This window comes from Argentina silus (genome assembly GCF_951799395.1).
Source record: "Argentina silus genome assembly, chromosome: 7".
NCBI lineage: Eukaryota > Metazoa > Chordata > Actinopteri > Argentiniformes > Argentinidae > Argentina > Argentina silus.
The window spans coordinates 8,450,861-8,507,369 of NC_139661.1; the positions used below are offsets into that span (position 1 = coordinate 8,450,861).

The window sequence follows — 56,509 nt, forward strand, 5'->3', positions numbered from 1 at the left end:
TTGCCCAATGCCATCTCCCCGTGCCTTAACACACAGAGCCTGAGAGCAGAGAGAAAGTCACCCGCATCACATGAATCAAGCACTGTGACAGGGGTCCGTTAGGTCCAGGGATCACACAGAGGATCACAAGTCTCTCTTTTACTGCTCCTTCTCCCATCTCTATTCGCTGAGCAGTGAGCACAAGAAAGGAGGGATGCATTTCTAAAGGCATATATTTCCGTTGATGAAGAGATAAATCAGATCATTTCTGGAGAGAGGAGAGCAGCACAGAAAGAGCCTTCTTGATACCCCCCTTTGAGATGTAAATGGCACGGTGGCACTGAAAGAGGACCAGGTGTCCATTGCAGAGAGGGAGAGCTTGACGGTACATGCTTTCCCTAGATCATTAACTGTTGACATACCTCTCCAGCATGCACATCAACAGACCACAAATTGGCCTAGTTGAAAGGTAACATGAGCCAAAAAATATGTTTTCCAAATGATGTCTGTTTTCATTTATAAAATGATCTGTACATTATCGTATTTTGTCAATCCCGGTATTGAAATGTATTATCTGTATGTCAAAGAAAATAACAGCTCATCAATATCATAAACTGAAACTTTGACAATAATTTGCTGTCACATCATTTCAAAAGCCTGAATTTGTGCATATTACAGACCAAGAGAACGAGTGCTAATCTGCTTGACCACTGAACTAAGGGGAATTACCAGTCCAATCTAATTGTCTGGCTAAATGTGTTAGGTTTATTGGGGGCGCAAAGGTAGCAATTTGCACTGAACTCTTGTCAGCCCAAGGGAGGGAGTTTGGTATTCACTCCCATTATCCCACACCTCGAGGTGGGAAAAAGAGATATTTGACTGTCAAAACACTCAATTAAGAAAAGCAGCCTGTAATTAGAAGGTGACAAAGGTACCACGGATGACCTCAGGTAGACTACACTGATCCCAGAGAAAGGGAGGTCAAAAGGGCATAGGTCAAACTGTTTCCTTAATTGGTTGAAGCGTTTATGACCCTTTCCCAATAGTTATCACAAACATGCTGGACGAGGCCACAGGTCCAGTGCTCCCTCTGCAGGCACAAAAATGAACTACAAGATGTCTAAATTTGCATTGGCAAAATGTCATCATTGAGGTATTAAATACAAAATGCTGATGGAAGGTGTTGATCAAAGTGATTTTATTTGTAAAAACATGACAAGAGGACCAATTGCACCTAATCTTGTCCTAACCACTTTTGACATCTCTACACAGAATCACATAAGATGATTAACATTAAAAAAAAAAAAAAAAGTGTCTTCGGAGGAAAAACATTAAAACAGACAAAGCTTTGTATTTGTGTTTACACTTTGAACTATAGTGTCAATATCGTCCAGCTAAAAAGACACCATGATTTATAATGTTTCTTCTACATTTAATATATTTAGACCTTTCTTGTTAAATATGATGGAGGCGTACAATTGAAAAAATACAATATTTCATTACAAAAGAACACATTTATTGTTATTATACAAATTAGTTATCTACACTTTTTAAGCATTAAATTAAAGTAGAATGGCTGCAAAATGGGAAGTCCACGGGCCACAACACTAGGCCACGACACCAACAACAGCCACGGTGGAGAATGGCTTATTCTTTTTTTTTGCCATTCCAATCACTATTTATTGCTTCAGTGAAGTGACCTGTATGTGAACTCTGCAGCATAGACTTTCAGTGGAATGATAAACATAAATGTGCCTTTATGCACGTAACAATCCTTCCTGAATCATTTTCCCATAGTTACATACTGACACTTCTGATTACCAAACCTCCAGCTCCCTCTCAATTTGATTCACTGTAGACACGGTAACAAAGGCTGTGGTCAACAAAGATTGTCCATTATGTTCCCAAAGAAAAAACTTTATCATGATCCCAAAAGGCCTCACCAAATTCCCAGAAGAATGAAATCAAATGTTGTTGCTTTTTTTTTTTTTTTTTTTTAAAGAAGAGAATGCTTCAATATTTTCCCAAACATAGAAGACTTCAGATATCCCATCAGTAAGGCCTCACCATGGACACACACACACTACTTTCCTGTCTGTAACAACTGAAATAAAAGTCAGCATCTGCGTAGTAACAGGTAGGCCTAGTAGTCACTCATCATCTTAGTGTTGCTTTGGGTAAACTAGCAAACAGACAACACCAACTGGATCTTGGGTCAACACTCAGCACCATGTTATGCTATGGCACTCACCCACTCTCCACAAGGTTTACACAGATATGAGCATGCACAAATACGTACATGACACCCATATGCATTTGGCCCAAAGACAAATTGGCTTTTAAGAAACCCAAAAGGCAGGAATGTGTCATATTTGTGAGGAATGTCTAGATCTCTCTCCCCTCCAGCTTACCGAACATTAATTATGGCTGCTACAAAGTGACTGGAATTGCCTGGAACAGTGAGCATGTGTGCCCTGTAAATCAAAACATAAGCCCAATTTATAACTGGCTGCCTTAGTAATGGACAGTCACACATGCCACAGGGTCGTGAGGCACACATCATCACAAAAGATATGTCATGATCTTGCATACTAGATACGTTCATTTAAAAATACAGGACTGACAAGGGGTGAAGGTGTGCTCTTTGAAACAACACAGTGCTGCTGTGTTTTTTTGTAACAGTGAAGGGAATGTAACAGCAGGAAAAACTATGTGGAAACAGAGGAAAAATACACCAAGGCTGCCCTCTAGTGGTTTAAAATTAAATGAAATTTCACTCAAGCCAACTGATCACTGACTAAACCAGTCTGCCTTGAGGAACTATAAATGCAACCACACTGTAACAAAGATATTAACAGGCTTTTATATGATGGAATGAATTCAGGTTATAGGAGCACAAATGGCAAAATATTGCAAAATCGTTTCCTAGTACAAATCAAAATTGGCTTAAAAACTCATTTGAATTCATATGCATTGATGAAAAGATCAAAAGTAACAGTTTTCCACTTGAGGAAGACAGATTGTGTTAATCAAGCCCCATGTTAACCCCTACAACCAAATACTCAATGTGGTAATAGTGATTAGACATTCTCTAAAATGAATAAGAACCTCAGCTACACTACCGCCAAATAAGTAACAAGTCTCCCTTGCACAGATCACACTCACGCCAATGGTCAGAGGAAAGGATAATGAACATCATTAGTGCAGTGATGCTTTAGTGTATGCTGACTGTGTTATAGGCAATATGGTGTGTTATAACAAGCGAAAGAAAGAAAAAAATCCAATTCTCATCCATGATTGGGCAGCTTCACTGGCCATGAGAAATCCTGACATCATTGGCTGAGCTGTGCTTGTGGGAAAGAGGGCTTGATTGGCATGCAGAGAGAGAGAGAGAGAGAGAGAGAGAGAGAGAGAGAGAGAGAGAGAGAGAAAGAGAGAGAGAGAGAGAGGGCTTGAGAGTGATTGAATAAGAACTAGTACATCTCCAGCAGACACACTCTGTGACCAGAGGGGCCAGAGGCCTCTGTCTGGGGGTACATTTAAGACTATAGGGGTTGTCCCTGCTCCTCTCTCACTCCTCCTCCCTCAGGCCCCTCTTGCCCAGTTTCAGACAGGCAGTTCCTCCCCTCCGCCCACAGAGAGAGCTACAGGTATGTGTCCTGCTCTGTGCTACTCAGGCTCTGGGTGGATTTCTGGAGGGGAGATTCTTTCAGAAGTGACAGGTCTTTAGGGGAGGGCTGCTGAGGGGGAGGGTCTTGAAGTGTATGTGGGAGGGGCATCTCGTTGATGAGGGGCTCCTGAACTGGGGGATCTCTCTGTGGAGGTGGAGGCTCAGGGTCACCAATTAAAGGGTATGGGTTGGGGATCACCACCATGGGGGGAGGGGCTTTCTTCATGCTTCCTCTCTTTTTGCTGTTTTTCTCCTCCTTGCTCTTCTTGTCTCCCTTCTTCAGCTGAGGGGTGGGGTGGGGGGGAGGTACCGGTAACTCCTCGATGATGGTGGGGTTCTGTCGTAGGTCCTGTCGACTGGGCGGCTCGGCGAAAAGGATGGCCCTGGCGCCGTGCATTCTGGGAGGGCACTTGCAGTGCAGCTCGCCGCGGTTCTTCTTCCAGCGCTTCAGCTGAAGGTGATGCTCCCGTTCGACGTCCCGCTCCGACACTGGCACCTCCAGAACCTGAGACAGAGAGACAGACAGAGAGAGAGAGAGAGAGAGAGAGAGAGAGGTCCCTCACGTTGATTAAGGGACAGACACCTCCACACACACACACACACACACACACACACACACACACACACACACACACACACACACACACACACACACACAGCACCTGGCATGTGAAACTTACTATCACACTAATTGACTTACTGAAATGTGACCAGTACTAACTGCCAAAGAGGCATTCCATTCCCTAATCTAAACCTTGTTAGTGAATGTCAAAGTGCCTACGGCCGAGGGAGCTGCATAGTTAGTCACAGGGAGGATGTCCTTCTCTATCAGAGAGCCTATTGTCACTCCAAGCAGACGCGCGCGCAGCCGCGGGACGGAGACCAGACACTGACCAGTCAGAACTATGCTCACTGTGTCTCTGTATCACTTGAGTTTCCACTCCAGAACTCTTTTCTGCTACATTTCTAAACAGCCATTGTTCCGTACAGACAGGCACAGACGGACCATTCTCACCCCGAGTGACATACGGGGGGCCATCTCAGCATTCCATGTTGGACCGTCACACAGCAGAGCAGCCTGCTGCTGCTCCAGTGACTTTGGTTGGGTATTGGGTCCTTTCTGGGGATCTTACGCTGTCATTATCCCCCTGGGATTGAAGCCCTTACCTCTCGGACCATGAAGCCCTCCTGCATGTAGCGTGGCTCGATGGTCTTCAGCAGCTCCATGGTCTCATACTGACCCTGGCAGGCCTTCAGCTTCTCACGGGAGCCCAGCATGCACTTCAACAGCACCAGGCCCACGCGGAAGATGATCTTCACACCTGGGGGAAAGGTGGGGTGGGGGGGGTCAGAGGTCACCAACTGGGCATGAGGAATGATGAATCCAGGAAGTAATGTTCGAAACTATAAGACCCTAACAGTCCACCACTGGTTGTCTCAAATGAGTCATCTTCAAATCTGGACGCTGAATCCTTACAACAGCTTGTCCAGTTACATAGGAAGTTGCAAGAGAAACAAATCATTTTGTGTGTGAGCGTTTGTGACCGCGCGTGTGCCGGTTTCTCACCATCGCAGAGGAACATGTCCCAGACACGGAGCACTGACGCCCATGGCAGGGTGCGAGAGAAGGCACACATGAACCACTCGGTCATGTAGAGGATGGGGTCTATCTTGTGCTTTTCAAGGTGGCGGTAGGATAGCGGGGAGATGCGCCGCAGCAAGGCATTCAGGATCTCCCCATCTAACTGGATGGCCTCCTAATAGGGACGCATTCATATAAAAGTATTAGTAATACTGATGCTGACAGGAAAACGTCACGTTTTTTTCAATTCTGTTCTTTATTTTTTTATGGGTATGGTAGTAAAGACTTACCAGACCAGCGCTGTAATATCCAGGAAGGTACTTCTCACAGATTTGGACCAGCCCCCAGAAGGCATCCTGTGGAAAAACATACAAATGATGTCAGGAAACTGTGAATGGAGTCATCCATTTGAGAGGGAATAGACACTAAAGCACACTGACAGCAAATTCTGGCAAAACAAGCTCCATTGTGAGAGAGCAGCAGCTAGGGCACATATGACCCACAGGGCAGGGCTCAGCTCACCTCAGCAGGCATGTGCATAAGCAGCACAGCAGCAATAGGGGCTTGGGCCTGACAGTAGCCCTCCTCTGGCCTGTACAACGTGTAGGCCTTCAATACACGGAACAGGTCCTGCTGCCTGTGTGGGTTAACAAATACAACACACACACACACACACACACACACACACACACACACACACACACACACACACGATGAATGTCAAACATCCCTGAGTGAAGGTCAATTATTCCATTGTGTGGGACAAAGCCAAAGTGTAACTAACCCATGTCCCCCTCGTGACACAAACATCTCATGGAAGGGAAACTGTCTGTGCAGGTCCTTCTCAATCACATCCAACCACTTAGGATCTCCAGCCTGACTGTCCAGCTCCTAACAAAACAAACAGAGGAGTCAGCCACTATCTCAAACAGTAAGAACAAACAGCTTATTCACTGCAGCACAATATATCAGGAGACCACAGAGAATATAGAAAGCATGATAGCTTCACACTGTCAAATTAGCAGAATTACCTTGGAACTATCAATATTGAATACAAATTGATTAAATGATTATCAGATAGATAGACTAGTGCGGGGGGGGAAACCATTGTACAAGTCTACTTTATTTGAGAGAGCACAAAGAAAAGAAAAGAGAGAACATAACTGACCAGGAACTTCCCTCGATTCTGCTCCCTCTTCACCTTTCCCCCTGACAGGAAGAGCCAAGCACGGCCTCGCAGTGACGGTGGGATCCCTTTCTGGCAGCGCAGTCTCACCTGTATGACAGAGACAGGCCTATGAATTCACCAACCAAATTGTGTACCAAAGAGAAGAATGCTTCATTGCAGGAAAATTGTTGGGGAAAAACAGGACAAGTTCTAATGCAAGATATAATTGGACTACTATATAACACATCCTCTCTTCCACAAAGAGCACATACCTCTGTATGTCCACTGGAGGAAGTCATGGAAAAACAAAGTAGGGAAAAACAAGACACTGTGACCTTTAAGGACTGACCTCTGAGTCACCTTGCATAGAAAAAAAAACGCCCACTTTGGAATTTCGTGTTGATTCAAGTTCATGCGCTTGTGTGCGTTTCATGTGGTAATGCTCTTCACCAAGCCCCACTTGAGATAGCTGTGAGAACAAGTTTCTCACTGGTAAACACACACTCACCGTTCTTTCTCTTCAGTTAACTTCATTACATCATGGGTCCTGTGGCATTAGTGCAGACCCACCCAAATTCTCACCCTGTCACTTTGTCATGTGTGACTGTAGATGGAGCGACTGAGATTAAAGGGATGGTTCAGCCCATTTTCATGTTTAGGTGAAATATCATCTTACCCTGAGTTGTCCTCATAGGCCAGTAGTGAAACCTTCTCCGGTTCTTTGTTCTCCACTTTGCTACTGCAGCACCGGCTAGCAACAGTTAGCAGTGGCCTCCCAATATACAAGATTCTGACGGACCTTGAGTTAGCATCGTTTAAATGACGTGCCAAAATCTCCTCTGAGAAACTTCAAACAAAGTTTTGTAGCGGCTATATACCAGACAAACCTGTGCATGCTTTTATTGCAATAGCAAGCAACATAGTTTTTCAATAATATGCAATGGTCGGTTGTCACATGTACTCTCTGGATTCCATTGGGATACCGGCAATCTTTGGTTCAACAGCTAGTAATCATTTCTCAGTTCACAGTGCAACAATGAAGTCATAACAAAACAATAACATAAGGTAGAGGGAGAAGCAGAACCACAACAACAATAGCAGAGTGGGTAGATGAATAGCAGCAGTAGTATGTATGCATGTGAGTGCATGTGTGGGTGTGAAAGAGTGGGGGGGGGGGGCTGAGGTGGCATTCGTATGGCCGGCGACTAGAAGTTGTCCCGGAACCTGTTGGTCAGGGTGAAGATATTATGCTACCTGTGGTAGCAAAGTGGGGAACTCAGAACAGGAGAAGGTTTCACTACTGCCCCTATAAGGACAATTCAGGGTAAGATGATATGTCACCTAAACATGAAAATAGGCTGAACCATCCCTTTAAGGGATGGGTTGTAACCTGCCCTACTGACTCATGGAAATTAAGGCTGAAGTTGAATAGTGAGCATTAAACACGGTCTAAACCGGCTAGGCAAGTTGAGATGTAAACAAACTGGCCAGAGAGACCCAAGACCTGCCAAATCTGCATCAGGGAACTCAATCAAAACAACTTTAAGCTTCTTCCTACCATTATTAGTGAGGATAACTCATATAAAACAGGTTATTCTGAAGACTATGAAGCATACAGATCATACAGTCTCCAGATCAATCTCTTTGAAATTCCCCAGTGAATATGAGGCATATTGATGTTGACAATAGAGGAGGGTGTATATTGATGTAGTGAGGGTTTGTGTCATAATTTCATAGCAAGTCATAGCAGTAGTGTCTGAGCAGGTTCAGGTTAATCATTGGCTTGTCTGTGAATTATTGGGTTCCCACAAGCATGCCTGGGCAGGGGATGGCAGTGGTACCTGGGTCTACAAAACCAAGACACAATCAAGATGCCTGCATTAACTTAACCCTGGTTGGCTGAAAGACAGCATATATAACACATAGGCCTACAGCATTTCAAAATATAACTAAAGTGGAATTTTACCCTGTAATCCAGTGGATTTGTTGTTGTTATAAGTCAATAGTAGGGACATTCACACAAAATATATTTTTTAAAACGATCTCTGAGTCTAAATATCTCACTTTGAGTGCCCTGATCAATCCTGATGTTCCAAATTGCCCATTTCAGTCAATTCCTACAACTCCCAAGATTCTCCTCTCCCTCCCACGCGAGGTCCTTCTGTTGAACAGCGCAAGAGCTAGCGCCTGCTGCTCTCTGGGAATCACTGATGTAGTACAGCAGGGTCGGAGTGCAAAAACTCTCGTCTGACATATTTTAACACGGTATGAGACTTTTTTAGGAAGTAAACACAGAACTCGCGTTTCAATAGCTATGATACTGCTGTACACAAAATGATGATAGTTCGAGACGGTATGCATTATGAATTGACCAGAAATACACATGAAAATGGATTTCGGGTAAACTTCCCCTTTGAGACAGATGGCAAAAGAGCCAATAATGTTTCAACAATCTGCTCTGACCTTTTTGTGTCGCTTGACCATCCATTTGTCCCAGTTGCCGAGCATGTCCAGCCACTTCACCTCTCTTTGCCTCAGCACCTCAGGAGGGACGTCCTGAGCCCTGGTGGGGAGGAGGAAGAACAAGGGGAAGAGAATGTAAGAGGTTCCTCAATGTCTACCCTGTCCAAGCTATGGAATATTAGTTCTCATTGGCAGTCTTTTATGTGTTTCTCTGTGTGTAGGAGAAGGCCTGCATATCTGTAGTTCTACTGAAATGCCAATTTCAATTGTATGATGATGTAAAAGAGAGATGCTTATTGGGGCAATATCACTTTCAAGGATACATTGGGAATCTTTACAATTAGTGTAAATAGACAGGTTTATAGAAGTGAACAATTAGAGATTCAAACAGGGCAGGGGGGGAGAGGAAAAACAGGTATCTCAGAGCTATTTTATTTTTCTTCAACGTGCTTCAACAGGGCGGGCCTGGTGCAGAACCAGACGGTATGATGTCATACAAATGTGGTTCATTTGGCTTCGTCCAAGAAAAGGAACTGAAAACAGAACATTCTCACACAGCATGAGAAAATATAGCCTAACCTTTTCTTCAGTTTAGACCTGACACTTAACTAGTAATCATCTGCACAGCCTTGTAATCATGGGATATGAGAGGTCTTCAAAGAGAGGCATCTAAATTTAGACAACCCCGCCTTAGTAAGTCAGTTCTAATTCTGTCCAATCCGTCAATCTTTTTTTAGCAAAGAGCTAGAACCATTGATGTATCCCTTTCTATGACTGCCATCCACACAAGTGAAATAAAACCCCTTTGTCTCCCAATTTCCTACAAAGTCCTGAGCCAGAAGAGGCACTCCAACAACGGGGCACCAGAGCTGTGGCTCCAGGCCAGCCAAACCTACAGAAAACAGGAAGCTCCCAGCCTGCTAGTGCTTGGCAAAACTTTCACTCATTCCATTCACTACCAGTGCCTTAAGCTACGCTGAGGGGCATGAGCACAAGAACAGAGGAGCCTTTCCTTCACAATCAGAAGAGAGACTCACCTTCTGTTGCGTCATGCATAACCATAAAAAGAAAATGCTATAAAATACAACTACTTATCTGAAAAAGGAGCAAGTGCTCAGTCATTCCACCAATATCGAATGAAAAAGAGTTTGTGTATATGTCCAAGTTCTGCCCAACTTATAATTTATATAAGTGAGGAATGGTGATTCAAAGACACACAACACAAAGGGGACTTAACAGGACGAGATAAAGCCAGTTAAGCCTGTCAGTGTTACTGTTCACACCTGATAGATTCCTTTCAGTGATCTGTTCTTATCATACTATGCATGACCAAACACTGTGTCAACAAACAATCAGGGGCCTCCCCTCTTTAAAAAAAACCCAAAACAAAAACTATTTTGGAGCTTATCTACTACTGGACTCTCTCCCCTGAGATGCAGGACAGACAAGTGGAGGGGAGGGCTCTGGATCCAGAGTGGGAAGAGCCAACTGTGACATAAAGGAAAAGGCCTAAACTGAAGATATACAGGTGGAATGGAAATACAGTGAGATGTGTGTGCACAGAGTCAGGCAGCAGAGAAGTGAAACACATTTCACACAATCCCCACCCAAGTTGTGACAGCTCGAGTCAAGTAAAGTTGGCAGCCAGGAATCAGATATTTCAGAGGCTAACGGTTGTTGTAAAGTGAACAACTTTGTGATATTCAGAAATGCGAGCAAAGCATAATCCCAGCTACTTACGATTCCTCTGAGTACTTTTGCGCCCCACCAATAAATCCATATTTATCGGTATGTCTGTCGTTGGTGAAGCCGTTGATCTCGGAGTCAGAGCCAAACGAGCTCTCGTCGTCAAAATGACTCCCAATGGTCCTAATACTTCTGGTATCGGCCGACTGGCGACCATTCTCTATGTTAGCCATACTCTTTATTAACTTGATAATAAACCAAAGTTATTATTCCGGCACTGTCACAGTCAATGCCATGAAACAAGACGAAAGTACCGATGTCACGGCATGAGACATAGCTAACGTTTGCTAACTTACGTACCGTAGCTAGCTAGCTAGTCCAGCTAGCAGCTAAGTTAGGTACTAACTTGACTGCTGATACTAAGATTCCACAGCAAGATCTCCCCGTGGTGTTGACGTTCAATAGCTAGCATAGCTGGCTAACATCTTATGCTAGCACGCTAAATAATAACAGTAATATCAAATATTACAATATAAAAACTGGGCTAGGTTGCTAGCCTCTAGCGCACAAATGCATGTAATCGGAGGTACAAGTTACAAAATAGCTGGCTACCTTGCTATAGCTTTCAAAACAAACGTCACGTTTTCCTTCGCTAAGGCAAGCTAGATCAGCGTTTTCGTTGTCATTCCTCCCTTCCTCATCTAGATTCAGTTTTGTTCATTCTGGAGTTCTCTGCTAGTGGGTAGTACCAGGGCTGTGGTACTACTAACAAGTGTATGTGGCTGGCTGCCCTATCGTTAGTTTACACCTCCCCCTGTCTTCGGTTGCTCACATCACGGGGATTTCTCCATACTCTTGATAAGAAGAGGCTTTGCTAAGACATTTACATTACTGCCAAAAAATCTATGATCACACTGCTTGTCTATCGACTCTATAGTATAGTATGTCCACCAGTTGCATTATACAGCTACAACCAGTTATTGCAATAATATCACAATGTAGTGAACTCAAATGACATTTTAACAAAACAAACAACCACGTTGTGAGATAACACTTTAATTACTTTATTTGATGGACAGACATGGGTAGCTGAATGTTCCAGCAGAAAATCCTATGGTATGTAATCATGGGTTTTGTTAGACAATGCAGCAATACAGCGCACACCGAAAACCCTGCCGTACAACCCCACACACTACAATAATACCCCAAAACAATAACAGTTAACATGTAAAGAAAGAACAAAGCTTAAAATATGAAATTGCAGCCAGTTACGGTTGTGTATTCTTTACAATTGGTATGACCAACTAAGGGCACACAATATTTTAGAAGATCTCAACTGACAAAGCTACTCAATAACCCTTATTATATATTGACTTATAATAACTTGAATGAGACAAACAGGTTGTGTGAATCTCTATGGCAGAGAATCCTCTAGCAGTGACGCTCAGATCACTTCTTTCTTCCACCTCTCTCCTTCAATGCCAGGTGAATGACTGAACCATTGTTCATGTTGTAGTAGGCCAGAGAGTTGGAATCCTTGATGAAAATTCCCTAAAGCAGAAGAGATCATTCATATTAATGTCTATGCTGAAAACTGGTCATGTCCGTTTTTGATTTACGCTAGAGTGGTTTTCCCTAAAACAGATTAAGCCAAATCCTGGATTTAATTACACAATGAATGGAGAATCTCCATTGAATATGCATTTCAATCTAGGTGGCTGGGAAACCGGGCTAAAATCATTTTATTTCAAGATGGCACTATTTTCAAAAGGGCACTATAACGCTTACCTCATACTGCAACTTTTGTTTCCCGGCTGGCATGCCAGTGGCTTCATGGATTTTGACTTTAATAACAGACACCTGTGGTGAAGCGGAATATGCATATTGATTAGAAACATCCCTGATAATTTCACTACATGGGGTTGCACTCCTAAGGATTAACATACAGTAAGGGTAAAGGAAGATTGGAATTGTAGGTGAACTACTACATACCTGATCTGTGAGTGGGACAGTGAAAGTGAGTGCTTGGCCACTCAGCTTCCATTCTGTCTTGTCCTGCATGTTGGGAACCTGCACTTTGACCGCCACGGGACCCTGTAAAATAAATATCCAAACAATAATTTTTCTAATTGTGCAGCAATACAAATTATACAAAGCTACCACCAGCAACAATAGGATGGAAATCTTGGATCATATTACAGAAATTTGACATTGGTCCTTAATAGGCCAAACAAACCTTGTTCCTGCGTAGAAACTCCTCCTCTGGCATAAGGTTGTCCTCTGTCTTCATCTTCTTGCTGTGAGGCTCGTCCTCGCGGGGCGGAGGTGGGTGGGAAGATGCCGGAGTAGAGCTGGGGGGCTGTGGGACTGGAGGAGCGGGGACAAATGCTGGAAAGAGAGATAAAAATGTCAAGTGTTTATTCAGTAGGTCAATTCAGAAGAAGAATAGACTCAGAGGAGGAACAGTATAATCCCAATTAGAAATTGAATTGTGTAGTAATGGTCCTCTCACCAGTTGGAACCACCATGGGGGGTGGTCTGGGGGCCATAATGTGAGGCCCAGACGGGGGCATGGGCACCACGTTGATGCGAGGAGCATGCATCATGGGAGGCATGGGTGTTAGAACCTGCCCAGGGGCCAGGCGCACAACGGGAGCCATGGGGGGCCGTGGCATCACAGGCAAAGTTGACAGGAGAGTGGTGCGCACTGGGGGTGGCATCTGTATATACACAGGGGAGGGAATCATGGAAAAAAAAAGACAGTCAGCGTTGTATCCTAATATAAGGTCACAGAATGTTTTTTGTTTTGTTATTCAAGACATCAACTTACAGAATGAGGGTTCCTCTGCATTGTATTAATTTGAGGGTTGGGTCTGGATATTTGGCCGGAGGACATCATAGGGTGATGGGAATGGGATAGCTCAGGCTTGCTCGGGCCAATCTTCTCTTTGTTGTCATCCTCCTGCACCAGTCCCTTGGCCTTGTGAATGGCCTCGATCTGCTCCTGTAGAGTGATGTTGGCTTGTGCAGCCTGCTGAGTACGCGCCATGCTGCCTGAATGCCCATCCCAAGTGACCTAAGTAGAGAGGGTGCGGTTAAGATTTACAGCATTAATAAGAACCTAAGCTAGAAGCTCAAACGAGCTAAATATGTAAATGTAACCTACTCTCACTCCCAATTGATCTTACACATTTCTTTCACCTCAAAACCCCATTCCTATTCCCTCTCTCCACTCACCTTCTCTTCAGGCTTCTGGATCTCTTCTTCTCCGATCTTCTTACCAATGGCCGTCTCCTCCACACCAAAGATATCAGTACGCCTCTCAGCCAGTTGTTTCAAGCTGCTCTCGATATCCAGGCCAGGGGCATAAACCTCATCCTCTATCTGCCTCTCTCTGATGCTGCGGTCCCTCTGCTCCAGCCAGCGGGGGTCCAGCAACCCAATGCGCATGTGCTCCTGCATCTTACTGGCTTGGATCTTCTCACCCGTGATGGGGGACACGAGGTACTCATCCGGAGCCACGGCAGGAGGTGGAGGCTTGGAGGCTAAAGGGAAAAGCAAGAGTAAGGGTTTATAACAAATCAAGAGGATGCAGGCATTTCCTGGTCCTTTATGTCATATCTGCCATGATATATGGTTTAGCAGCTCTAGGGAATAAGATGTTTCCAGTGATGACATCTCTCTTACCTTTGGGGTCGTAGTCCTTGCGGATAATGACCTGATCTGGAGTCGGGGGCAGTGGGGGTGGCATGGGGTTGTCTGGGGGCAACGGTGCCTTCATGCCCTCATCATCATCATCAGAACCCTGAGGATGACATCAAAGACTCATGTGACTTCAGAATAAGACAGTTCTTTAATATTGTTACAAATCAGTCATTCTATACGGTTAATGACTGAAGCAGAGTTAGCATAGTCATCAGGTTTCTTTGTCTGTCGACTAACCTCATCCATGTCCTGCAGCTGTGTGTCCTGATCAGGTTGTGTGGGATGCCCGTCATTCCGATCCTCCCGTTCGTCATCATCATCCTCGCTTTCTACCTCCATCTCCACTTCCTCGCTCTCTCCGAACTTGTCATAGCGCTCCTGGATCAGGATGCGAGCTCCAAGCTCCTCAGGTGTGGTGGGCGGAGGGAAGTGTCCTGTGGGAATACACATCATAAACCCATCATATTCAATTCTATATTCATCAAGGAATTAACAATACATTTGTGACATTTTCTTTAAGAGGCAACGATCTGGTAACCAGTTAATGTCCCTACCTTGCTCATTGGGCTGGAAGTCCACTGTCTCCACCACAACAAAGTCATGCCAGTCGATTTGGGCATAGGCCACACGTTCTTTCTCCCGCTCCTCCTCCTCCTTCTTCCTTTCACGCTCCTGGAACTTTGCCCACTCAACACGGTACCTCACCTGGTGGTTGGCAGGGGATGATAGGTGGTTAACACAAGCAATTACATAGGCTATGGACATTTAAGAGCTCATTACTGAGTATACGCCCTGCATCAAATATTAAAGGGCTTACCTGGTCCAGAACCTCCCGGGGGTTCTCAGACTCTCTCTTCAGCTTCAGAAGCAATCCCTTTGGAGGGATTAGAATCTACAACCCAACAAGATAAACAAAGGTGAGCATCACAATTTGAGCGAACAAGAAAGAGACAGATCCATAAAATGGTGGTATCTGAATTTAGGTTACCTTAGTGTACTGCTCCACAAGCTTGGTAAAGTAGTTGAACAGGCTATGTTGGGGTCTGAGAAAGTCAAACTGGTAGTTTCTCTGTTCCTTCTGCATGAGCTGTGTGAGGAACTGGCGACCATTGCGAGCAACAAACTGGGCGGTGAGCTTGACAACATCAAGGTCAAATGCTGAGATTGAGGGAGGGTCAGCAATGAATTCAAACTCAGGCGGTGGCTCCTTAGGCACCACTGTCTCAGAAATCACCTGTGCCTGCACCTATTGAGTGAGAGAAAACATAACTGCTCAGGATATATCATTTTTGCTATCAAATAAATCATATGTACACTTTACATTGATTCATAGTAAATAAATACAATGTTAAGGAACTCCTTAAATGTATAAGAGGCCACCACACCTTTTGAGGAAGCTGCTGTGATTGCTGCAGGGCCTGCTGTTGCATAACCTTTGGCACTGCTGCAGATGGCTCCTGGCCTTTGCCTTCCTTGAATTCATTGACCTTATGGCGGTAGTAGGCATGGTAGGGGTCGTTGGGGTTGAGGAAATTGAACTTGGGGTTGTTGATCTCATTCTGACGGATCCTTGCTTCAAACTCTGGTCCATTCCTGATAGTCGATAAAAGAGGGAGGTCACATGACTGTTGGTATCACTCCTACACTTGTTCACACTAGTGTAACCTACTAGTCGATTACTAATGAATTAAAACACATAGAGCTAGAGGAAGAAAAACTAACCTGGCTACAAAGCTGGCAGTCTTATCAACGATGTTTCGGACCTCAGGCGGCGGATAGATGATGCCGACAATAGGTTTCGTTGCAGGGGTTTCCTCTACCGGTGGTGGCTCATCTGCCTGTTGAAACAATGTGAAGCAGACTTTAGCTTACGTGTAATGAAAATTGCATAGTTTAAATTAGGCCAGTGATGTCGCAGGAGAGAGATCATACATAGCTAGCAGCTAATAAGCAACCTTTCATTAGCACACATAATGTTCACGCGATGTGCAAAATAGCAGCTATGCAAGCATTTCTTTGGTAGGTACCTTGATGTTAGGCTCCGGCTGAACAATTTGAACAGGCCCAGGCGGCATGGTTGCGGCAATTCCCTTTCTTCAACTTATTTGTCAAATAAGTTAAAAAAACAAAACGAGCAGAACTTGACTAAACGATCGTGCACTTCACAATACCAGTTTTGGTCGGTATTTCTCGACGACGAACTTCAGTGCTTGCACAAAACTATTACACGATTGTACCTGAAAATACGCTAGTTTGTCGTTGACCTGCGTGGAATGGAGGTTATTTACTTCCGGAAACATAGCTGAGCATCATGGGACCTGAAGTTTCTCCAGCAGGTCGCTATGGAAATAAAGTGACAACATCCAGCTCAACTGCGCTGACTTGGCTGAAGGCAAGCACACTAACAGAACACAAACACAAATACAGATATTAGAGCACGCAAAATGACCCATCTCTTAGGACGACAGGACTGCGTTGAAAGTCTCCGGAGAGATCTAATAGACCTCCAGGGTGCTGTTCTGGATGTCTTCTCCCGAACTGGCCCTGTCCGTTTTCCCTCCTGGAAGTTCCCAGATAAGCTTTCCTGCAATTTAGACCTAGTGTCCCTACTAGAACAATATGACTTTGTTGATGGGGAGGAGGAATTCAATCAGCATTCCCACATTGTTTTGTTGGAGTTGGTGATTGACAGGTAGGCTTATTTCTGGCACAGCAAATGGCTGCTTGGCATACCTAGGTCTAGTTTAATCATAGTGATATAATGACTAGAATTCCTTTCTTTTCCCTTAAACAAGACTGCTGCTCCTTCTGCAAAGTTTCAATGTCCATGCTGAACAGTTAAAGTGTGGACAGAAGAGAGAATACACTCAGCAAACTGGTCCATGTGTATCAATTGGACTTGTGGTTAGACACTATTGGAATAACTTAGTCCAGCTTGGCAACAAACAGGTGTGTTTTGCACTCAACTGGATTTAACAAAAAAATGTATCAGCATGAAATGAATATCATACCCAGTCTCAAATTGTAATGTTCTCCTCTTGCAGGGCATGAGCAAAGACATTCAAGAAGTGACAAAAACTACAAAATGTCAGGAAAAGACCAATTTCTCCTCAGCATCTTCTCCACAGAGCACAGTGGTCAGTACTCCCACATATCCTCCACAGAAGAGAGTTATTGATGCACCCCCCTGTCCAACCCACAGAAGACCCAGCAACATCCCCTCCTGCTCTCCCCTGATATCCACTGACACTCGTAGTGTGAGTTGCCAGACAGTAGTGTCCTCCCTTGTCCCCTGTGATGCCTGTGCTCAGGTACAGTCCAGTCTGAGGGAGAGTGGTGATGCTCTTGTGGAACTGTGCCAGAGCGAGGGCCTGCCCTCCTCCCTGCAGCGCCTCCTTGTTGCTGTGGATGACACCATGGGGCAGGGCCGTCTGACAGCATGTGATGTGGCCCAGTGGTCTACAGAGCAGCGCAGAGACATGGGCCGTGTAGGGAAGCATCTGCAGGAGGTGCGGGCCACAGTGCAGCCCCTCAGAGACAGACTGCTGGCAGCAGAAGGGGAGCGTGAGGAGTTTAGGTCTCAAATGGGTACAGCACAGGAGGAACTGAAGCATGAAAGATCAAAGCACCAAGCCAGCATACAACAGTTGGAGCAAAGACACCAGGAGGCTCAGACTTCTTGGGACAAGACAGAGAGGAGAATGCAGGAGGAGCAGAAGGAGTTCAAGAGAGGTACATTTGCCAGTGTGTGAGGACAGATACAAAAAACATATTTGTTTTGTCAATGCTAATAGTTGTACAGTAATGGATGGAGGTCATGAATAATGTAACCTCTCAGAAGAATCTGTGCATGCTTTCATGATGTCCAAAATACAAATTCCCTTTTAGGCACTGTCTCCTTGGAGGATAGCAATTCCAGACTGAATGCAGAGTTGAGTTTGCAGCGGGAAAGGTTACACACACTTGGTAAGGACATATTCCCACACATGTCACAAAAAAGCCCAACTTATTGTTGAAGAAGGTAGTCTAGTCTAAAAAAAAGATGTATAATAAAATATATTTTTGAGATACATTTCTTCCTAATACAGTTCATCTTATCAAACAGCCTATGAGAGGAATCCTGTCTTTTCTTTGGCAGAGTGTGAGAGAGATGAGCTTCAGCAGCAAGTAAAGGCCCTGCAGGTAGAGGAGGAGGCATGGCATAAACTAGAGGAAAGGAGCCAAACGCTGGAGGCTCAACTGTCCAGTGCTCAGCTCCTACTTGACAAAGAAAAGGCCAAGTACCAGAACGCCTGTCGCCAACAGGAGGTCAGTGTAAGGACCCTGTATGGAGTTGGGTACCTGTGGTTGGGGGTCTTGAAATGTAAACCTCTACAAGAGATTTGATACCATATTTCAAGGCCACTGATCCATACAGCTTCCATTTGAGTTGTCTCAAGTATAGTCTCACTCCATTTGTTTATGCACTTATTGTGTGTCTAGTCGATTCAGGTCAAGCAGAGGTCTCTGTTGGAGCGAGTAGATGCTTTAGACCAGGAGTGTGAGGAGCTGCGGGGAGAACTGGGAGAGAGTGAGTACAGACAGACAGACCTACAGGATCAACTGAAACACATCTCAGAAGAAAAGGAACAACTGCAAGCACAGCTCATCCAACAACAGGTCTACTTCAATAATACCTGACAACTTAATGACTCAACAAATATTGAGTTAGAAACTTAGAAACTGCAATATTTACACTTTTTCAGATTATTTTATAGTGCTGTTCCCCCAGGCCCTGTGTTCTGAGCTGCAGGCGGAGAAGCAGAGACTGGAGGTTCATGTAGACAAACTGAAGTGCACTGTGGTTCAGCTGAGGGGAGAGGTGCAGGAGTTAGCCAAGAGGGAGAGGCTACTGGTGGCCTTCCCGGAGCTGAACCCCCTGCCGCAGGGACCTCCACAGAGTAGGTCTCACCATGTTTTATCTTTTACCTTGTAGAGAGAGATGGAGAGATGCCATAGCTGTCACAGCAGTACATATACAAGACCTTTCCCTGTCTCTTTCCCAGGCACAGGGGATGTGTTGCTGGACATGGAGCAGCAGTTGCAGGCTAATGGTGTTCGTATCAGGATTCTGGAACAGGAGAACGCCACCCTGCACAGCAGTCTGGTGAAACTGAGGGAAATGGCTCAACATGGGGGCTCCAAGGTAGGGTTCAGAAAAAAATGTATTCCCCTAATACTGTAACGTTTTCTGATTATAGTAACTGATAAACAGAATTGTACCCAGTATTGGTGCTAGAGAAAGACGCAGTGTTTAATGGACTCTACATCCCTTACAGATGACCTCACCCCAGCAGCTGTGGAACCATTGCAAGCCTGACACACCCAGAGAGAGCCAGCAAAATCCCTCCTCATACGTACAGCGCAGTCCACTGTAAATCAGTAGTCTTACCATAGCATCTGGTGTATTCACTCTGGTTGAGATATGATGCATACATCTATACAGTACATAACCAAGTACCCTCTTCATTTGTTTTCGCATTCTCTCCATCACAGGAAGACCTCTAGTGCAGGAGTGCGGAAGCACGGGGTGACGAGGAAGGGAGAAGATGATGGGGATACTGTCCCTGTTGCCATGGGGCCGTGCGACCATGTGTCCACTGCTGCCTCCTCCCTCTCTGCCACCTCCTCCACATCTCTGCTGAGCCATCAGACTCTCACACTCTCCCCAGACACGGCTGCAGCCAAAACCTACGCCAAAATACGCCAGGCCTCTCGAGCCCGCTCCAGTGGCACGCACCAGAAGAGGAAGTGAACCCAGCACTAGCCAATGTATGTACAATCAACACGTGGTGATTCTCTCTAAGAATGGCCATAGCAACGGTGCAGGAGGTTTACGCTTGAAGCATATAACAGGCTTCCCCATACTCTACTGCAGATTGAAGTGAGGAGGAACTGTTCAGTATATGTGCTCTTATACATTGTTCTTGGTGTAGCAGCTGAGACAGACACATACAGTAGGATTAATCTACAAAGGAAATGGTATTTTGCAACATTGAGCTGGCTTGAAGTTGCTATATGAAATGTATATATTTCATTCAAACACAACTTAACTCTTGTATCATGTTTTTATTCTCAAATTCGTTTATTTTGTAACCATAAAATGCTTGCACACAAATAAAAGCTGTTGTGATGCTTGATGTGATTGCATTGTATGATTGTATACATTATGAATTGTTGTGCTCTGGATAAATAAATCCCTAATAATGTTGGATCACTTAGTAGTAGTCACAATTTAGTAGTCACTAGTAGTTATCCAAGTTATCCACAAGGGGGTGGCAAAAGAGTTTGACACACCTGAGGGTCATTTCAACAGGGAAGACCTCACACACTTACAGCCCCATGAAGACTGGATAAGAAAGCTGTGAAGGCCAACACATTATCACTATAGTAATGTCATAAACTAAATATAGAAGAATCATAGATGAGTTATATCAGTACTTTGTATTCAGCCTAGCCCATGTGCATAATGAGAATTAAAACACATGAATTATTAAAACTCATTAATAAATAATGTTGTCAAGCATGAAGACTCAGAGGTATAGTATATATTACATATTATGGAACTCCTAGAAACTGTAACAGGAAGCCATCACGACACTTGATGCCAGATGTGGTGTGTGTACAGTATGCTTATCGGAGCATGTGGCCTTCTAAAGGCTCTACTTTGGTGTCGCACAAACACAATGCCACGAAGACAGACTAGTCCAACGCTTTACAGAGAACTGTGTCGAGGGAGTTCCCATAGCAACACTGGTGATCAGGGCATTCATGTGTGGATTCTCCCCTGCCTTTACTGTCTGTCGAAATATGCTCAGATCAACTCAATGATAGGCACAGGAGACTCACTTCATACACTTCACTGTCAAATATGCATTTAGGTTGCAAATGTTATGGTATTTCCTTGTAGTAGTAAAGCCAATGACTTTACTGTGTACCCGTGAATGATGGGCTTCATTGACCCACCTGAACACAACAGAAGTGCACAGGACCCCTCTCTGTATACTAACAGTGACCAACTCATAGGGTTTCAGATTAATAGATATGCCTTTTCTTGAAACTCACTAATAAATGCACTCCTTCACAAATCCCTCTCCACGTCTGCAAAATTACTCAACCCCTGGACCACTATAAAGGACTTAGTCTAGCCTTCAGCGTTAAGTAGTTCAATTGAGCTAATTATAAGGCTGTGCGTGTCATTAGTCAAGCATGTAATTGAGATTGTCTTAACCCCATCCCCCACCCCACATATGAATGTCACTGCTGTATGCTTGTGTTATACTTGATTAAGCGTAATTGTTGCATGTATAAAGAAGCATAATGGCAGAAATATCTATCTTAAAAAGTAAAATAAAATTAAATGTATGTTATGCTGGTCTAACTATATCATCATATGAACAATACTTAGAGTGCTGCTTCAAAACATTTATTTGTCACTAAATAACACATCGTCTTTCATATTATATACAACAAAAAGACTTTGGATGCACAAGTACAGAGTACAGAGTACAATATGTATATTCTGAAGTCAGAAATCATAGCTTACTGTGTTTACTGGCACACAAAAGACAGAGACAGTAATTCATAGAGGTGAAAAAAATGCTCAGCTTGCCAAAAGCACCACAGTGTCAACACCTGTCACCTGCCCCCACAGAAATTCCAGAATTCCAGAATTCCAGAATTTCCAGACACACTGGTAGAGAGACACATCGTTTGCAATAGAGGGTTTTAAAATCTTAACCAGTGTGCAAAGTTGTACAAAAATCCATATAATATTTTTGGTACTCAAATCTCGACATCTACCTACATTCTGTTATCCCAAAAGGTTTATGTATTGTTTAAATCAATATAATGTAATATAGTATTTTACAATATAGTTTAATATTCTATGAGTACATACTGAGATTATTATAGGGATAACTATTTGGATAAAAACAACAAAATCAACAACTCAAATCAATGAGATTTCGCATAAGCTTTGGGAATCATTCTGTATTGATTAAAACATCTTTAAGGCCATTGGTTGTTGTGCCCCACATTTACATAAACAAATACTGCATGTTTACAATGAGATTTAAATAATTATAAATACAAAAAAAGGAACCAGTTTTTCAAGTAAAACACAAAGGTGGTCTAACAAGCAACGTCTCATTCTAAAGACTCAAATACAGGACATGCTGATAACATCAAGGCAATGTTGTAAGAACATCACGCAGATATATGGTACAGATGATTTACCACAATTTAAAAAAAAAAGTAACAAACAGGCAAACCTTGAATAACAAAATAAGCAATTTTCACTACTTGACTGAATAACTTCAGTTTGGGAATGTTATGCTTATCACATTGAGATTATTTGGTTATGACATCATAGTAACCTGTCCTGTGACGCTGGTGCACTCAAATTGGAGAGCGAATGACTGTGGGTGAGAGTGCTACGCTATGTTCTGTGAGAGAGAGTCATCATCTCACATGTGCACGTGCGTAATCTAGGTCAAACTGTGAGGAAGCCACATGGACCACTGCAAATCTGACGGATTACTGGAGGATGAGGCACATCGAAATGGCTGGCATACTCAGACAAAACAACCCAATCCTTGTTGGTCAAGATCCTACCGAAACACCATGACCAAAATACCCTGTTCAGGTGCATGCAGTGGGTTTGTGCTTTCCTTATCAAAAACAGCATCTCTTAACTCTCAATCAATCTCTGGCACTATCCCTTGTATGAGGACAGACCAGAGCAAAACAAAAACAACAATCTATGTGCTTTGATATCAGTTGGTTGTATAATCTGTCTAATCTTATGCTAGCTGGGACACATGGAATGGGCTGCTCTCTCTGTTGTGCATGGGAAAACCCAGTCAAATGGCAAAATCTGTGACATGAAAGAGCGCCAGAGGTCATGGGATGGGAGTAAGGGGATTAGTTGAAAAGTTAAAGGTCTGCTCACCCTTAGAAAACAATATATTGACCATCTCATATGATGGACAGAACAAACAAGTGGAATCAAGTTATTCTGGTACTAAGGAACAAAAAAAGACCCAAAATACATGCAACGACAGTATGTAACTTGTGTGATAGGCAGATTATCTGATATTGATACACTGGCATATGACAATTAATGGCAAATGATAGACTGCCGGCATCAGTGAAATACAAATAAATACATATAAAATAGAATTTTCTCAGCTCAGAAAATACATGACATAGGCCTAAATATGATTCATTAAAACAGATACAATGTAGGATAACTCAGCAGAATAAGTGCTTTCCTTTCAGCTGAGTAGCCACCAGAGACAGAGTGTGAGAACAAGGGGGATACAGATAGATGTGGTCTTAGGGGTTGTAAGTGGATCCACATGACCCACAAACAAAACCTAGTCTCTCCTCAGGCAAGAATAATGTGCATGTGTATGAGAAAGACATAGAAAAAGAAGCAGATGGCAAACATATACGGTAAATATGTGCTTATGTACGGGTGTGTGAGTAAACAGATAGCCTCTTCATTCATTCCTGTACTCGACAAAAAAAAAACATGCAGAAAATGAACTGTTGATATACACATGACTTAGTGTAAGTCCTGTTAGTATGTAATAATCAAATCAATACCTTCCAACTTCCAAACCCATTTAGTTGTGATAGAGAGATAACAAGGGGGACCAATAGAAGCATTAAGGAAATAATAGCATAGCTAAAAATAAATCTGTGATAACTATGCCACGGAAGTCCATAGGTCATAAACTGCAGAAGGTAAAAATAACTGAGGACACTCGTCACTTTTGGAGACTGGTTGGACTGGTAGTTAATTAACAGTGAACATTCCCTACTGTAACTGCAGTGAACCTACTGTTACAGTAAATCACCCTGAACTGACTGTGGACTGATTCGTTCCAAGGTTACCAACTTTGTTTAAGCGAAACATTTAGAATCAATATTTAGTCATTTACTTTTAACAATATTTAGTAATTTATTGTTCTTTAGCAACCGCTTTCGACTCTCTCCTAGCAATCGTAACGTTGCAGATGAGTGTCTCCAGTTATGTTCACATTCTGCAGTTTATGAAATATGGACTTTCATACTGTAGCATATTGCAATATGCTATACAATGCAGGACAGTAGTAAAGCTTCCTATGTTTTCATACTGACAGACATGAACTTGTTTCACAATGCGAAAGTGTGCGAGTTTCATCCTGTGATGTGCTTACACTGTGATGTGCTTACATATTCTGAGAAACGGAGGCAGTACACATTGTATCAGACCAGTCACATGAGAGAGGGGAAAGTGAGGTAATGAAAGCAGTAACGGTATACATAGGAGGAGGAGCAGAGAGCTGATAATGGGCTGGCCCACTGTAATGATAATGGCTCCCCACACATCATCTCTTTGCGTTCTGCTCCTCAGTTGGCAGGGTAGGGGATGGGGTGGTGTGGTGGGCACTGCCGTCCCCCTGTCCGTCCGGTTGTACAGATTGCACTGTCTCTACCAGGCTGCCACTGGGGAGCACCACGTACCTGGCAGCCATATCCTTGGGCTGTAACTCTCTCAGGCCCTCCTTACTGTGCCAGATTCCATAGCCAAAATACACCAACAGACCTGGAGAAGGGCAACACACATACATATACCATTTAGCTGACGCTTTTATCCAAATCAACTTACATTGCAGTGAGTGCATACATTTCAGTATATATTGTCCCAGCGGGAATTGAACCCACAACCTAAGCGTTGTTAGCGCCATGCTCTACCAACTGAGCCACAGAGGACCACAATATATATATATATGTATATGTAGGTAAACTGATACATCTGGTTGTTGTTATCATATTGTATGGATGGGAACACACAGCTAACATGAATTGATCGATGGTGAAGCACTGCCTCCAATACGGCACATCCTTCATCCTGGGCCTGCTGCCCGTAATGGTCACATAGCTTTCACTAGGGAAATGATTTCTCAGACATGGCTTAGCCCAAGCCCCTGTCATGACTAATATTCCCTGTGCAGCAAGTAACTGGCTTTAGGCAGACAGGTGCGTTTAAAGGGTTTACTGGTCCAGAGGAGCTCTGAGCTCATACAGCTAATCATGCTTCCTTGTTGATCCTCTTTGCTGACAGGGAACTCTACAGCCAATTAACAGCCCTATCCTTACACCGGCTAGGCTAGAATGGGTTAACTCACTTCAGGGAAGAAATGGGAGAACAAAGCAACAATGCATGTGTAACCTGATGATGGTAAAACACATACTTGCATGTAAGGTACTGTAGTGCACAAATGGCAGAATCCAAATTTGGGATCTGTGTGGGGTACTTGAATTTTCTCTTCAAACCTCCTTATTGACATCCATGCATGATTTTTGTTTTGTAACAACACAAGCATTTTGCTCATCGGCCATTCATGGTTGGAGGATCAGAGAACCATACAATGTGATGTTGGATCTTGCCTGTGACGCGGAGATGCTGTTTGTTTTACAGGGTGTGTTTGTACTACAAAGCTCATGGCCCTCTTCACATCTACACCCTATTGACAAACGTGTGCCTTTAGTCCTATAGTCCTCTTGTTCACATTTTGAATGAGATGAACTGCTCAAGTGGATATCATTCTGTACTTTTAATCAGATGGATATACATTATGAATCTTTTACAAAATAGAAGGTAAGAAAAAGCAAAGCATAATCTTTTCCAAAAATGTGTTTAGAAGAAATCTTTTAGCTGTGTTGCAAAGCAAAGTGAGCAGGTTTTCTCCAGTACAGTTTAACTCTGGCAGGCAGCCATCTTACCTGCAGCCAGCCATACGGTAAAACGAATCCAGGTGATAGGGCTGAGCTTCAGCATGAGGAACACATTCAGGAGGATACTGGCGCCAGGGATGAGCGGGACCAGGGGAACCTAGAAAAATGACAACATATTGTCATCCTGACATACATGACAACAATTAAGAGAAAGCTGGAGAGACAAAGGCAAGATGAATCACTCTGGGCTTGGGTAAAATATTCTTTGACAAGAGGATTTTGTTCATTAAATATGTCACAGCAGAGTGGATGGGTTTTATGACAAGGTTTCATATTACTGTAGGCTGCTGCCAGGGGAAACATGGGTCATGCTTTAGCAAACAGAAACGTCTGCCTCTCTAATATGAGTCACTGAAACAGCTTTCGTTTTCTGTGAGGAGCAGACAGAGTGTGAGTGTCTGCTGTGACAGCCTCAGTCAGAGCCAGCTGATAACGTGGCTCCCTTTCTACTGAGCGTTCAGACTAGTCCCTTTATCATGCCTGAGGGAGGAGAGACAGCTGCAAAAACACACTCCAAGACTAGAAACTGACAGAGAGGGAAATTATCGGAGCTTGTCATGACTGCATTAGGACAGAGGGGAACTCACTTACAATGAGATAAAAACACAACAGGCTTTTTCATCAACTCCCCAGACAGCATTATAACCAATAACTCTGAGGAGAAGGGCAATTTAATTGCCTATTTTGGGCCTTCCTCCTTAACTCTATCATGTGCACCCAACGAAATCAGACAATCGCCATGCTCATATATAGATGCTGACAAAGTTAGTATGCTACATTGAATCAATGCATTGAGCTGAGGAGCTGAGACATCCAGAGCTTTACAAAAAATCATTGCGGAAGGCTCACCTGGAAGGTTTTGGTGTTGATATGAGGCTCATGGACCCATATGAGCACCAGGCTGAGGAAGTAAGCTAAGCCAAACACTACCAGCAGCAGGGAGAAGCTCCACAGAGGCAGATGCAGCTGGTTATTCCCAAACACCAGCACGGCACAGAAGGACACAGAGCTCACCATCAGAGCCAGCACAGAGAAGGCCACTACCTCCCCCGGCTCACAGTCCCCCAGCACCATGCCCAGGTAGGGCTCCCAGCGGGCCTTCAGCTGACCCGGTCCACGCCGCTCCCGTGTCTTCTGCATCTCCACCAACTGGAGCTTGTCTGAGAAGGACTCATACTCCTTCAGCTCCCCGCTGTCCTGGGCTATGTTCTGGGACTCGGAGGCCACAGGGGAGGGCTCAGCGTTGGGGTTGGGGGAGGTGGAGGAGTTAGCCTTGGAGCTGGTCTTGTCAGGCTGGAAGCGCAGCACAATAATACTGGCTGCCACAAAGGTGTAGGCCAAGAGGGTGCCAATGGACAGGAACTGGACCAGGGCCTCCAGGTCAAAGATGAGAGCTAGGATGGCCATTAGGGTGCCAAACACCAGGATGGCATTGACAGGGACCTTGGTGACAGGGTTGACTTTGGCGAAGAAGGAGAAGAAGAGGCCATCCTCCGCCATGGCATAAACAATCCGAGGGAGAGAGAAGAGGTTGCTGAGCAGCACTGTGTTCATGGCTAGAGGTGTGGAAGAGAGAGTCTTATGATTACCACAGGAAAATCACAACAGAGAACTGTGCAACAAAGTAAACATTTTCATATTCGCTAGAAAATCTTAATATGCTATTAACAATTTTAAAAAAAAAACAGTCCTTCCATTAATTAGACTGCCTGAAATGACTAATAGACGCTATCACTTCTACTATATGTTCAACATCTGAACAGAGCCATATCTGAACAGTGGCACTATAGGTCAGATCTGAGAGTTAAGAAACACTCACCGCAGATGGACCCTATTGCCACGATGATGCCAGCCCAACTGTAGCCACGGCGGAAGAAGGCGTCCGAGAGGGCTGAGTTGGGGTCCAGCGTGTGCCAGGGTACCATGAGTGTGAGTACAGTAGAGACCAGGACGTAGGCTGAGGCTGCCATGGCCAGAGAGATGGCAGTGGCTATGGGAATAGCCCGCTGGGGGTTCCTCGCCTCCTCACTAGAGGCTGCAATCACATCAAAGCCAACAAAGGCATAAAAGCAGGTAGCTGTGCCCGCCAATACTCCAGACATACCAAAAGGGGCAAAACCTCCCTCCTTCTGGCTCCAGTTGACTGTATCAGCCAGCATGAAGCCAAACACCAGGATGAAGACTATGACAATTATACTAATGGTGGAGAAGATGTGGTTGAGCCAAGAGGACACTTGCACTCCAAAAGATATAAAGACAGTGGCAACCAGTAGAATCCCTGCAGCCAGCAGGTCCGGGTAGTGGGCGAAAAAGGGCACATCCCACTGCATGATGTGGGTCTCTGTGTAGTTCTGGATGGTGTGGTTAAACATGGAGTCCAGGTAACCACTCCATGCCCGCGCCACTGCAGCCCCACCAATCATGTACTCCAGGACCACATTCCACCCAATAAGAAAGGCCCAGATCTCTCCCATAGAGACATAGGTGAACATGTAGGCTGAGCCTGTTTTGGGAACCCGTGCTCCAAACTCTGCATAACAGAGGGCGGCCAGTAGAGAGGCTATGCCTGCGATGAGGAAGGAGAAGATCACGGCAGGGCCGGCTGTGTCCTTGGCCACAGTGCCAGTCAGGACATAGAGCCCTGAGCCCACCATGCCTCCGACGCCCAGCATAGCCAGGTCCACGGTGGAGAGACAACGCTTCAGCGACGTCGCCATAATGTCATCATCCAGCGTCTTCAGGCGGTTCAGCCTGTGGCAGAGACGCACCGCTGGTGCACAGCCACGCACGCAGGCTGCCATGGCTACAGAATAACACACAGCAATTGGGCAGGGTAGTGTCAAGTCAGATGCTCAAACTTGATCCATTCTCCTCCAGTCCAGCTAGCCTGAAAGACAGAAAACACAGATATGATGTCATACAGTACAGTTACAGAGATGGGAAAACATCTATTTCACATTTCCATCTGTCCTGCCTCTGAATGGGTGACTCATTCATCCCTTTCACCTTTACACACTGCTTATCTGTTGCACTTACATTTACATTTGCATTTACATCTTAGACATTTAGCAGCCTTTATCCAAAGCGACTTATAACAACTACATTTGTCTAAAGTAAATGAATCATCTATACAACAGTCATCATAAGAAAAACACATCTATGCTAGGACCAGGGGCCATTGGCAGTCACAACACTGACATGATTTCCCTATGCATTGCAGAGAATGCTGAATTTTCTTTCAAATAAAAGGTTGACCAGCCCTTGAAATCTTGAAACAAACTTTTGGCTTTCAATGCTTAAAATGAAATACTAAAGTGCATAATTCACAATTAGGTCAGGTATAAAATGAAAATAGAATGAACTTAAATATTTGGTTTTGTTTTGATGAATGTTGAGACTGTGATATATAATATAATCACAAGTGATGATATCATTCTGTGTATGACAAGAAACCTTAGAATAACTGTTCTGATGCACCTTCTCTTCACTGACAGTGGGGCCACTACTGATGGGCCTATACTGAACACGAAGGTCTCATCCTGAATGACGCGTAGGACCCATGAAATAAAAATCAACAGAGAGACAGGTAACTTGCATATGCAGCAATATAACTAGCTACTGAAACGCGTCGGCTCCCATAGCAAGGAGATAGAACGAATTTGGATAGGCCGATCCCGGTGTCCGACTCTCTCGCAATGCAACGTTTCCGATGACTCCGCACGGTGCACGGGTATATGGCGACTTCTTAATGCCTCAATGCTAGAAATAAATTACGTAATGCGTGCATTCCCCTTTAGAAATAAACAACGCTAAAGTGAACCTATCCTTTATAGGCCAACGTGTGTGATTCGTTTAATTATAAAGCGTTGGCCACAGAATAGACGCAAAAGATGCGCCTTTTGTTTTTTTATATAATGGCAACATTAATAATTCAAAACAAAATGGAAACTAAAGATGCAATTGATGACACATGTCATTGTGAAACAACATTAATAAAATGTGTATGCTGTAGCATGAATGTAGTTTTACATTCTGGTAATTTCTTCCATCATCGTAGGAGCAAGGTGTTTAATTTGACATACCAGGTGAGGAACGCTATTGCTGTACCCTAAATACGTAATATCTATGATCACTTATGAAATACATAACTTTAACATTACACCAAAATGTATTTTTTAGTTTACCTTTATTGTTCCATGTCGTTCATCTGTATTTCAGGCCCGCTTGATATCGCTGGGAGCGCTTACGGCAGATAGGGAGGAAGATGGGGAATGAACAGAGACTGAGTTGAGCTCTTTCTTCTTAAAGGCATAGTACCCACAGTCCTTCCGATTACAATAGGATCAACAGAAAGGAGTCTGACTCCAGAAAACCGGTTAGTCAGAAGTCGTCAGTTTAAAAGTCCTTAAGGGACTTAAACTAAACAAACCGATATCCGCATGCAAATTCAAAACTATCAGTGTGTTGTACATTTAAATACATCTGATTTGACACCAGTGGCGACTTTAGCATGGCATTTCTGAAGGGGCAGTTGTGTATGGCGTCACCATCACAAAAAATAAAGGTAGTCTACGGTAGGCATGTGCTATGGGCTGCGCTGTGAGTGCCAGGGAGCAGAAAGATTTCAAAACTGAATACAGTTCATACGCTTCAGCGCGACAATTTTTTGAAGTTATTTTAAACACAATTCTTTTCAGTATGGTACTATATATTGAGTACTCTAAAACTGTTGAACTGAGATGGCCTCTATATCCTAAATCTTCTTCCTTTTACATTTCAACCCATTTCCCACGTCCCACAGAGTTTGATGCAAGTGATCAGCCTCTCCAGAACATACCGATTCTCCTGCTGCTGATGCTCGTGATGCTAATTGACACAAAACTTCTAGTGATGATATAGAATGAATGCGCCAAGGTAAAAGGCTAATGAAATCCATCACTATGTCATTTTGATCTCAGGACTAGAAAAGCAATAACACAGTAAAGAAGGACAGAAGGAGCATTGGACACTCAGAGCTATAATATACAATACACAACCTGTTCTGAATGCCAAATTGCCTATAAGAGATTACACACCAATACACTCATAGGCATTCAATGTACCACATTTTAATTATGAACTCACTTTTATTTCATGAACACAGACATTTCACCAGCGGTCAAAGTCAGAGTTAATGCCATGTTGAATAATTTAATTTCAACACAAACATAACTTGTTCTTTAGATTTTGTAAATGCATGAGCACCTTACAATCCAAAAATCCTTCAATCTCTACATCACGGCCCCGAATCATTGCCACCAAGAGCCAATGTTTTTTTACATAGATTTTACATTGTTTTTACAATGATCAATTTACAGCTTTCTAGTCTCCATGTGCACCTACAGTAAGGATAACAGATATTGCTCCTGAGGATCAGAGGACATCACACAATGTCGGGGCTGAGTGAGAATCTGAGCCCTGCTCAAGTGCTCCATGACAAGACAGGATACTCTCCAGTCTCTGTCCACTATAATGTTCTGTAAGTGTCCAGTGTTTTTGGCATGATCAGACCCCTGTCTCTCAGGATAGGCCTCCTGACTGTGACTCTTTCTGTTGAAGTTTGAGGATCAATTCCAGTAAGTTCATCTGCATTGTCAGCTCCTGAAATGATAAGAGGGAAACATGATACCTTGGAGCCATTACAGTCAGCGAGTCTCTATCACCATCTGCTGGACATTTTCCTATACTACTGCCATCTATGCATATATCTCTCTCTCTCTCTCTCTCTCTCTCTCTCTCTCTCTCTCTCTCTCTCTCTCTCTCTCTCTCTCTCTCTCTCTCTCTCTCTCTCTCTCTCTCTCTCTCTCTCTCTCTCTCTCTCTCTCTCTCTCTCTCTCTCTCTCTCTCTCTCTCTCTCACTAACTGAAGCTTTGCTGCTGTGTTGAAAAGCAGTATATTTAAACCTTCTTTCAATACTTTAATGTAAAGAGTAGTGATTTTATATTTTATTTGATATATAATATTGATTAGATGTCTGTTTATTTATAAACGGTTATGTATGTGAAGAGCACAATGATATTGCACCATTATCTTTTCCATTAGGCCTATTTGCTATCAGCAACAGCATTCACATAAGGATATAAAGATTCACCTGGGGGTTGGTGGTTATGTAGAACCCAGGGACCCCAGACTTCTCCAGGGTGTTCTGCTGGTCAATCGCCTTTTGGTCCATCTCAGCCACAATCTTCACATCCATCATCCTTTGCTCCTCTCTCACTCGAATCTCCAGAGTCTTATAGAGACACAGAGTCACACTTTTTTTTCTTAGGGACAGGAACTTCATAATGCTAACCACATCAATTAATTTCATTGCAAATGATGTAATCTGTCAAGCAAGCTCAATGCTCTCGAAATATACTCCACTCCATATATCCTGTAGGAGGGATGTTTGGAGAGTATGTGAAAGTTTAGATATTAGAGATTTAATATCATGTCAAACAAAAAAACAGTCTGCCAATCCCCTACCTCTGTCTCCCCTTGTTGATTAGTTTTCAGAACTGCTAGGTTGTGGGACTTGCAAATCTGTAGGGCATCTTTATGCTTACGAGCCAAATCCTGCTTGAGTCCTTGGCATGAGAAGAAAGATACGTTGGAATTGATAAACAACCAAAACCATTAAAAGTACGACCACACACTGACGTATATAAGAAACATTGTTTTAATCCAACAGAACTGTGAACTAGACGTACCTCTATGCTCACTGTGCAGCTTTTGTCTCTGGTTGTACAGATTCCTCTCTGTCAGATGTTGGATGTCCAGGAGTCCCTGCACTATCTCATATACCGTTCCATCGATGAGAGCCAGAGCAAGGTCACTCAGTGTTGTGTAGGACAGGCGTTGTTGGAAAGAGCTGGGCATTGGAACAAACAAACAAATAAACATACATACATACATCATTTGGGACATCCATCAACGTCTTAAATAGATCTGTAAAACAGACAGTGTCCAGACAGACCTGTATCTTTAATAATGTATATGAATCGTGCCCTGGTTGTATCCATTTACCACGATCCCAATGCCACACGCAATACACAATGAAGATGCATGGGGCTGGTAGTACATTTACCTGGGCAAATCTTTGACAAGGGTTTGAAGTTCTGATAATAGGTAGTAATGTCTCTCTTGCTGTTTTGTAGAGTCAGTCTGCTCGTCGTATACCACAGGGTAACCGTCCATTTCCTTGCCTAAAGCCATACAAACGTATCCATGACCCCAGCAAATCCACGTTACAACAGATGTTTGAGGAGGTTTGCTAACTGTGTATCAACTAGCTAGCTAGCTATTATCTTTGAATAGTAACATACATACCAAGACAGTTAGTTTGAGTGAAATTGCACGGGACGTTTCGCTGAAATAGTCTCCAGAAATACTGTATTTCATGCCAAGCCTCTCGTAGTTAGCGTCGACGGTAAACAAACAAAAACATGCGACTGAAAGGCATGTCATTAAAGGACCCTAGGTAGTGTCTCTAAAGTGCCTGCTTGTAATTCATTTTCTTCGATAATCATCATCACATTATTGTTGTTCAACGTTATTTATGGTGTAAGCCATATTTCCAAATATATTTTCAAATAGACTACTTCCCTTAATTCTATAGAAACTGAGCTGACATTGTGAGCCGTCAAAATCACTGGTCAGAAAAGAGGTTTGCGACTCGCGAGAATTTGCAGGAGCTCAACATATCCACCAGATGGCGCAAACTGTCAATGAGAAACAGGCTGAAATAGCTTTGCGTTGACCAAACCTTTGATACAGGTAAGGAGCGACGCTGTTTGGTCGAAGATACCCGCTTGGTTTAAAGTATCTCCAGCTGTGGTTGACCGTGTCGTATCCATGTCTTGTAGGTTGGTGTAACATCATTTAGACGTATATAGGCTGTTTTTCGTTTTTCATTAATAGAATCAGAGTAATGCATGAGAGAAGAACATTAGAATAGTCCACATTCATTCTCTTCAAAGAAAAACAAGGAAAGTAGATTAGAATATCTATATTATTTACTTGTAGTGATTCACACGATATATATATATATATATATATATATATATATATATATATATATATATATATATATATATATATATATATATATATATATACAAAAAAAATGTAGTAATTTGTCTCATACAGGAAAACTGTTTAACAATGACAGTTTGCTGCAATAAAATTAGAACTTTATGTGAACATTTTAGGGTGCACTTACATTTACATCTACATCTACATCTACTAGTCTACTGTATCGCACAGGATCACTTGAGTAGGCTCAGAGTCGACGCGCCGTCACGCGCTGAAGGTGCCAGAGATGAAGATAACTCGTTGCGGAGGAGGGTAACACCATTGTGAAGATCGCGGATGGGCAAATTAAAAGAATTGGAAAAACCATTATCTTCTATCAAAAATGGCAAAAAATACTTCTCTATATTTCCGTATTGTCGAGGGTAGGAACCTACCAGCCAAAGATGTGTAAGTACAGTAGCCTGTTATGTCTTTATTGATCATGCAACAGGCTGCTCCACGTACTCTTATTTGCTCATTCATATAGTTATAGTTATTCCTCTGATGTGAAATACGCACTGACTGTAAACTTGTTTCAGGGCAAGACAACATGAGATACACTTTGTTGTAAAAGTAAAACTGATCAAATCTGTGATGTGGTTTTTGGTTCCTTTTATCCCCACAGATGTTTTGATTCGCAAAACCAATATGGTAAACACAAATATATTGTGGTAGTAGATGAAGGTTTGGCAGTGTACATGCTTTCATAATGTATAAATACTTCATAAAACAGCAATTACAGTGGAATTTGACTTGATAAGTAGCTTCCAGATTGCTTCCACGTTTTCAAAGAATGATGTGCTCATCGAATCACATGTGGAGCAAATAGTGTTGTTTCATTTGTCATTCATTGCCTGCCAAGGTCTATACTAACATCTTATTTCTTAACCTTTTAAGTTCTGGGACTAGTGACCCATACTGCATTGTTAAAGTTGACAATGAAGTTGTGGCCAGGTGAGTATCCCATTTCATGTATCACATAATTAATCACTCAGTATCAGTCTGTGTAATTGTTATGATCTAAATGTATGGACAAGTAAATGTAAGGACAAATGTTTGTGTCAGTTCAAGGGAAACTGTATAAGATATCCCCAGACCTACATCCTCAGATTCCTCTGCAATTTGCAACGGCAACTGCAACAAGTGCTGCGACTTGTCTTCAACAGCTTTATCCATTGAGAATGGAACAGGAACTACTGTACTACATTTACATTACATTTATGGCATTTAGCAGACGCCTTTATCCAAAGCGACTTACATACTTATACTCTTTAGGTCATTTGGCTTTGGGTGCCCCTCACTGTTATAAACAGGCAATCAAAAGTTGAGGGTGTGTGATCAGGGATGTGCTCACAGCATGAGCCCCCCAAACACTGAGAACCTGATACAGGGCTGGCCTTTAAGACACCAGCAGGTAACCATGGAGAGGGGGCATAAATTATTGCAGGGAGCTCCCATTCTAGGCAGGGAAAAGGAAGGCCAATGGTGGTAGGGGGGTTAAGTGTTCATACAGGTCGATGTTCACTGGTTGGCTGTTCATCACTGGCATGATAGTTCCATAAGTTTCACATGTTGTTTTGCTGAGAATGTTGACTCCTCTCTGTGTGACTCGCTGGGTCACTACCTCCCACTTTGTTCTCATACTTTACCTGGTTTATCAAATGAAATCAATCCGGCGAAATCCTGACACCTCGTTATAAATGGGATGCACACACATCCAAGGCACAGTTTGTTATTGTAAATCATACTAACTTACACATGGTTGTTTTTCTGCGGACGATAACATGCGTTCATTTACCCTCCTGCTGTTAGCTCTCACGTAACGAGCCCAGTTTGAGTGTGCAGATCTGCATCATGCATCATGTTCCCTGGTTATCAGCATACTGACTCACTGACTGTGTGCTCTTGGCAGTTTGATCCTGCTGTGTGGTAATGGTATCTGGAAAAGCAGAGGTCTCATTTTGATAAAATGATGCATTTTACAGATGAAACTAGACCTCTTCCCATTAGATGAAATGAGATGAGATGTTGCACATGTCATGTCCTCATCCTTAATGGGATATGTGTGTAGACAGCAAGTTTGTCCAATGTCCAGGCAATGTCAAGGGCTTTCGTATTTCATAGTAAGAAAAGGGTTAATGAAAATGATTCTACATCATTTTATACTTGTGTCAATGCTACACTGCCTTTTGAAGCCATTGCAATATTATTCTGTATTAGATTGCCTTCAGCACATGACAATATTTGCTTCATGATATCACATTATATTGTTACTGACACAACATGACAATGATAGGGTGTACTAGTATGAATAGGATATAAAGCCCATAGGTTATTGTGTGAGGGTATGGTCCTAGTTTGACTATGGTACCCATTTGAAACCTTCCCTTGCAGGACAGCTACAGTGTGGAAGAATCTCAACCCTTTCTGGGGTGAAGAGTACACATTACACCTGCCAATGGGGTTCCACTCTCTGTCCTTCTATGTCATGGATGAGGACACCATCGGGTAAGACTGCCCTCCGCAGCTGTCAGAGAGACTGTTTTCTATCCCATCTCCCAGTCAGATTGATTGATTTCTGTGGTCTTTTGGGGTAAAACTAGATGTCTGAATGATATTAACGGTTAAGAACAGTATGCTAATTGGACAGGTCATTGTTTTGTAACTTCAGAGAGGATAATGTTTGGGTTGGCTTGTGAAGCAGACCATGATTTAGAGACTGGGTCAAGAGACATACTGTATATGATTGTTTTGGAAAAACCTGTAGGCTTTGAATAAACCAACATCAACATGCAGATGGTATCACAGATTGAGAAATGAAAGGCTACCTCTTTTCCTTCTTATCATAATCGAGAACCTGTGGCTATATTCTCCCAGCGTTATGTTGAACAAACTCTCCTCTGATATTTATTAGTCATAATCAATACCCCTTCTTAAGTTCTTTATTTTTTAATAATGACACAATATAAAAAATTCTCCCTCCCCTCTCTCCCTCTCTCTCTCCCCGCAAGCCATGACGACGTTATTGGAAAGATATCACTGAGCAAAGAAGCCATTGGGACCCCGGCTAAAGGTATTGTAGCACTGCAGTAAAACTACTTTCCGCAGATTCTATTATTCCATATATTATTCTGTTATATTATTTAGTATAGATTTGATATTTTCACCTCAGATAGCTGTATCTATCTAACTGAGACTGCCTATCTACGTATGCCATGTTAGAGGGCAAGCAGAAAGAGCAAAGGGTCATCAAAGGGTCATCAAAGGGTCATCAAAGAAGGGTTCCCATGACTCTTGGTACGGCCCAGCCATGTAGGTCTCAGTGATTAAGGAGATGTTCCTTTTTTAGGTTCACTTTCTGGGAAATCTTCTCAGCATGTTCTCACACACCCATGGTTTGATTTATAGATTAGTTTGCTACTCACTTGTTTGCTTGTTCATTTGATCATGGACTGTTCACCTCTATTCTTCTTTATGAGTTCTCTCTATGAACCTGGCAGCTTCCCTCTCTCTAGACAGAGATTATACAGAGAAGCAATGGTTCTTACATGGTCAGATTAGTTACCAGGATTGCTCCCCAGACCAGAGTGACAGTCTGTGACAACTCCAAGATCATTTATTGTGTGCAGCACAGCTGTCCTTTTGTCTGACACTCCACAGCACCGTAGCTTGTGGGAAGCGGCCAAATGCTTTTCAAACAGGCAGCCTCTACCATATCACACCTGCTTCTGCTTTAGTGGCTTTTTCATAAGTTACAATATCTAGTAGCTAATATGTTTTACAGAGCTTTCTCTGAACCATGGCAACAACCATTTAAAAAAAAATATATATATATATATTAAAAAAAATAAAACCCACGCAAAGTTAGAATTACATTGCTACTTTGTGCATGTATTTTGTCTCTAACAGCAAATATGATACTGGTGTCATACTGTACCAGTGCCTTTTCCCTGTGAACATTCTGCCTTCTAGATGGAGTCCTATGATTCACTACAACATGTTGCCACTGAGTTAACTACTCCCTCATAGGACCTTGGGAATTCTCTCCTCTGTTGGTTTTGAAACTGAACTCTCGCCTCCTTGTATCACTCTCAGAAATGTTAGCAATCCCCATATTATCTTAAATGAAACAAACTGTGTCTTGTGTTTTGACATGTACAGTATCAGAAATGTTTGCAGGGTCTTACTTATGTGTTCAAGGCATAACAGTATTTTCACAATACCAAACTGCCAACAAACTTATGCACTACCCATAAGCAATGTTCCCTCTAATTTTTCATGTGTCTGGGCATACACACAAGCTCCCTGAGCACACTGAGGACCACTGTGAGCAACATCAGATGTGCACGCTGTGGCCACACACCAGTATCACACCTGTTCAAAACCTTGGATCATAGCAAGTTACATGGCTTATTAAAAGAATCAAATTACAGCAGCAATTTTCATTAGTTTACTTTTAATATAAGCGATTTGGCCCACTTAAAATGAAAAAGACAAAAATCTTGTTGTTCATGAGATGTATAGTATGTTATATGTTATATGTGAGAGTCCTGCTTTGGCCATGGGAAGAGTCCTGCTTTGGCCTGGCTGTGGTCCAGTTGTGGCCTGGCTGAGGGTCCTGTTCTGGAAAAAAATGAGACATATACACCTTTTAGACATAACATTTTGTTCACATTAAAACATTCACATTTTGCTCAATGACATGTGCTGTAGCTTGTGATACAGTGTAAATTCCTGTAACTCTTTGTCTGTAAAATATCTAATTACACAGTTTTTTTATTAGCATTTCTACTACCCATAAATTATCTAGTAGTAACAGCATTTAATGATTAATATCCATAAATAAAAAATCTTAATAAATGTCACTAGAATATGCACACATTTTGACTTTAATTTTACCTTATTTTTCACGTCTGTCCTTCTCACTTCAATGGTTGTACACTTTGTCCAGGTTGATGGCTTCGTCTGCTTCTTGCTTTGACTTTATGCGCATCAGCTGGTCCAAATGTGCCACTTCAAGACGATTTCTGGATGCTGTTTTGATATGATTCATTAAACTAAATCCTCTTTCACAATCTGCACTGGAAGCTTGAAATGTAGCACAAATATGCTGCGCTACGCAGCAACTGGCGGCAAATTCAAATGTGCGTAGCGCAGCATCCGGCACAAATGGGTTAACTCCGCCGCATTGTTGTTAGCTCGCTAACCTGCATGGTGCGTATGGGCAGGGCACATATGCAAGCACTATCAATGCTATGATTGGCTGCGTAGCGTAAGTAAACCGTATCGTATCATTTGCTGGACACCTGTCACTCACTGTGTTACATTGAAAAATGGTACAAAAAACACATTATTGGTCTAATTAATTAGATTAGATTAGGTCTAATATTAGATATTAATTAATACGTTTATGGTGAATTTTATTTTATGCGCTGCATAGATTTTCTTGTGCGCTGAGAATGTGCGAGCAGTGCGCGATTGCACAGGCGCGCAGCTTAGAGGGAACATTGCCCATAAGGTAACACTAGACATCTGTAATTGGTACACTGGCTGCTCTAACATTTCACCACCAGACTTCACAAAATGCCTCATCATGTGTATTGACATGTTTCCCGTTGTCAGGGCTAGATTCCTGGATGAACCTGACCAGGGTGGACCCAGATGAGGAGATCCAGGGGGAGATCCACCTGGGCCTGGAGCTCCTGAGAGATCCCAAGAGAATAGGCCTGCGCTGTCACGTCATAGAGGCCAGGTAATTGTAAAGTGTACATGCCACTTATTTTGGAACCCAAAAAGATTAGTTAATGAACGTCTTCCATTTGGCCGTTGTTATTGGTGTCTTGATTCTTGGGATCGATAGATGTCCTAGAGGAGATTGTGTTTGTTGATCTTGGGAGCACCTGTTGAAGTGGCAGCAGACAAAGCCAAGTCACAGAGAGCAGCAACCTTACAGCAGGATAAGCTCATTTCGAGAAAGGAATGTGCAACAGAAACCCATTAAAAAATGAGAGGCAGAGAGGTCCCCGAGAGGGCATCGCTAACAGGATGGAGACTGAGCACTATGAGCATGGCAGCTATCCAACATCGCTCTTTCTGCAGGGTTTGAGCAATCAGTGGCAATGCAGTGCTCAAGACCCTCCAGAGGATGGCTTCCTACCCGATCTGGCCTGTTCTCAGCACTGCCATAACTTTGCAATAATGGGATTATGGGAATCAGTTGGGTTTCTTTTCTACCAAAAAACCTAACAGTATTTCCACACTAAAGGTTTGTCAGGCAGCCTCATAACCAAGCACAATGATCACATTGTTCCAGACACTTAGATAATGGGATGAAGCAACTTTCTTTCTCTTTTGGAAGTGGAGCACCTGACAATGCTTTCTTTTTGTTCAATGGTGCAATAGATACAGCTATCTCTGTCGAAAGATACAGCATAGCATGGTGGTTTTATCAGAGCTTGTTTGAATGGAACTGGCTAGTATCTCATTACTTAATCTTGGGAGGGATTTGTGTTACATCCTAGTATTTTAGTACAACCTTAACCTTGTCCCCAGGCTATTGTGTACAGTCTGGGAACGAGACTAGTACAGTCTTAATGTCAGCAGACAGAAACATGATTATCCCAATGGTGAAAGGTCAGCATAAACAGAGCAGAGCTTCTTTCTGAGAGGTCATCAGTCAAAGACTGGACCTGGAGACACAGCAGGCCCAAGAAGACACCAGTGGCGACATTACTGTCTCTGTGCTCATGCTTTGTCACCCAGCATGCCTCCTCCTGTCCTGCTCGGTCTGAGTCACTCTCTCACTATCTCACTCTACTCCCCCACGTGTGGGCGTGGGCAGGCCTGGACTCCCTTACACCCTCTGGCTAGGTGTTAATGAGCATGTCCATCAGGGCTCTCCCTCCCGCTGCTCAAACAGGTTAAGATGGATGTTACTTAAGATCTGACAGAATAAGGTCAATTGTAGATTAATGTAAAATGTTCACCTGTCACCCCCCCTTATTCCGTTTGGTAATTCCAGTGTCATAACAGGTGATGGGGGCAGGGGGCCGCTCATGATCCTAAGGGGATTGACAAGACTCTTTGTTTGTTGACCTCATAGAGACCTAGCACCAAGAGACATCTCTGGAACCTCCGACCCGTTTGCCAGAATTCTCTTCAACAGCCACAGTGCCGAGACTTCGGTGAGGAGGCAGGAGGGAGGAGGGAGGAGGGAGGAGGGAGGAGGGAGGAGGGACATGGGTCAGATAAATACTGTATTGACATGTGGATGTACAACCAGAGACTAGAGAAGTGATGACGTGTGTGTGGATGTACAGTACACCCAGTGGTGACAAGCTTGATGAATGTGAAATGTTGCCTAACTGTTTAACCTTATTTACTATCCTTAAACAAATAACCTCATAACCTCAGGTTTTTTTGCGGGTGTGTGTGTGTGTGTGTGTGTGTGTGTGTGTGTGTGTGTGTGTGTGTGTGTGTGTGTGTGTGTGTGTCAGATCATTAAGAAGACACGCTTTCCGCACTGGGGTGAGACTCTGGAGCTGGAACTGGAGACGGGGGAGCTGACCGAGGGAGGGACCGTCACTCTGGAGGTCTGGGACTGGGACATGGTGGGAAAGAATGACTTCCTAGGAAAGGTGAAGACCTTATGTTCCCAATGGTTGATACTACTATGGACTGAACAGACATAGAGTTATACTGTGAGGATTCACAGTATATAATTTATGCAGAATTATGAATATGATATTTGATTGAAGCTGCTATACTGTGGTGTGGGGGTCTGATGTTATGCTTGGCTGTTGAATTGTCTGCACAGGTGGAAATCCCTTTTGCTTGTCTGCACAAGACACATCTGTTGCAGGGTTGGTTTCGTTTGCTACCCTTGGGAAACAACGAGGACGATGCTGGGTAAGGACTGTGAATTTGTGGGTGTGGGTGTGTATATACTTATTAGTCATATGCACAGTATATATACTTATTAGTCATATGCACAGTAAACAGACAGTTACACCACACAAATCTTACTTCCCCCCTAACACAACAGTATAGACTAAACTAAAGAAGCAGATTAAAAAACTAGTTCCATATATACATATACAAATTCTATATTGCACCTGGTGGATCACAGTTATAAAGTTATAAAGTGCGCTTATGCATTGTTGCAAATTGCATGAGGTATTTGTAGTGCAAACAGTAGTGAAGTCACAGCAGCCAAGTAATCAGTCAAGTAATGCAAGTGATGTGGGGGGTGGGAGGGGGAGGGCTTTGTGAGGGAACTTGTTCACAAGCCTGATGGCCTGTGGATAGAAACAGTTTGTCAGTCTAGAACTTTGCATTTAGGGTGCAAACTAAGAATATAATAGATAAAAAACAACGTTGGTTTCGGGAGGACGAAACAAAGACGTCTGCCACGGGGGGCGCCATCATACACCCAATAGCAGCCTTTAACACCCCACTGAGAGAGGGGGGAAGAGAAAGAGAGAGGCAATCGAAGTAAGAGAATCCTTCCAATCCATGAGACTTGGCCATTGCTTTTGACTTTTTGCATGGCTCGAGAATGCATCCTCCCGGCTCCCCATCTCTCTTTAATGTCAGAGGCCAGCATTGATGCCAGAGTTGTTTGTCTGGTGTTGTCCTGTGTCTGTGAGGTGTTAATTATTTTGTATTTGTTCAGAGGTTCAGCCATACAGTGATATCCACAAAGAATACAGGACAAACATAGAAACAGAGATACTAAACTAAAACAAACGTGAATAAATGTGATGTGATGTCTGAGGGGTTACATTGTAAGTCTGTCAACTAAACGTCATCCTATTGCGCATAAGTTACAGGTCTAGAGAACACCATAGAGATTATTGCAAAAAGCAGCTTATTCCCTCTCTGTGCTTTTTCAGAGGTATATAACAAGGGCTCTGCTGGCATCTGTTTGTGATAATATTAGAACAAGGGAAACTGTGATAGCCAAACAAACACAGTGTGGATGGGAAGCTATACCAGGAGGTTCATTAGTGTGTGTGAGTCACAGCTTTATTTAGGGGGATGATGCTGTACAGTTAGAAGGGAGCTCTGTCATCCTCAACATGGCTTGGGAAAGGAAAAAGCTGGAACAAGCTATCAAACGCACACATGCATATCATACCCCGCATGTATCACACTGTGGGGCCTAATATATCCCCAATTATTGAACATTCACTTGGTATTGCGCTGCTCTGTGGGAGCCATGCACCTCAGAGCACTACACACACTTCCTTTGGCTAATACCAACTTGTGTGCTCAATCTGATGTCTCTGAGGCCTCTCTGTCTGTCTGTCTGTCTGTCTGTCTGTCTGTCTGTCTGTCTGTCTGTCTCTCTGTCTCTCTGTCTCTCTGTCTCTCTGTCCACAGGGGTAAGCTGGGCGCACTGCGTTTAAAGGTGCGTCTGGTAGAGGACCGTATCCTGCCCTCCATGTACTACCAGCCTCTCATTGATCTGCTGGTGGAGTCAGTCATCTCTCCTGCAGAGGTCAGCATCACTGGGCTGCCACAAACACACACTGAACACTTTATTAGGAACACTATACTAATACTGGGTAGGGCCTCCCTTTGCTCTCAGCCTCAATTCTTCGTGGCATTGATTCCACAAGATGTTGGAAACATTCCTTTGAGATTCTGGTCCATGATGACATGATTGCATCACGCAATTCCTTCAGATTTTTCAGGTTCACTTTCAAGATGTGAATCTCCCGTTCTACCACATCCCAAAGGTGTTCTATTGGATTCAGATCCGGTGACTGGGAAGGCCACTGAAGAACACTGAACTCATTGTCATGTTCATGAAACCAATTTGAGACGACTTTTGCTTTGTGACATGGTGCATTATCATGCTGGAAGTATCCATTAGAAGATGGGTAAATTGTGGCCATGAAGGGATGCACATGGTCAGCAACAATACTCAAATAGGCTGTGGCATTCAAGCGATGATTGATTGGTATTAACGGACCCAAAGTGTGCCAAGAAAACATTCCCCACACCATTACACCACCTCCACCATGAGAAGGTGTACAGGTGTTCCTAATAAAGTGTTCGGTGAGTGTATATCACATGGCACCTCCCTTTAACCCAGGCTACATTTAGTGATTAGGCCATTTCTATGGGTTAGGGTTAGGGTTAGGGTTAGGGTTAGATATGGTATGGTGCATCTGCACAAATACAAATGCATTTCCTTCCATTTACTTAGAATATGCCACCTTCTTCTTGATAAACAAACACAGGATCCTGTCACCCCGATGTCAGTTCTACCCTCTAACCACAGGTGGAAGACAACACTCCACTCACCATGCTGGAGGAGGTGACCACAGTGGAGAGCCGGCAGGATGTGGCCATGACGCTGGTCAAGATCTACCTGGGTCAAGGCCTGGTGGGGCCCTTCCTGGATGACCTCAACACCCGGGAGGTCAACCACACGTGTAAGAGCCACTGAGCGGGGAGTAGCATAATATTATGAAGTTGTCAATTCAATGAAATGATTTTAGTTTTGTGGGAGTACTGCCTCCCTTTGTGATGCCCTGAGCGGTTAATTATAGCCATAGTCAAGTGACCACTGAGATTCTTTGATGCAGTAAACCAAAGGCCCCATAGCAGCTGTAAACACACAGTGGTACTGAAGTGGGCTATTCCAAATCTTAGATTGACCAAGGGAGTGTAGAATAGTTAGTGAACAAGTTTGATCTGACTCCAATAGAGCAAAGGATGGTTCATAGACTCCCTACTTGCGTCCACTCACCAAATATAATGAAAACTAACTGAATATACGTTTTCATTTTCAGGCTTAACCGGGTCAAAGCACAGTTCTAGCAGATTATCCTAGCATACAGATTCATCTGTTGCGTTTTCTGACAAATGAATCATCAATTGAGGAGATTTATTTAGACAAGGGTTAGTGTAAGATAACCAGCTTAATTCAAGTCATACAATCAAAAATGTAAACACAGAACAGATAAAACATACTGTTGTAGTCGATGGTTCTAGAAAATCAATTAAACATAATCTCCTCGAAGCAAACTTCTGAAAACATTTTTATACCATCCCCGACCAAATGGAATTTCTACAGAAAACATCAAAGGGCCTTTATCAAATGGAGAAGATCGTTTGGCAAATTCTAAAACAACGATAGTATTCAATTCATAAACAGTGTTCTCCACAGATATTTAGCTGGGTATGGAGCTAACGGTGCTACATCATTTCCATTCCAATTGACCATTGTAATAAACTGATTGACCTTGAACTGATTTGGCTGAATTCCCGTGGAGAGTTATTAAAGACACATAGCAAAATACTGGACAGAAACTCATAAAATCACACAATAATGAAAATAACATCAGAATACTACTCGTAAAAAAACATGTTAAAATAAGATATAATATGACTATACACACATCTATGAAACATTCAAATGTCATGGAAACACCAAGGAGAAACACCTAGGAGAAAAAAGGTGATAAGAGTTCATGGTGATTTAATAGGATGCCGGTTAATTTAATTTAACAGGATGCTGGCTAGGTGTGCCCATTCTTCTATATCAGTAAAGTGATAGCAATTGATCAAGGCAATTCCTTTGGCTCACAAACACAAATAGTAATTCACATGTAAACACATGTAAATGCAATGTAGCTGTCACAATTTTAGCCAACAGCTGTATTTCCCACACTAATCATATTTTCAGGATAGTTTAATAATCAGCCTGCCTTCGAATCCATCAACAGCGAAGACTGCATGTGTAAGCTCTGAGTGTAAGCTTTGTGTTAGTGTCAGAGTGAACGGGAGCCCAGCTGCTCACCTGCTCGTGTTCCTCCGTATCCCATAGAGGCTCTAAGCGTTGCTGGTATTTAACTCTGATTTGACGCTTGCTCACTAATCGCAGCAGCCATGGTCTGTGTGGGCGGCACACACCCGCCAGCACTATATTTATCAGTCCTATGCCAATTATTCACTCTTACAGTCATTTCACAAGTTCTGGGTGTTTATTAATTATGTTTTTGTGTCCCCCACCTGCATCCCCCTGGCTAATTCACATGGAGTTCTGTTGGTCTGTGGGTTTTGTTAGTGTGGTTTGAGATAACAAGCAAAGTGCCTAAGTTTCCATAGCAACTCCACACGATCCAAAAAGGGAGCTGGTTGATCATAAGATCAAAATAGACTCTGGGGAGCAGTGAGACATTAAAACGGGGGTATGTGGGAAAAGTAGAACAACAAGACATAGTTCTATTTTCTATACTATAGTCCCTGGTAGTGTCTAACTAACATAAATCATTTTGACCTGTCATGAAAGAGCACTTCTTCCCCAGTTTCTACTCACATATGACCTTTTAGACCTACAAAACCAAAACAGTCTGCCTGACAACAAGGTCATCACCATGGCTGTATGGATTAAGGTACTGTAGCTGGCTAGCACAGAGGTTCACTGGAGGTCGTCGCCATCCCAATTAAACCTGGAGATTAGTCTAGTCCAAGTAGCCCAACAACAATATATAGTTCATGCTATTTAACCTATTGATGTTGTCTGTACAGTATTTCATATAAACGTTAATCAAAAATATGATGGCCACTGGAATATACAACACATACTATATGTCATATCTTGAGTATCACAAATATCAACTGTTGAAAGAGTTTTCTCTTCCTTGTATCCTTCTAACAGCGGATCCAAACACCCTGTTTCGTTCCAACTCCCTCGCCTCTAAAGCCATGGAGCAGTTCATGAAGGTTTGTGTGATAATCCTGTCGATTTTTCCAACTGCTGCCCCAGTGTTTATTCCGTTCTGACTGTAAGCACTTGTTGTCTGACATTCTCCTCGACCCCCTCAAAGCACTCACTAAACAACAACACTGTTGTGCCTGAATTACCACAGTAGCTGTATGTAGTGGCTGGATACATTAAAAAGGGGTGCCATGGAAATGGCTTTGTATAAAGGTTTTAAACATGTTGTATTGTGCACTGGCAGGCTGTGGGGATGTTGTACCTGCACGAGGTGCTGAAGCCCATCATTAACCGCATCTTTGATGAGAAGAAGTACATTGAGCTGGACCCCTGTAAAATTGACCTGAACCGAACCAGGTAAACATTGTCTTTGTAAAAATCATATAAATGTCCATTTTTAATGGCTAAAAAACAGACATGCATCTGAGTAGGCTACAAAAGAGCCACAGAGTTCATATAGTGTAGGTGTTGGTTAATTTGAACATGAACAAACATTCATATCAAAAACGGCCAAAATGGAGAGCCATCACAGAAGCCTCCCCTCCGCCTCTACACTCCTACCTTCACAGTGTGCATCAAGAAGAAGACATCGACATCAAGAAATGAAAAAGGAATGTAAAAATGGGGGAAGGTGGTTGCTTGGCAACTAGAGAGAAAACCCCTGAGATGACTATCTCTGACACCCACCCATCTCCAGGACCCTTCCCTACATCTCCCCATACTTGACCTGATACTACAGTATATCTGCACCATCCCACACCTCCCCAGACATAACATCTTTAACGATATCTCACCATATCTGCCAACATTTCACCTGATATTTCCACAGCAAAATACTGAAACAAATAATACTGATAATACTTTCATTGCAACACAGTGAGAGAGTAGAACTTAAGTCAGGGGCCGTGTCTGAATGCTCATACTGTATTGCAACCTATTTAGTAGGTGTTTTTAGAACAAGCAAGATTAGAACATTTTGCAGTATTGCAAAATTTACAGAAATTGAGTATGTATAAAATGCCAGGATGGCATGGATCATACTAGATTTTCATTTCCATGTAGTATGAATTCACTGCACACTATTCAGGAAGTCCTTTCTGATTTTGGTCCCACAATGCAATGGAGCAGGTAAGGGAGATGGGCAGTAGCAAAATAGAACCAATTACCATGAACAACATGGATGAGTTACAGATGATGAATTCTCAGTATGACTGAAAGGTAGTGAGTTGATTTAACCAGTGTACAGAGTGAAATGCTGCTAGGTCAAGGATCAGTATGACCAGACTAACACAGTGCGTGTCCCTCAAAGACCCTGTTTCTGAGAGTTATGTGGACTATTCATTTCGATGAAATTCAGAATTCCTCTTCCCCTCTCTCTCTCTCTCTCTCTCTTGAGGCGGATCTCCTTTAAAGGTGCAGTGTCTGAGGCTGAGGTCCGGGAGAGCAGTGTGGAGATGCTACAGGGCTATCTGTCCAACATCATAGAGTCCATCGTGGGCTCAGTGGCTCAGTGCCCGTCAGTCATGAGGGTGGCCTTCAAACAGCTGCACAAGAGGGTGGAGGAGCAGTTCCCTGAGCCAGAGAATGAGGTCAGTCCCACACCCCAGGGGTCAAGGGTCAAACTCATCTTTGAAGGGTCTCTGATGTTTGTTTGCAATACTGGATATAGAAAATATATTTTTTTGGGGGGGGGTGTCTTTATTCATCTCTCTTTCATTCTCTCCCCCTTTCCTTAGGATGTGAAGTATCTGGCCATCAGTGGATTCTTTTTCCTGCGTTTCTTTGCCCCTGCTATCCTCACACCCAAGCTTTTCCAACTGAGGGACCAACATGCTGATACACGTACAAGCAGGACACTGTTACTACTTGCCAAGGTATTGTGCACACATGTGTGCGCGCACACACACACACACAGTCACACACAGTGAAACAGCTATGTATGGTCGAACTGCTGTCCGTGGTGCTGAAACCCTGTTGCTATGGGTCCTCTATAGAGAATGGTCTATTTTTACCTCTGTGTGCAGCAGGCTGTGGTTCAAAGCAGAGCATCAGAGGGTGGTGTGGAGAGGGGCTTCCTCTGCTCCCTAGGCCAGGTGTGGGCAGGACAAAGAGGAGCTCACAGCAAGTCTGCTCCGGAGACCTGTTTGATCTTACTCTCAGAGAGCGGTAGAGACAGTCTGAGCACCCTGATACTGAGAGCACACAATGAGCCTAATTATACTGTCATTTACTATCAGGTTACAATAGTCCCTGTCCTCCATTCCACAAATGGGAAGTTGTGGTTCCAGCAGGTGCGAGTGCTGAATGAACATGTCTGTGTTTCTGTGTGCCAGGCAGTGCAGAGTGTGGGGAATCTGGGTGTGCAGCTGGGTCACGGAAAGGAGCAGTGGATGACCCCCCTACATCCTATCATCCTTTGCAGTGTGGCCTCGGTCAAAGACTTCCTGGACAAGCTCATCGACATTGACCATGAGAGCGGTAAGAGGCAGTTTGGTAATGCATCACTTCCCTAACGACAACCAGGTAACTGTAGAGATCAGTGATAGCATAGAGCCAGCAGCAACAGCAGAGTTTGGCTGGGCTCCGAGCTAACCAGGTGCTAACCAGGTGCTAACCAGATGCTAGCGTGACAGCACCACTTATTACTAGAATCAACTGAAACAATGGGCCCCTCTGGTGAAATATTCATAGCCAGCTGGGAGCTGATACTGGGACTACAAGGGAACGGTGTGGGCTGGGCGTTGGAGTGTGTAGCCCTCGCCACCCCTACACGCCACACTGCGTCCGTGCCCCTTTTCACATTGTCACGTGTCACTACGCCTGTTGTTGTGATCCATCTTAAATATCATCTGAAATATCACGTTCCAATCTACATGTGTCATCTCACCAACTGGCTTCCCTCAAAGGCCAAGTTTGACATTTGATGCTTCAGGTGGTTGCATTACGCAGGAGTGGATTCCTTTTGTTCCACCTGTTGGAAGGTGTTCTGAATGTGAGGGTGATAAGAGAGAGGCAAGACTGACCACAGAGTCAATTATGATGAGATGATAAAAGTAACATAATGCACTGTAAGTCAACAATATTGTTAATGTTCACAACAACAACAACAGCAAAACTGCTACAGCTCCACCTTGTGTCCACATTGACAAATGTATTGTTTGTGGTTTTTTTTCACCTTCCCTCTATCGCCCCCCCCCCCCCCCCCCTCTTCCTTCTCTCCTCTTCTCTCTGTATCTCATCCTCTCTGCAGTGTCTGAGGTGCCTCAGAGAGCTGTGTTCCTGCCCTCAGTGACAGTGAAGGAGGGTTACCTCCAGAAGCACAAGGCCGAGGGCCCCCAGCTTCTGTCCCGCTTCGCTTTTAAGAAGCGCTACTTCTGGCTAAGCAGTGAGACCCTGTCCTATGCCAAGACACCTGACTGGCAGGTCGGACCCTGGTTTCACACTCTCTATAAAAAACTATCCGTGACAAAGCTCCGATCAACTACAATTCCTTTGCTCTGTTCTGTCAGATAAAGATGGATAGGGAGACTTAAATACCAAAGTGACTCATTCATTATTACAGTGCAAGGCAACTGCAACGTGCAATGTCCTCTGATGATGAATTGGCTCCTGTGCCCTTCACATGGTGTTTGATTGTCATCCTAGTGCCTCAAAGAAGAGGAAACATTTTAATCATCCCTCAACCCTAATTTATTTGTGTTTCGCTGTGTATGAAAACATCATTAGTGGAGAGGTTATTATCATGTGATACCCAGCCTTTTCATAATGAGCCTCTCTCATTTGCCCAACCAGCCCAGGATGTGGGGATGAGCTGCGGAACGGTAGAAGAGATAGAGAGAGAGAGAGAGAAAGAGAGAGAGAGAGAGAGAGAGAGAGAGAGATTGAGCTGAGAGCTACAGGAGGCTGGTGAAAGGTTCTCTTTGAGCCGGCTCCTTCCTTTGTGTGACTGGAATAAAGGCTAGGTTCATTGAAGGCTGTGGATATTCATACTAATATTGCAAATCAGACTGTGGACAATATCCCCTCTCTTCCTTCCCCCCCCCCCCCCCTGCGTTCTAGCATTCTACGTCTGAGTGAGGCGGGCTCCCAGTGGAAGTGGCTGATTTACACATTAAAGCAGCCTTTTGCCATGTTGTATCTCCCGTCCTGCACTCTTTACATTTACATTTACATTTTTGATGGCTTTATCCAAAGCGACATTTGTCTAAGTAAGTGAATCATGTCCATCCTCTATCTATCAGTCATCATAAGAAATGACTGACTCTATGCTAGGACCAGGGGCCATTGGCTGTCACAATGCTAGAAGAAGAAAGAATTACTTTACTTAATTAATTTATTTACAGTAGAGAGACTTGTACAAGGGGGTAGTGGGGAAGAGATGGGTCTTCAATCTACGGCGGAAGAGAGGTAGTGACTCTGCAGTCATGACAGCAGTGGGAAGCTAGTTCCACCAGCGGGGCGCCAGGACAGTGAAAAGCCGTGACCGAGTAACGCGACTGCTGCATCCACGTAGAGGCGGCGGTGCCAGGCGGCCAGCCGAGGTGGAAGAGCGGAGCGATCGGGCAGGGGTTTGGGGGCTCTCTTGCGTCATCGCCTTTCTTCTCCATCTCTCCTCCACTCTTCTCTTTCCTCAACCCTTTTCTTTGCTAAATCGTTACGCAGCGTACATTGCACAATAGTCCCTAAAATCAAGTTCGCCCACATTAAAGGTTGCCAGTTTTTTGGAAGAACGATGCAAAGCGTGTGTACCTGTATTTCCATGTTCGCCCACAAAGAGCCTTAGGAACCCTTGACCCTGGTGAGTGTATGTTGATGCTGTCTGCGTGTGAATGTTGCAGGTGCGCTCCTCCATCCCCATCCAGTGTGTGTGCGCTGTGGAGAGAGTTGATGAGAACGCCTTCCAACAGCAGCATGTGATGCAGGTCATCACCCAGGACAACGATGGGCAGCTCCACACCATGTACATCCAATGCAAGGTACAGTACAGACACGGACCATATCACTTTATATCACTAAGGGATGGCGGATACTGTATGTACTGTGATGTTTGAGTTGCCCGTACTCATAAAAATAAATTGCCCGGTAAAATATAATACATGATGAACGATATGAACTGGCAGCCTGGGTGTTTTTCTATGCGCTCTCATTGCATGCTGGGACTGCTCTGAAACCTGGGTTTGTCTGCAGAATGTGAATGAGCTGAACCAATGGCTGTCAGCCATCCGGAAGGCCAGTATTTACAATGAGCGCATGCTACCCTCCTTCCACCCGGGAGCGTACCGCAGCGGCAAGTGGACCTGCTGCCTACAGGCCGACCGTGCTGGTAGTCTCTCTAACCCTGACATGTTCTATGAAAAACTGTACACGTATCATTTTTAACTAGCCTACTGTAGAGCTTTTTTCTTCTTTTTTTTTTACATCGCCATTAACACAAGCAACCGTTTTTACTCTAGCTTTAGGTTGCAGTCGTACTCACTCTGCAGTGACTCTGGGAGACTGGAGTGACCCGCTGGATCCAGATGCAGAGACCCAGACCATCTACAAACAGCTTCTTCAGGGCAGAGACAAACTCAGGTCAGAGGGGAATGAGTTCCACCATTAGGAGGTTATGATAAAGTACCCAAACAGGGTGCAGTTCCATTACTTGTCACAAGGGGTCTACAGTGCAACACGAGGAATATCTACTGCTGATGTCATTCCAGAATATTTGCCTGCAGGAAGACATCAGTGTTGATTGTTGAGCCCAGTTTTAATTGAACATAAGATTTGTTTTCTGATCAGACTCCATGATCCGTAGAATGTGTAATCAACTGGTTGTCATTCAGTGTGTGTAAAACCATGGTGTTAAGGTAGCATGCTGTGCCCTGTCCATTGTGCTAACAGGAAACAGTACCTGGAGACGCCGAACGCTCAGACAACCATAGAGGAGGAGAAGACACTGAACTCTGCTCTGCTCCCTGGTGAGACTCTGTCAGCTGTGTCTAATGGCCAGACTGGTTCACTCTAATGAGCACAGCAGCTGTATTCTGGGACTGGAGAAGGCAACATATTCACCTTATATTAATATCATGATACTATTTCTCAACACCACTGCAATGACTTACATTACACTCACACAAAGTTCAACTGTCAGATGGTAGAAAACAGAACGGTAATACTTTAGAATGGGGAACACTTATAAGACACTCATTTGTGGCCTAAAAGTGTTTAGCTAATTGGGCAATTCTGGGGTATTACTATTCATTAGATTTTTATTCTGTGTTTTCTTATTTCTTATTCTCATGTTATTAGTCATGTAGTAGCTGGCCAGTTAAATGTGGTTTCAACAACCCTCCACTGGCTCACATCCGAGGATTGTACCAGCGACCTTGGGGTTACTGGCTAGCCTGCCTAACCTCAAGGCCAACCTTGCCCCTGATAACATTGTGTGTGTGTGTGTGTGTGTGTGTGTGTGTGTGTGTGTGTGTGTGTCTTGAGGGGCTAGGTAGATGGCAAACAAAGCTATAAATGAGTGCCTAAGTGTTCACTAAAATAAAGTGTTCCCAACAGAACTAAAGCAGTGGACATACTGTACTGTACTGGCTTGAGATACTGCAGCTCTCAAAAGTGTCCCTGGACTCTTGATTAACAAAAAGCTTTCTATTGGCTCTCTCTCTCTCTCTCTCTCTCTCTCTCTCTCTGTCTCTTTTTCTAACTTTCTCTTTCTCTCTCTCTCAGATGGGGCAGAGTGTAGTAGGCAGCTCTTGAGGCCAAGACAGGCCGCAGCTGCCCGGCTGCTGGGTGTGGTTCTGGATCTGGAGCAGGCCCATGCCATCTTCCAGCGCCGGGAGATAGAAGAGGCCTCCAGCACGAGTCTCATTCTGACCCCCTAAACTGGGCCTGTCCTCCAGCCTGCCCTGGATCCTGAGAAAGGAGAGCATTCTGCCTCCGACTCAATGGGGTTTGTCCTGGTTGTGTAGGGAAGCAAAGTGACAGCCTCTCCCAGTCTTCTGTCTTGACCTGTGCTGGTTTTGATGTCTAGAGGACCTCTTTCATCTAGACCATCTTAATAAAACACAGACAAATAGGTCCAGAGGATGCCCTCTTATACGTATGTATGCCTATTTAAACAATAGGTTTTTCAGTGTGTGATAACTTACAGTATCTCCAAAAGTGTCAGAGGGGGTTGTCTCGTGGAGTAACTGGGCCTTACATGCAGATGGACTGCCACCGAGAAACCTTCTCTGAAGGTTTGAGCTCATTGATTAACAAAGCAGGTCATGGAGTGCACTGAAGAACTCAGCTGAAGCCGGGGTTGGAGACGGAAGGTGTGTGTCAGTGATATTGTTGTATGGCTATCAAGGAATGTATTGCATGCCCTGCATCCAGCTTTTGTGAAATGTGAAAAAAAGGTTTTATATCCTAAAAGTGTTGTACAGGACCATGTGGGTGAGGATGATTATGCAATCTGCTCTAGTCATAGCTGAATCTACCTGAATGTATGTTTTGATATTGGTTTTATTGATGTTACAGCTGATTTTATATTTTAATTGCCACAACAGCCATACTGTAGCAATAAGATTTGGTTTGGTGTTTATATCATGATAACTTCTGTGAGATGCCGAGGTTAATCTTAATACAATGGCACACATTGTTAATTCATATGTACAGGTGTAGCCACTTGTTTGCTGTTAGGATAATGTTTTTACTGTTGCCATGGGCACCTGAGATGAAGATTTAGTGAAGCTTTTTGGTGCTATATTGCCCTGTGGATTTTATGTGGAGTAACAAACTCAAAGTTGTGGTTTCGATATATAAAAATGTATTTGACATATTTTGGGAAATATCCTTCCAATTGATTGGCTGATTGGTAAAAGTATATTTGTACTGTAGCAGTGCTGACAATCTGATTCAGTGATGTGCATTCGCTCTTCTCAGGTCATTGTAGTTGAAGTTATTTTACGAGATGATTTGGCGTGAGATATAATAGCTTGTGACTGTGTAGGACATTTATTTAGTTCATTTTCTGCTGATCCGATCAGGTTGGGATCCCATCACCCTCTGGTGCCCATATGAGGTTAAAGCTAGGGTGTCTTGTCTTCGCCATGTCAGCATTGGTACGGATGACATTTTGTATTGACCAACATCAGTGTGTTAGCTTTGAACGAAGGTAATAATGATGATGATTATAGTAAGTCAGACATCTGTAGGTGCACCTCTCTGTGGCATTCTTGGGACTCAGACTATCTGGGGGTTGAGTAAAATTGTATGCTTTGGGATGTTGCCATTGTAATTGCCTAGGTGGTGTGGAAGAACTTAGAAATGCCAAATGCATATTCTGCCATGTCAAACTCTTGTTTGAATCATACAGATATATACTTTCTTAATGTTAGTTAAATATGGTTATATGTATATTTCTGTAGCTTAGTGTTAGCATGTTAGATTAGTTTCAGTCATTGTTATCGCCATGCCAAACTTTTCAATTTTCAAACTCAAATTGATAACTTATACTGTTTCTCTACTGGGTACATTGTATTCTCTACATTCCACGATTTATTTTCTCTTACTGTTTTAAACTCTCACTGCTTTTAATGCTGCAATTCACATACCAAGCTCTCAAATTCATATCTGGAGCAAATATTGATTGTTGCTTTTTCACTTACTATTCCCTGAAAGAGGGCTGCTATTTTGAAAATGAACTTCTATTTTATACTACTGGCACAAAATGATTGCATGCTCAAAATGTATTGTTACAGAGTCAGCTATATTACTGTGAACTGTATTGGAAGAATTCAGTAAAATCTTTGTTTCCACTACTACTGTTTGAATTTCAGTCAAGGGTTTGCTGTAATTGTGGGTGTATAGGGAGATACTTCCTCCAGTTCAAGTGGGTCCCAAACCCCTCTGCACTGTTAAGAGTGTGGTCTTTCAGATTCTGTGTGAAACTGAAGCCCTGAATCTGTGTGGTCACAGAGGATCCTATGCTACTTATTGAAAAGATGAGGAATTACTACTTCAGTACATATCTGACGAACCCCAGTAGGCTCTACCATACTATTCACCACACAGGGATCTTTCTCTCAGATGAATATTAATCTAAGCTCCATGAACACAGACTTCAAAATCCCTCAGGATTCAGACCAGGTAAATCATGTTAAATATGAATCATTGAGAGCGGCCAGAGAAGTACAGAGTCTGTTCTCTTCACATTAGATGAATATTTAAGAAAATGAGTAAAATGTGTTCGCAGCACTTCCCCTTCCTAACCTTATTAAAATGCTAATGAGACGCACCTGCCGTGGGGCTGCAGCGGCTCCCTCGTTAACACTCTCATTAGTGACGGAGGTGAGGGATGGGGAGAGGTGGGCTAGGCTGGGACAGGGGAGGGGGTCTGGGTGTCAGCTCCGTGACAGACCCCATAGCTGCTCTGTCGCAGCCGGGGGGAGGGGGAGGGGTGGAGGTAGGGGGGGCATCAGCCCCGTGACAGACACCACAGGCCACCCTCAGGGCCAGCAGAGGAGACATCCCATGACAAGCCTGCAAGCTGTTCCTCTAGGCCTTGAGGGAAGGGTGGAGGAGCTGCTTTAGTATGCACCACAGTGCCTGCATGCAAACCCCGGC

The 56,509-nt window shown here is 43.5% G+C and overlaps 7 protein-coding genes across 8 annotated transcripts; 3 read left to right on the forward strand and 4 right to left on the reverse strand.

Annotated features, from left to right (window-relative positions):
* Positions 1 to 1,155: 1,155 nt before the first annotated feature.
* Positions 1,156 to 10,785, reverse strand: LOC310806612 (TBC1 domain family member 10A-like). Its single transcript, XM_083672780.1, has 9 exons — positions 10,603 to 10,785; positions 8,863 to 8,962; positions 6,400 to 6,507; positions 6,016 to 6,122; positions 5,754 to 5,868; positions 5,522 to 5,587; positions 5,217 to 5,406; positions 4,817 to 4,971; positions 1,156 to 4,154 (listed from the first exon to the last, which is right to left on the reverse strand). The coding sequence occupies exons 1-9, from the start codon at positions 10,779 to 10,781 to the stop codon at positions 3,624 to 3,626; spliced, it is 1,551 nt and encodes a 516-aa protein (XP_083528906.1). The 5' UTR covers positions 10,782 to 10,785; the 3' UTR covers positions 1,156 to 3,623.
* A 799-nt stretch (positions 10,786 to 11,584) lies between these two features.
* Positions 11,585 to 16,515, reverse strand: sf3a1 (splicing factor 3a, subunit 1). Its single transcript, XM_083673099.1, has 15 exons — positions 16,281 to 16,515; positions 15,976 to 16,091; positions 15,639 to 15,846; positions 15,242 to 15,499; positions 15,071 to 15,145; positions 14,808 to 14,958; positions 14,491 to 14,687; positions 14,236 to 14,353; positions 13,786 to 14,093; positions 13,379 to 13,624; positions 13,061 to 13,268; positions 12,785 to 12,936; positions 12,541 to 12,642; positions 12,337 to 12,408; positions 11,585 to 12,099 (listed from the first exon to the last, which is right to left on the reverse strand). Exons 1-15 carry the CDS (start codon positions 16,326 to 16,328, stop codon positions 11,998 to 12,000), a joined length of 2,361 nt encoding a protein of 786 aa, XP_083529225.1. The 5' UTR covers positions 16,329 to 16,515; the 3' UTR covers positions 11,585 to 11,997.
* Positions 16,516 to 16,697: 182 nt separating this feature from the next.
* On the forward strand, positions 16,698 to 16,949 carry LOC310807687 (coiled-coil domain-containing protein 157-like; the record flags this gene model as incomplete). Its single annotated transcript, XM_083674252.1, has 1 exon — positions 16,698 to 16,949. One exon carries the CDS (start codon positions 16,698 to 16,700, stop codon positions 16,947 to 16,949), a length of 252 nt encoding a protein of 83 aa, XP_083530378.1.
* A 351-nt stretch (positions 16,950 to 17,300) lies between these two features.
* LOC310807009 (coiled-coil domain-containing protein 157-like) lies at positions 17,301 to 20,149 on the forward strand (the record flags this gene model as incomplete). The annotated part of the gene is made up of 8 exons (XM_083673287.1): positions 17,301 to 17,390; positions 17,565 to 17,985; positions 18,392 to 18,561; positions 18,736 to 18,823; positions 18,999 to 19,193; positions 19,299 to 19,438; positions 19,572 to 19,666; positions 19,789 to 20,149. The coding sequence occupies 8 exons, from the start codon at positions 17,301 to 17,303 to the stop codon at positions 20,045 to 20,047; spliced, it is 1,458 nt and encodes a 485-aa protein (XP_083529413.1). The 3' UTR covers positions 20,048 to 20,149.
* Positions 20,150 to 24,671: 4,522 nt separating this feature from the next.
* slc7a4 (solute carrier family 7 member 4) lies at positions 24,672 to 28,883 on the reverse strand (the record flags this gene model as incomplete). Its single annotated transcript, XM_083672808.1, has 4 exons — positions 24,672 to 24,889; positions 26,071 to 26,179; positions 26,932 to 27,638; positions 27,902 to 28,883. 4 exons carry the CDS (start codon positions 28,881 to 28,883, stop codon positions 24,672 to 24,674), a joined length of 2,016 nt encoding a protein of 671 aa, XP_083528934.1.
* A 2,324-nt stretch (positions 28,884 to 31,207) lies between these two features.
* dgcr6 (DiGeorge syndrome critical region gene 6) lies at positions 31,208 to 33,545 on the reverse strand. 2 transcript variants are annotated; one of them, XM_083673115.1, is made up of 6 exons: positions 33,430 to 33,545; positions 33,188 to 33,305; positions 32,811 to 32,971; positions 32,587 to 32,687; positions 32,213 to 32,353; positions 31,208 to 31,722 (listed from the first exon to the last, which is right to left on the reverse strand). In XM_083673115.1, the coding sequence occupies exons 2-6, from the start codon at positions 33,295 to 33,297 to the stop codon at positions 31,642 to 31,644; spliced, it is 594 nt and encodes a 197-aa protein (XP_083529241.1). In that variant the 5' UTR covers positions 33,298 to 33,305; positions 33,430 to 33,545; the 3' UTR covers positions 31,208 to 31,641. The 2 variants fall into 2 exon arrangements, with proteins under 2 accessions (XP_083529241.1, XP_083529240.1); XM_083673114.1 differs by having other exon boundaries at positions 33,188 to 33,515.
* A 971-nt stretch (positions 33,546 to 34,516) lies between these two features.
* On the forward strand, positions 34,517 to 53,781 carry rasal1 (RAS protein activator like 1; the record flags this gene model as incomplete). Its single annotated transcript, XM_083672772.1, has 21 exons — positions 34,517 to 34,581; positions 35,071 to 35,127; positions 36,568 to 36,681; positions 37,185 to 37,246; positions 39,796 to 39,925; positions 41,276 to 41,357; positions 41,670 to 41,810; positions 41,990 to 42,081; positions 43,558 to 43,675; positions 44,465 to 44,618; positions 46,850 to 46,914; positions 47,154 to 47,266; positions 48,306 to 48,498; positions 48,646 to 48,783; positions 49,243 to 49,387; positions 50,160 to 50,332; positions 51,748 to 51,885; positions 52,097 to 52,232; positions 52,363 to 52,483; positions 52,793 to 52,869; positions 53,627 to 53,781. 21 exons carry the CDS (start codon positions 34,517 to 34,519, stop codon positions 53,779 to 53,781), a joined length of 2,469 nt encoding a protein of 822 aa, XP_083528898.1.
* Positions 53,782 to 56,509: the final 2,728 nt, after the last annotated feature.

Bases quoted from the DNA above. Each gene is read 5' to 3' on its own strand.
- LOC310806612 (XM_083672780.1), bottom strand. From the start codon at position 10,781: ATGGCTAACATAGAGAATGGTCGCCAGTCGGCCGATACCAGAAGTATT. The intron at 5,407-5,521 runs GTAAGTCTTTAC...CGTCCCTATTAG, and splicing joins GATATTACAGCGCTGGTCTG to GAGGCCATCCAGTTAGATGG. The intron at 4,155-4,816 runs GTAAGGGCTTCA...TCTCTGTCTCAG, and splicing joins AGGGCTTCATGGTCCGAGAG to GTTCTGGAGGTGCCAGTGTC.
- sf3a1 (XM_083673099.1), bottom strand. From the start codon at position 16,328: ATGCCGCCTGGGCCTGTTCAAATTGTTCAGCCGGAGCCTAACATCAAG. The intron at 15,500-15,638 runs GTGTGGTGGCCT...CTCACTCAATAG, and splicing joins CACAGCAGCTTCCTCAAAAG to GTGCAGGCACAGGTGATTTC. The intron at 12,409-12,540 runs GTATGTAGTAGT...GCTTCACCACAG, and splicing joins CTGTCCCACTCACAGATCAG to GTGTCTGTTATTAAAGTCAA.
- dgcr6 (XM_083673114.1), bottom strand. From the start codon at position 33,315: ATGGCTTTAGGCAAGGAAATGGACGGTTACCCTGTGGTATACGACGAG. The intron at 32,354-32,586 runs GTAGGGGATTGG...TGTCTCTATAAG, and splicing joins ATCAACAAGGGGAGACAGAG to ACTCTGGAGATTCGAGTGAG. The intron at 31,723-32,212 runs GTGAATCTTTAT...TTATCATTTCAG, and splicing joins ACATAACCACCAACCCCCAG to GAGCTGACAATGCAGATGAA.